Raw genomic sequence first — 72,089 nt, 5'->3', positions numbered from 1 at the left:
TGTGGAGGGGACAGGCGCTTGTGCCCTTCACGATCCTACAACAAAAGTATAAATGAGGTGACTAAAAACGGTTCTGACATTTGCAGGTGGCCACGCTCTGCATGGTCACATCCGGGAAGGGGGACAGTTGCCTGATGCATCCCCACTGGAGGACCAGCTACTAACTAATCCACTGACCGAAAAAGCAATCTCAACCATCTATAGGAAGTTGATCTACAATTCCCTGGATCCCTTGGGGACGCGGAGGGATGTGTGGGAGAGGGATCTAGGCACACTTGGCGATGGCGATTGGGTTGAGGCCATTCAGGGTGCCAGGGAGGTGGCAATTAGAACTAGTTTTGGTCTAATTTAACTACAGATCCTACATAGGACCAACTACTCCAGATCTTTGTTGCACCGAATAGGGTGGGCGGCCACCTCTGTGCGTCTGGGAATGTGAGGGGGGGCTTGTTTTAATGTGGTGTGGAGTTGTCCGGTAATTTAATGCTACTGGGTAGAGATCATGAGAATAAAGTCCCAGGTCATGGGACTAGCGATCCCCATGGGGGCCAAATGGCACCTCCTGAATATCACGAGTGAGGTGACATGGCATAGTTTTTGCAGAATATGACTGGCCCTGGCTTCGGCAGTTGGCAAGCGTAACATTGCAGCGGTTGGGGAGACAGCTCTCCCCCCCCCAGGGTGGAGGATTGGGAAGCAGATCTTGATTGGTGTCAACGGGTGGACACAGGGTGTATCTCAGCAGGGGCTGCCCTTGTAAATGGGAAAGATATGGGAGGGCTGGTAGAGCTACCGGGCCATGTGACGCGCCATGAAGTAGTGAAAGTTAAATATGTTCCATCCTTGCAATCTAGGTTTATGAAGTGGGATTTGGTCAGGGAGTGTCAGGAGAAGCCAAGCTATGTTACTCACTCCATATTTGCAGACTTTGCCTTTTTGGTCTAATCACTCTCACTAATGTGCACCGTATTTTCGTTGTCAACACCATCGATTGAGCACTAGTTCAATAAAGAGAGTTTTTAAAAGTACCTGTGTCTTGGCAAGATAAGCAGCGTGCTGGTCATTTATTAAATCGAGTCTGTTGATCTATTGTTGAGCTCTGAGTTCAAGCTGGTCGACATTACAAAGCTAAGAATATTGTGACTGCTCGCCCTCGCTAACTTGAGAGTCAAGTACAAAAAAGGGTTTACTTGGTCAGTTTGCACAGCCTTACTAGGACAGGTCACATGACATCAAAGGAACGTGACCTCAACCCAGTAGCCCCTGCCTATCCCGTGGCTCCGGAACTGGACTGAACATAGAGGCGGGACTGAAACAGCCTTGCTTTGTCAAGCTGAAGCATTTGGTCCTTGTATGTTTTCTAGACCGCAATCCAGTATGACATAATTTAACATAACCAGTAACTTGTTCAGCTGACATTGCAGAGATAAACAAATGCAACATATATAGCAAGTTTTAAAAGAAAGGCGGCATTAAGGTAAGGAACACCGCAGCGTCTTGTCATTTACTTATTCACATAAAAGAAATCACATATCGGCAGCATTCTAATGAACTCTCTCTTTTCTCCACTCCTCTATTTGTCAATTATCAAGACTATGGGTTTGATTTATAGTCCAAAGGGTCACCCGACTTGTTAGAGATCTCTGCTGGCCCTGTGGCACTCTGTCAAGTCAAGTCAAGAAGATTTATATAGCGCGCTACATACCCATAGGGTCTCAAGGCGCTTGAGGAAGGGTGAGGAGTTACTTGTCAAATAACCACGTTTTGAGTTGCTTTCTGAATGCTAGGTGGTTCTGAGTAAGGCGAAGGTGATTGGGAAGTGAGTTCCAGGTTTTAGCTGCCAGGTAGGAGAAGGATCTACCTCCCATGGTGGTTTTGTTGATGCGAGGTACAGTGGCAAGGGCTTGGTTGGAGGATCGTAGCTGGCGGGAGGGGGTGTAGAAGGAAAGTCGTGTGTTGAGGCATTCGGGTCCGATTTCGTAGAGTGCTTTGTGTGCGTGGGTTAGGAGCCGGAAAGTAATCCTCTTATTGATGGGGAGCCAGTGGAGGTTTTTCAGGTGACCAGAGATGTGTTCTTTACGCGGGATGTCTAATATGAGCCTGGCTGAGGCGTTCTGGATGCGTTGGAGTTTATTCTGGAGTTTTGCGGTGGTACCGGCGTAGAGGGTGTTTCCGCAGTCCAGTCGGCTCGTGACCAAAGCGTGGGTGACTGTTTTTCTAGTTTCAGTGGGGATCCAGCGAAATGTTTTTTTGAGCATGCGAAGGATGTTGAAGCAAGATGAAGAGACGGCGTTGACTTGTCTGTTCATCGAGAGTGAGGAATCCAGGATGACGCCCAGGTTCCGTGCGTGGTCCGTTGGAATGGGTGCTTTTCCGAGGGCCTCTGGCCACCAAGAGTCATCCCAGGCGGAGGGGGAGGTGCCTAGGATGAGGACTTCTGTTTTGTCTGAGTTCAGTTTCAGACGGCTGTGCTTCATCCATTCGGCTACTTCTTTCATTCCTTCATGCAGGTTGGTTTTGGCAGTATAAGGGTCTCTGGTGAGTGATAGGATCAGTTGAGTGTCGTCGGCGTAGGAGATAATGTTGAGGTTGTGTTGGCGTGCAATGGATGCGAGGGGGCTCATGTATACGTTGAAGAGGGTGGGGCTGAGTGAAGATCCTTGTGGTACGCCGCAGATGACTTCAGTGGCTTCTGACTTGAATGGTGGAAGGCGGACTCTCTGGGTTCTTCCGGTGAGGAACGAGGTGATCCATTCCAGTGCTTTTCCTTGGATTCCGACGTTTCTGAGGCGTTGTAAAAGGGTGCTATGACAGACCGTGTCGAAGGCTGCGGAGAGGTCGAGGAGGATGAGGGCGACTGTGTCTCCATTGTCCAGAAGAGTTCGAATGTCGTCTGTTGCTGCGATGAGGGCGGTTTCAGTGCTGTGCTTGGCTCGGAAGCCGGATTGTGAGTAGTCGAGGGATTTGTTGGTTTCGAGGAATGCGGCGAGCTGGTTATTGATCGCTTTCTCGATGACTTTGGCCGGGAATGGAAGGAGTGAGATAGGGCGGTAGTTTTTGAGTTCGGTGGGGTCAGCTGTGGATTTCTTCAGGAGGGCGCTGAGTTCGGCATGTTTCCAGCTTTCCGGGAAGATTGCGGAGTTGAGGGAACAGTTGATGACGTCTCGGAGGTGCGGTGCAATAATGGAGTCTGCTTTGTTAAAGATGTGGTGACGGCATGGGTCTGTGGGGGATCCTGAGTGGATAGAGTTCATCAGACGGATGGTGTCCTCAGTGGAGATTGGCTTCCAGTCATTGAGGATGTTCAAGGGGGGTGGGGGTCCTGCAGGGGGTTGGGAGGGTTGGTCTTCGGGTCGGTTGTCGAAGCTGTTGTGGATGTCTGCAATTTTGTTGTGGAAGAATGAGGCTAGGGAGTCGCAGAGGGCTTGAGAGGGGGTGATGTCGTTGGAGTTGGCTGAAGGGTTGGTAAATTCCTTGACGTTGTTGAATAATTCCTTGCTGTTGTGGGCGTTGTTATCCAGTCTGTCCTTGAAAGCGGCTTTCTTGGCATTCCGAATTTTGATTTTCTTTGTTTTTGGGATCGTGTGATATGGTGCGGTACCTACAGTATGATGTAAGTAAATAAATTACATTGCTATTATACGGTAAGGATGTGGGGGTGAGTGTATTTAGGGCCGAAGCCTTGCCGATTATATGCAGAATAACAGGTCCGGGAAGTCACTTCTGACTAGGGCAGGTTAGCCGCTGCACAGGCCTTGGGCATTGATCCTTTTGAGGATAATATGTGAAGGGCCACTGGTGACTGGAGCTGGCTAGCAACAACACTGGCCTCTGGTATTCATTACAGGCAGGGTAACAATGCATGTCAATATTGACTGGAACTGATTGGCAGTAGAGTTGACCTCTGGTTTTGAATATTTGCAGGATTTAAGGTACAGGGGTCACCACTGACTGGAGTTACTTAGCAGGATAATAGGTCTCAGGGAGCCAATACTGACTGAAGCTGGTTAGTATGATCACTAGTCCCAAGGTGCTACTAATGACTCAAGTTGGCTAGAATGATAACAGGTCCCAGGGGCCAGTACTAACAGGAGCTGGCTAGTAGGCTTACATACAGGCCCAAGGGGCCACTACTGACTGGAGCTGGCTAAAAGAATAACAGGTCCAAGGGTGGTGGGGTGCGAGTGGCACCAGTGACCGGAGTTGGCTAGAAGCATTGACAACCTTTGGTATTGATTAAGTGCAGGATTATAGGTCACAGGTGGCACTGCTGAATACAGCTGGCTAGCAGCAGTGGTGGCCTCTAGGAAGAAGGAATTCAGAAAGCATAACTGTATATACTGGTTTCTTTAATACCGATATGTGTTTACACATGAATGCCACAATGTGTAGTAATATATTACATTACTAAATTACAATATTCTTATTTTAATTTGATGTGTTTGTTAGCCTTACCATGCCTGCAAAGTTACATGATTCTATTAGGGCCCAGAACCATTTTATTTAGTGATGTCCATCTGCACACTTTCCTACATCTTGTAGTAAATTGAATATTGAAACAAGCATTTACAATGCAATAGGTCTCGCAGCATTAAAGTTTGAGTTATTGGCATTGTGTATGACAATGCGTTGCATAACATTTTTAGCAAACTTTGAATTGGTGAGCAGTGAGAGTGTGTGCAAGAGTATGCTGTTGCTCACAGCTGTTATTATTCACACAGCTCTGATGATGCACCTCACGCACGGGGCTGACACAGTAATTATTCACACAGCTCTGATGATGCACCTCAGGCACGGGCTCACAGCTGTTATTATTCACACAGCTCTGATGATGCACCTCAGCACGGGGCTGACGCAGTTATTATTCACACAGCTCTGATGATGCACCTCAGCACGGGGCTGACAGCTGTTATTATTCACACAGCTCTGATGATGCACCTCAGGCACGGGGCTGACAGTTATTATTCACACAGCTCTGATGATGCAACTCAGGCACGGCCTCACAGCAGTTATTATTCACACAGCTCTGATGATGCACCTCAGCACAGGGCTGCCGGCAGTTATTATTCACACAGCTCTGATGATGCACCTCAGGCACGGGACTCACAGCTGTTATTATTCACACAGCTCTTATGATGCACCTCAGGCACGGGGCTGACGCAGTTATTATTCACACAGCTCTGATGATGCACCTCAGCACGGGGCTCACAGCTGTTATTATTCACACAGCTCTGATGATGCACCTCAGGCACGGGGCTGACAGTTATTATTCACACAGCTCTGATGATGCAACTCAGGCACGGCCTCACAGCAGTTATTATTCACACAGCTCTGATGATGCACCTCAAGCACGGGGCTGACGCCTCATGAAAGTGCCTGTATTTCTGAGCTTCCCTTGAAACTTGAAAGAGAGGCAAATAAGTTCCCTAAATATTATAGGAGAGGATAAATTACTAGTCTATCATTATTCTTTGTTTGCTTCAACAAAGTGTTTGTGGGTCTTGAAGTACTTTGGCCAAATAGGGAGACTAAAAATACCAGCATGCAAGTGCTTTTTATTTACTTTCAGATGACGACCGCGTCGTACGTCACGGACGCTCCGACGTTCCTGCGCGTAGTGTGATCGTATTGCACTGTCCTGCCCTTCCACTGCCGCGGCGCTAGGCAGGGCTTGGCCTCAGTGGTCCAGGAAGGGTGCGCTCCCTCAAGGCTCAGCCAGCAGCAGGACGCTCATGGTGCCCGTATCGCCCCTGTGATGCTTCTCCCCTGGGTAGGAAAGGCCAGTGTGACCAGCAGTCTCCACGGAAGAAGCCGGACTAACGCTGGTGGGGCGCCGGGAACTAGGCGATGTGGCTGGTGGGTCGGAATCCGATGCCCCACCTGGACGGGAGAGTGGCGCCGATGCGGTGAGTTGGCCTTAGTTGGAGGGGGGCAGCGGGGGGGTCTCTGTGCGCTTGTGTGTGTGTGCGGCGGCGGGGGGGTGTCTCTGTATGTGTGCGTGCGTGTATGTGCGCTCGTGTATGCGTGTGTATGTGTGTGTCTCTATGTGCGCATGCGTGTTTGAAAGCAGGGGGAGGTGTGGCTGTGTGTGTTTGCGCTTCCTAGGAGACAGGAGATGGCCACAGCGTGTGTGTTCTTGCGCACGCGGCCCGCTCCGATCCGATTTTTCAAGATGCGCGTGGCCATCTCTTGTCTCCTGGGAAGCTGAGCCAGTGACAATAGGTCTCTGGCGAGACCGCGCTTTCGCGCGGTTAACGCCACGAGACCTAAAAAGCAGTTAAGGCTGTAGAAAGCCAGATGGAGGACTTGGCCAACTCAATGTATGCCGAGAAGAAGGAACAGAAGACTGCAAAGAAGTGACTCCAAACCTGGGGGAAACTTCAAATCGATGCGGTGAAGGTCCTGGATGCCAAGATTGAGCATCTCGATAATCTTTTACGAGGAAAGCAGCTGAGAGTACTCCGAATCTCATCATGAATCCAGGCTGACACTTTGAGAAAAATGTAAAGTACAGCAGAATTAGACTTGGTTTGGAAGGAGATCAAGAACTCCTACCGTTAGTGGCGCAAATGTATACACCTCCCCACAATACTTGGAGAAACAATATGGTCACTGTGGGAACAGAGATGGTGAACTTGGAAAATGTGAACCTGCACAAAGAATTATCAGCCACTATCAAAAAATGCACAGTGATGATGGAGGAGGAACAGCTCCTCTTATTTTCCAAGCTAAGCCCAGAGATGATTTCATGCACTTTCATGCAAGAGGGCTATTCTGGGGGTGAAAAGAAACCTGGAGGGGAAGGGTATTGTGGCTTTGACAGGTACCTGGCGAAGTTTGAGGTGGAACATGGGGGGAACAAAATATGTGTTATCCCAGCAGACTGATTCATCAAAGAGTTTCTGAGAAAGTTTGTAATTGAAAGTTTGTCCCCTTAATGGGTGTGTACCCGACTGCTTATGACACTGGTATCTCAACTTTTTACCATGACCCTAGTGTTATGCTATCCTAGCGTGTCCACAGAGGCATAGGCCTATCTCCAGTAATGCAAGGTCCAGAAACTGTTCGGCGACTTGGAGAGATGCACATAGCTCTGGACTACTATTACTGTCCCATGTGCATCACATAAAGCGGTGCTGGCAGGGTACCATGTTTTGTCAATCTTTAGTGAGACCAAACCTTATGGTTATAAAGGGTGCGGACTTCTGACCCCTCTAATGTAAAGTTCTGCTATTGTGTGAAACCCAAAATCTTGCTTTGACATTCCTTATCCATGTCGACCGAGTGTATGTGTAGTAAGTGTGTATCACATGTTTGGTAGTAAGATTCAGTGTGTGGTATAAGCCTGAGTTCTGGGACCAGTGGGATCCATTCTGAATGCCCTTGGGTTAGCATAGCACACGATGCAGGAGGACAGCTTCCCCAGACAGTGAAGCAGATTGCCTGCATTCTTGTGGATGGAAGATGGGAGGGTCAGGTACCAAACTGAGGGAGGATGGAGACAGGGCTCAGTTAGAAATTGAATGAGGACCTTGATTGGAAATGACTGCTGATTTGGTAGGTACCAGATTAGAGAGGCGGGACTATAGTTTCTGTTGTTCAAGTTGAGGACGTTTTTAGGTGTCTGCATGCCAGGCAGTTTTGCAGAGGGTAAGGGACAATACCTGAAATCAGCACAACTGCTAGAGAAGCAGGTGATCTACCTGCCTAGCTTCTAGACACCTGCCTCCCTTGCTTCAGGGGAAGGAAGGAGAGTGCTAAGGCCATTATTGAAGAGAAAATGTTCAGGAGGAGTTTTCCTGGCATGAGCAACACCCAGAGACTGCTAATTGCACTTAGAACCGAAGACATAACCAAAGCATTTCGTGCAGATTCTCCAGTAGCAGCCCCTACAGTCGACGGGGTACATCAATCAAGCCAAGTAGTCATTCTGTGCAGTCAAACACCCATGTGATGCCTGAAGTCTTGGTCCTATTGCAGCCGACCCTCAGGAGGATCCCTAGGAGAAACTGCAATTGCTGCTGAAGCAGATCACAGCTCAGGGACCACAAATGCCTAAAGGAGCAACCCTTCATGTGAGCCAGGCTGAGTCCACACCTACCTATAACATTCCTGTAGGCTGCATAGGCCAGGACAGACACCTGCTGAGTTCCTTCCCTGTCGCCAACTTCAGTGCCAAGTTAAATTGATTGGGTGAGCAGATAACGGAACATTTTACAAAAGGCTGAACTAAACATGCAGATTTCTGCAGCAGAAATAGTGACTGTTGCATAAGCAATCCTGTTAATTTGGGTACGTTCATTGAACCGAACTACCCCGAATGACTAATGGCCTAGTGAATGGCACATGTGCATGTGCTTGTAAGTGCATTAGAATGTAAGATCTAGACACAAAAAACACTCTCAAAACGCCACACAGCTGGTGGGCTGCTTCACTAGACATCGTACTCGGACTTATGACCTTGCAGCTGAGCCCTATTGAATACTGTCCTATTAGACTCTGCTGTGATAATAAAAGGCTTTGTTTCCACCAAAAAAAGTATATGGTTTGACAAAGCATTTATTGTGGTTGTTGTTTGAAAGTTGAGTTCTGAGATCTTGCCCCCGACCCCAACACCATCTTCCAGACAAAACAGTTGACCACTGAAAGCTGCTACCCCAAGAGTCAATTGCAGAAAGGGTGTTTATGGACCAGTTTGGAGCCATAGCAGAACAAACCCCAGGACACAAGTTGCAAATGAACTCAACCACCAGAGTTGGGGCCCAGTAGCCTGTCTGCCCCCCAAATGTACCCTACACACTGAACAACAGCTCCTAGTCCTTTACTCATCATCACCGTTAGGTACAAAGTAAAACCAGTATGAGAAGTCTGGCAGCAAATACAAAAGCTGAAATTACCAAGAACATGGTCTTGGCTTTACACTAATAACGAGTTAGGTTTTCCAACATCTGTTGGAGACGTGCTGCTGGGCATTCTCTTAAGAACTGTTTGGACACAGTTACACAAATCGGAAAAGGGAATTTGAGGGGGAAAAGATAATCCTCAGTTAACATTACAATAAGTAAAAATGCTAGTAAGAAAAGCAGAGCATTAGGCGAATCTTAAATGTAGACCTCCAAGGATGTCATAGCAAAAACAAATTATTCTTACAAGTCCAAAACAAAGTTAAAACAACACAAGCATTCAACTTGTGCGCACATTTATCTGTAGCAAAAAAAAACAAGCAAACTCACCGCCGCAGCCCGGCTTCAACAGGAAGCCAGGCAACCTGTGTTGGGATGGGGGCGGGGCCGGACAAATACATGAAGCAGACAGGAGTCTACCCCGCGCTCCTGTGCCCGCAGGAAGATTTGCATCTCAGCTAGCGGGGCTCCCGTGCTCGTGGAGAGCCCGCGCACCCCGCCTGTTGCCCAGAATGACCCGCTGGCTGCCGAGGGACACGCAAGAAGAACCTGGTGAGTGGGGTGTGAGGGGGATGTGTGCACGCGTGTGTATGTGTGCGACGGCGGGGGTGGGAGGGGTTCTCTGTATGTATGTATGTGTGCGTGCGTGCGTGCATGGGCGCTCGTGTGTGTGTCTCTGTGTATGCACATGCATGTGTGGTGTGTGGTGTTGGAGCTTCCCAGGAGACAGCAGCTGGCCACAGCGAGCGCGTTCGTGTGCGCGTTGCCCGCTCCGATCGCCTTCTCGGAGAGGAAATGCGCGCGGCCAGGTGCTGTCTCCTGGAAAGCAGAGTCGCTCACAATAGGTCTCTGGCGAGACAGTGTTATTTCCAGAAACAGTGAATTCTGCAGCTTGTGAATCTTTTATCTGCACCTCACGGACACCTCACATTCCTCTCGAGAGAAGATTCTGCCTCCTACTCATGAGTGTCGTTTCAATAACTGTTTCTGTCACGTGTTCATATTTCTTGTATTAGGAAAAAAGTGTATAAAAATACTTTGTGTAGCATTAGCATTATATACTTCAACTTGCTTTAAGGTGGATGCTCTCGTCCATTGCAAAGACAATTTTCACTTGTTAGTTTACTTGGCCTTTTGCTATTTTTGCATTAAATGTATGATACATGTGTTGGCCTCCCGGTGTGTTGTGTTTTATTTTACATATCACAAGAGATGACAAGGAAAATGACAGTCCAGTATACACATTCTTCATATAATTCATCTCACAGTATACTGTTGTGGAGGTGCAGTCCCACAGACATTATCTCTGACTGAACGCAGACACCCTAGGAAGCATGTGCTTTTCAAACCAGTTGCCCTCTGATGGGCGTCCTCGCTATTGGATAAGTCAGTATGTCCTGAATTTTAGGAGAGTTACCGTATCTAGTGGACTCTGTTAGGGAGCGCTCACCTGTGGTAGTAAGATGGTAATAAGCACCTTATCACCTATGCACGGTGCAGGGCTTTGAGTTACAGAGCTCCTCACGCTGAGAAGATTAGGTCACATTTACCCGTTTTCCCATATTTGGTCCTGATGAAATGCCAACAGATTGCTCCATGACTACACAAGGCATGAAAAAAGTTGACCTGAAGTATAGACCCCAGCTTACCAGCAGGTCCATAGGTGATCAATAGGGGCCATTAGTTCCTCAATTTCTCTGCCACTGTTTTTAATCTCAACATGGACCAGGAAGATCACATTAATTATATTGCGGCAACTGGTCAATAGTTGATCTTATATTCAGACTTCACCAATCTTCACCAATCTCACATCTTATGACACAACATCCTCTGTCCTACTATGCTCATCGGCGTACTTAATAAAAGATCTTCGACAAAATGCCCTCTTGTGGTGCCCGCCAGGCATTGTAGCGCCGGCCTGGTAAGGAGTATAGCCCAATGATGAAGGATGTCACATTCAGGTGAGTGAACGCAACTTGTCTTAAGAGCACATGCTTCCTAGGGTGTCTGCGTTCAGTTACAGATAATGTCTCTGGGACTGAACCTCCGGAACAGTATACTGTGATTTGACTGTTTTATTTTAAAAAATGTACATAGCAGATATTGGCGTTTGATTGTTTCACAAAAATTATCCGATACCTGCCTCGGAGCGCACTTCTTACAGACGAGTATGCGTTATCATGTTGCTGCTACAAGCTCCTTACCTGTGCGAGATATAGGGAACGATGCAGCGGGCTGACCCAAGCCAGCCACACATGGAGATCAGTGACAAATACTGAAGAATTAACAGAGCTTCCAAGCTGGTGACCATTACGTAATTGACCTTAAAAATAAAAGACACGTTTTTAGTATTCTGATGACTCATGACCATAAAAAACAAAGGTTATAAATTAAATATTGTGTCAAATACTTAAAAAATGGAACTGGATGTGCTGAATCGTATGTTGCCCCAGGTCATGCGTGACACCTTCCGCCACTATTGCTTATGGGACTTGTAGTTTTGTTTTTCTCATTAACGGGATGGGCTCTAAAGTCCCAGTATTCTAAGCAATGTTGGTCAAAATCAGAGGCCTGACGGAGATGAAGCATGACACTGCTCTGCTTAGCAGTGAGATGAATGACTGTTCCCCAGCCCTTCCATTCTTTGACCTCGTCGGCCATTCATACTTTCTTTGCAACGAGAAAGAAACCTTTATTGCAGCTTGTGTCAACTAAAGAGATAAAACCCCTGGGCGTGTTTAAACAACTACTGACAAACATGAACAATCAAGAACATGAGTTTCTGGAAAACTATCAAGCACCCGATCAGAATCAGCCGCCCTTCACACCCAGGAATTCTTGAGGCTTTGGAGAGGGTGAATTGCACTTGGTATAAGAGGAACACCACATCGACTCAAAGCTCACTTCTCAGGGATGTACTGAAATGCCAGCCTCTTGGCACACTTAGCCAGCTCTTCACCTCCTCCTCCTCAAACTGTTGACCAGCTAACAGCGCAAATGAGCCTGCAGCAAAGCCTCGCTGTCTTGGTTCCACACCGGACCAGGCAAGGTGGTCAACTCCATACTCCTCCAAGTCAGCAAGCACTCTGGTCGAGCCAGTCCTAACCCCACATGAATGTTCCCCATCACAACTATTTTAATGGTACTAAGTTATGTTTCTGCCAAATGATTGAGTCAAAAATTGAAAGGTTTTACTATGAAGTGCTGAAAGAGAAATCATGAAGTTTTTCAATATTTCTGAGTCTGCCACAGTATACAGGAGCATTCTTTCTCTACAGTAGCAAATCGTGTATGTGCCCTGTAGAAAGCATGTTTTAATGAAACATGGAATGCATTGCAGTCAAAAAATCCATGCAACAACATAGAGTGCAAGATAACTTGTGTTATTATTCCAGCAGAACGAAATGCCATTTGTGTATGTCATTTTAAAGACAAACCCAGAAAAATGTATGGTCAGTGTTGTTCTTCTGCCAGTTAAAGGACAATCTCCATTAATGTGTCAGGAAATAAAACACTATGAGAAATCCTACTCTATGGCAGGGTGCTGCCTGCCACTATATTGCAGGTTACTTCCAACATAATCTGATTTATAAATACATACTCCAGGGTGCTGCCAGCTATCGGGTCTGCACATAGCAATCTGGAGCCACTCAGGAAGGAGGTAAGCTCTTTATTCCATCTTAAGCCCTTAGGTTACATTCACAGCCCGATGGGTCCGGAGAACTTTATCCTCGCTCTAACTGCGCCAAGCAGATAGACGTAGCCCATCATAGGCTGTGTTGTGTGCTGGCATCTTACTATCGTTGGCGGATGGATGAAGCTCTGATAAGAGCTACTAAAAGAAGAGCAGAGAAACAGGACCACAGATCGCCACAGAGTGACAACTGCCCAGAAGCTGAAGAAAGAACTCTGGAACAGCAAACCTCCTACACCCTGGAGATTCTCCAGGATAAGCAAATGATGGTAATGATTAAGGTCACACACTACAACATCTTTCCCTTTAAACCAAAGGTAACAACCTACAAGAACAAGCATTTGCAATGCAATAGGTCTCGCATTAGGAAAGTTTGAGCTATTGGTATTGGAAATGACATATTTTTTATTTATGTTTTATTTTTTAAAATAGCGAAATTAATAGATTTGTCATTTACAATGCCAATAGTTATAACTTTTGCAAATGTGACACCTATAGCATTTGTAATGCAATATGTGTTGTATTTACGTGACTTACATGTATTGATATTACAAATAACAATGGCTTTTAATTTTCCTTAAATAATTAATACTTAAATAAAAGTTATTGTAATTTATAATGGCAATAGCTTAAACTTTTGTAAATAACTTTCGTGAAGATTATGTTCAGGGTATTTTATTGTGACGAAAATCCAAGAACAGAAGTGAAATATTAACATCTTTTTTGTTACATTTTTAATAAAGCTTGAAACATTGAGAGAACATATTTGAACCAGGTGCTGTTGAATTGTTGCACACATTGATGCTGTGGTGGCGCTGAGTGATGTTGTGATGGCGAACGAGTGATGCTGTGGCGTTCAGTGATGCTGTGGTATCGCATAGTGATGTTGTGGTGCCCCTGAGTAATGCTGTGGTGGTGCGGAGTGATGCTGTATGCTATGCTATATTTTGCTATCCAATGGCATAACATAGCATAGAGGGGGGTAAGGGTGTTAGGGTGAGGGGGTGAGGGTGAGTGAGGGTGTGTGAGGGTGTGTGAGGGTGAGGGTGTGTGAGGGTGAGTGGGTGAGGGTGAGAGGGTGTGAGGGTGATGGGGTTGGGGGGAGGGGTTGTGAGGGTGAGGGGATGTGAGGTTGAGGGGGTGTGGGCAAATGTTTTTAATAAAACCATTGATGCATGTTTATAAGTGACTGTATGCCACTGTACTTGGATATATAAATGGTGTTTCAATTCCCTAATTTAATTGTACTTATTTTATCGACCTCATTGGAACCTGGGAATAAAAGACTAAATTGGCCGTGCCATGTATCAACCATGTGACCTGCAGATTACGTGCAGATGTCAGCAAAGAGGGGGTATAGGCGTGTGTGTTGCGACCGAGAAATGTATTTATAAGTGGAATCGTCGCGCTGCTTTTGGAGTGAGGAGACTTTGCTCCATTAAATCGCTCGAAGACACGTGTTTCGCCCTTCAGTTTTGTTACAACTTTTCGTTGACACTACTTGTAACAGTGAGTCTGCCTGTCCCTGCGCTGGCCAGTACAGTGATGTAGTAGTTAACATTGACCTGTGAGCTGTGACTGAGTTCAGTATCTCCCAGTCCCAAGTCAGGGATCTAATGGCGGTTCCGTTCTGCCAGTGACTTTGGGAACTTGACTTCCGACCTCAAAAGTCCTGCTAATACCCGGCCTGCCCGATCACGCTCTTCACATGCTGCTAGTGTTCTGCAAGTGCAGCTTCCCAAGCCTACTCACCTCTATTCTATGCTCCCCAGTACTGATGCTCCCTGCAGAGGGGTGCAACGTCTTCCTCTGTCCCCACTGCCTGTGCCATCCCCGCCCGCATCTCTGCTATTCGTTTGTTGTTTTTCAATTCAGTAATTTGGCGTCACAAATGCATGCTTCACCTGGATGAGTTTTTTTGTATAATCTTTATTGGCACAGCAACATACAATATCTGTGGAAAACGGGCATGTTAAGAACAGTGTTATAATCCCCCACACCCTCATTCTACCCATCTGTACCCGATATGCTTATTGGAGTAATAATACCATGTCACTAGGAAACAACTGAAAACCTGGATTGATAACTTTATATAGATTATCATGCCTTCTGTATACATCTGGGTTTTTGGGATCCCGACATAACCACTTAAACTGGTTCTCATAATTATATCCAAATGTCTAGCACATTATAACATCACAGTGTCGGACCGCAAATAGCAATAATCTAGGGTGGTCTTGTCTAGAATTGGGTAGGTCAAGTAAGTCAGCCAGCATTGAAGCCCACGCCTGTAGATCATCTTCCAGCTTTGTATCCCTCCTGCATTTGCGCGAATGACCCTCATCAGCCGTCATTCACACTCCGTCACTGATAGCAGCACAGTTGTACTCTATTTCATGAAGAGAGAATGATCTTCAAATACTCAACCCTCACTATTGCCACCATTTAATGATTTAAAGAAAAAAGCCTCAGGAAGTCACATTAACAGTCCCAGCATACACATGGTACAGCTGAGTAATCACGGTCATTTGTGAGCTGTTTCTTTGTAAGATAAATGAAGACAGAAGGATTCTTGTGACCAGCTACAAACGACCGTTCATGTTCAACTAATAATTGTTGTCAATTTTTTGCCAGTTGTTTATGCCTTTCATAGATGACACTGATTCTCATTTCATGAAATCTAACCTTAGTTTGCCCAACAGCAGAAAAGCAAATCCATGCTCTGGCAATGCACAGTGTAACAGCTGGTGTAGAGATGATGTATAGATCTGGAGGTTGGAGAATGTGACATGCATGGAATGTCGGTTTATGTGTGCCTGTTAAGCCTGGGAGTAAAGCATGTGACTCCAACATGCGGGTTTAACATGGAATAAATAACTTACCTCCAGACTTGTGTGTAAATCAGTATTTAAATCTGTATTTGTAAAGCGCAAACTACTCACCCTTATGGGTCTCAAGGCGCTGGGGGCCTTGGTGGAAATTAAGTGAGCTATTGCCCCGATTCACATGGTGCTGAGCTGAGCACCACAACAAGCAGTAGTCTTCAAAATGCTCCACTGCAACATACCACACTCCCACCACTTCCGCCGGAATGGACAAGGCTCATTTGCTATGTTTGTCCTTAGGGTGATGTTTGGCTTTTTGCCAATCTTATAACTTCTTCTGTGATGTAACATTGAGGGCAGCACCAACACTCGGAAAATTGTTCCAGCGCTACAGGTTTGGGTGCTTTTCTTTGACCTTTTGATGCTTTCAGGCGTGGGTACCTTTCTTTTTTACTTTTCTCAAAATCTAATAAATGCACATATAGCTCCAGGGGAGTAAGTTATAGTAACAAGCCCAATTGCTGGTAATCCTTTTTTTTTGTTTGTTTCTCTAAAGCAGTCTCTTTAACGGAATATTCCACTATCATGATTAAACCCATACCCCTTCAGCCACTGGAAGTGACAGTGGCTCACTCATTCAAGTGTATTGCATGATTTTATTCAGTTTATCTGTTTGGACTAGTGTTTTCACGACATTTTGTTTTATTCCGTCACATAACTTAAGCTATGTCTAAGTTGTGCCTTTCAAATCATAGACTCTGTTAAAAATGGCATGCCCTACCCCCAGTATTGTCCGTTACCCAAATCAGCACACAGAACACTAAAATTGTCCCTTTTCAATGCATTACTGGTTTTAGATAATTTATTCCAAACTTGTGCTTTAAATGGACATTTGCTTTAATCTTTTTCAAAATCGTTTACTGGGAACCTTCTATCAAAACCTTACGAAGACTCCCTTTCTGAAATTCAGATCAGGTATTCTATTTGACTTTTAGCAGTGCCACTTGAAGATGTGGGTGGAGCTAATAAAGTAAGTGGGTGGAGCTAGTGGAGGGATTGAGTGGAGCCAAAAAAGTGGGTGTGGCCTCCGACAAAAATTAGTGATCTTGAATGGTATGTTTTTGCTGAGAAGTCTCTTACAAATTTAGAGTAGTACTCTACTAAACCTAGGAATGCTCTTAGTTCCTCCTTGTTCACTGGAACCGGTGCGTCTTTAATTGCCTTTATGAGTTCATTTTTTGGTTTTATTCCTTCTTGAGTTATCTCATGTCCCAAGTAAGTTACGCTGTTTTTTCCAAACTTGCATTTCTTGTATTCCGCTGTCATACCACATTTCTCCAATTTCTTAAGTACCTGTAGGAGCCTGCTATCATGGTCCTCCTGATTTTTACCCATCACCAAAATGTCATCCTGGAAGATGAGTTTGTTCTTAACTCCTTTGAAGATTTCTTGCATAAGTCTTTGAAATAACGCTGCAGCCGACGCTATACCAAAGGGTACCCTTTTGAACCTGAAAGACCCAAAGGGTGAGATGAAAGTTGTAAGGTGTCTACTCTCTGGATGTAATGGTACCTGATGGTACGCTGCGGGTAGATCAATAGTTGAGAACACACTCATTCCTTTGGTGAGTGACAACATTTCCCCGATTCTAGGTAGTGGGTATTGGTCAACCACTATATTTTTATTTAGATCACGCAGGTCCATTCACAATCTCAGCTCGCCGTTAGGTCTTCTAGCGACCACCAAGGGTGCGACCCACTCAGCCAATTCCGTTGGCTCGATTATGTCGGACTCCAATAATTTGTTAATCTCATCCCTAACTTCCTCCTTCAGTGTAATAGCTATGTGGCTTACCTTATGTAGGCAAGGGATGGCGTCTTCTTTCAACTTTATTCTGTGTTGAAAGCCCCTAAGCTTCCCAATCTTCCCGTTAAATACACTTGGAAATCTGCCCAGAAGATCACAGTCAGATAGAGAGTTCTGTTGCACAACTAGGACCGGCTCAGAGCTGTTGGGGTTAAGGGTAATGCTGAGCTTCCCCTGGTATTTCCATCCTAGTCCTGATGGACCAGTGGATGCCACATACAATTTGCTGTTCACTTCTCTTCCCTTAAACATGAAAGTTAATTCCCTGAAACCAACTAGCTCGATAGGTTCTCCAGTGAAAGTTTTCAAAGTAATATCTGGCCTTTCCATTCTCCCTCCTAATGCACTACGAAACTTTTTCTCCCACACCTCGCGGTTAACAATAGTGCATGGTGAACCTGAGTCCGCAGTTATTTCAAGCTCTATTCCCCCTACCTCCACTTTGCACACAGGTTTCTTCTTATTGTTCTTCCCATCTCCATTATCATTTGTTACCTCCGTCACATTTAGCACACACAGATTGTATTCCGAATCATCAGAAGAGTTAGTCTCGTCCTCATCAACCTCTTGAAGCAATTTTACATTAGCTCTTCCACTTCTCCTGCAAGCTTTCTGAAAATGACCAACTAAGCCACACTTGCTACATTTGTTGTTTCTAGCTGGGCAGTTCCAGTCATTTGCCAAGTGCTTGTTGCTGCTGCAACGATATCATCTTAATTCCTCAAATCTTCTTTCTTTACTGCTGGTTCTTGGACCATCCTTTCCTTTGCTCTTATAGTTCACAAATTTTTTCCTTGCTCCACTTACTTTAGCAACCACATTAGACTCTTCACTTTTACTCTTGTTTTCATTTATGACTTCCTTAGCACATCGACCCGTAAGTTCTGCCTTTTTGACCACATCTATGACCTGTTGTAGGGTTTCTCACCTTTGGCCCACAGAGCATCTTGTATATTAAAATTAGCGGCACACATGACTATTTGATCCCTTATGAGGTCATCGTGCATATTGTCAAATTTGCATGATAGCGCCAGATTCTTTAAAGCAGCTACATAGTCGTCAATGCTCTCGTCTTTACCCTGTTTCCTTCTGTAGAATTTGTACTTATGGACAGCAACACACACCATAGGTTTATAGTAGCTATCCAAATCCTCTATAGCATCATCATATACATTTCTATCCACACCATCATGTCTTTTTAGGGCTCGGCCTACGTCCCACGAAGTGGGCGTGGCCTAAGAGTCCTTTTCTGAGGGCTTCGAAAATCATACCTACCGAATTCCAGAAAGCTCGTGATTTTTGCAGGTTTTTTTTGCCAGCTGCATGGCAATTGGCCCTCGCATGCGTGTGTTTTTACAAGAGAGCACGCTTCGTCCTAGGAGTTGCTCCGCCTAGTGCATATTCCGTGCGGACAAGCGCAGCAGAAGGGCATATTTCTTCAATTACCAGCTGTCAGGGCCCGCTGTAATTGAAGACAGATGCTGGGCTATCTGGCTGCAGCCTTCTGCGGCTCGCCCAGGTCTAAAAAGGGAACCTCCCCCCCTCCCCGAACAGGGAAGTTGGCTTGTATGATTGCGTATTTCAAGAAAGATCTTAACGGCTTTCTTGTTTGTAACCTCGCCTGGCACGTTTTGAAACGAGCAGTTTATTTTTTATCTTTATGTAGTCAAGTTGGACTTGGTAAAATGCACCAGCCATGCGGTTGAAGAAGCTTATGCTTCAAGCTTAAAAGCGTTGCTTTTTCTCTTCACTACATAAATTGCCTTTTGGACAAGAATATTTTTATCCGTGATTAACGCTGTTTATACGAGTCAGAGCACTGTCATTCCCGAGTGACGAAACGAAACCGCCAAAGTCCCGGCCACACAACGCTCATGTGTCGCGTCCGAAGTGCCAGCCTGTCACACACGTGCAGATAACCATCACTCGCATTAACCTGAGACTGTACGCCGTACTGTTGCCCATCACCTCCCCAATCTTTCCGTCCTTTCCGAAATAGCAGACGGTAGTCATCTTGCCTACACGTCCCGAATATTTAAGCCTGTCCCCGTCTATTCCGTAACTAAGTCGTTTCTTGTTTTACAATTGGATCGCTTTCGCGATCCGTTGAAGTGCCGCTTGTTTTCTCATTGTATACGTGCCCCCATGCATGCATTCCAGCTGAAGATCGCGACCAAACACCCTTCCTTTTTTTTAGTAATTAAAATGTTGCTTATTCTGAAAAATGCCTATCCAGATATTCGTCATCTTTTTATAATTCCTCACGTGAGCCTTCCTAAGTGTTAGCATATGAGCACATGTCACCCTGTCTGTAAACTGCACTTTTAGCAGCATTTCTTGCATTTGAACAGAGTACTTTTCACGAGGGTCAACTCTGTGTACACAAGGAGCTTTCACTTGTGTTAGATAGCTCAGTTGCTTCGTGTGCTTGCTGCAGATGGCTGCTGCCTGTATGCCACTAGTTTTCTTCCATGAGAACCTGACCCAGTCTCCCCCCCCTCCCCCTGATCAATAAAATAAACTTGTGCCATTCACTTTTTTATACTTCAGGGTGGTACTGCGCCGTGAAGCCCCAGTGCTGCCACTGAGTGCTGTGTTTTTGTTGTTCTCAAATTGCACCTACCACTTCTTCGGAGAACCAGGGAAACTTCGATTAACCTGTTTGCCTGTAGCAGTTGCCCAGCTCTGCGAAAACACACACACACCACTCTCACCACCACACACACCACCACACTCACCACCACACACGCAACCACACACACAACCACACACACACACCACCAGCCGTCACTGCACACTTTCACCGGGCACAAACAATTAGTGCAGAGAGGCAGAAACTACAGGGCTGGATGCTGATCTAGAAAGCCACTTTTGGGTAGTTTGGGTGACGAGGATTTGGATGTTCATGAATGTTTTGGTAGCGGTGTTAGACGCTGACCACCATGCTGCTTGTGCTGACCCAGGAGTGGTGTAAGTTAACAAGGACATCACAGATGGTCTCCCCTGGAACTGGTGCTTAAGTGCTGAGATGTTTGGGTGTGCTCAAGTGGCGGCAGAGCTAACTGTGGCTCTGGGTATGGTTGTGAGACCCGATTCTTTTGTTCTGCTTGGTAAGCCGAGACCGTACTTGTTGAATATTCACCCAGTGTGAGTGGTGAGATCCGCTTTGCTGGTCTGCCTGAAGTTATGATGCTGCCGACATTAGTGTGTCTGCTAAAAGAGATGGCGTGACTGGTGGAACTATAAACCCAAATAAGAGAAAGTTATCTTCCGACACCACAGTCTTCGTGACTGAGACCAGTAATACTGAAGACTCTGAGACTCACAGCAGTAATTTCTCCTTTCAGAGCGTTATTGCTGCAGATGGAGTGAAGCCCAGAAGTAAGCACATTACTAAGGTACCGACAAAGTTTAATATTGTTCATTTGTATTAACTGTTTCTCTTTTGCAGCATTTGGAAATGCATTTTCTAGTTTTGTTGATTTTTGTTTAGTTTTGTAGGTCGAGCTAGAGTACGCATGCAAAGCATGCGTCTAGCTCAACAACTAAAGCCGCCCGTTGCCTGGGAATCTGAGACAGGGGTCGGGCACGAGCGTCGACTTCTCCTCGTGGGCGCGCACGCCCAGCCCGGCGCCGTGCCCATCCCCTGCCTCAGATTCCCTGAACACACACATACACACATGCACAAGCAGGCAGGCACACACACACGCAACAGCCACACGCGCGCACACAGACACACATACACACACACACACACGCACACAGACACACATACACACATACACACACACACACACGCGCACACACATCCCCCCCTCACACCCCACTTTCCATGCCTAAGCGCACTAGCGGGCCCCACTCACCGAGCTTCTGTGCGATGCCGAAACACACCCTGCCTCTCCACTTCACCCGGGCCCCCTCCTGGGACCCGGGACTTCTCTGCATTTCCAACGGTACCGCAGGGCTCTCTCTTCCTCATGGGAGCCCCGCATCAACGCGCAACACCGGCCTCTTCCGGCCGCGTCACAGGCTCCGCCCATGTCACGGCCAAGGATGCCTGACTTCCTTGTTTAAATCGAGTCAGCCGCCTGAATCTTGTCTGTTGTCATGTATGCTCTATATTGAATCGCCCGTGTCTAGACTTCAGCGTCGATGTTGCAGGTATCGCCATGAGCATAGCTGAGGTACCATAGGCACAGCCCCTTACTGGACCTACCAACACTACCACACAGGCGTTATTTGTCATGAAACCTGAGATTTCTTGCCGACGTGTTAATAGTATTATTATGATACTGTCACCTGCTCCCCCTGTAAATGGCTGTAATTGGTTCAGCCCCTGCTGGTTCTTTTAATCTCATCGGACCCCAGGGAGTAACCCCTAATGGTCTAAAATACACACTAAACGAATTACACGCAGATTTTCAGAAATCCACAGGGGAGTGGCGAGATTGGGAGGCCTCACTCTCGGGTGCTTAATTCTTACTGCGTGGGTGCTCTTTCAGAAACAGGAAATAAATACAGAGTTGGTGTAGTGTCAACGAAAAGTTGTAACAAAACTGAAGGGCGAAACACGTGTCTTCGAGCGATTTAATGGAGCAAAGTCTCCTCACTCCAAAAGCAGCGCGACGATTCCACTTATAAATACATTTCTCGGTCGCAACACACACGCCTATACCCCCTCTTTGCTGACATCTGCACGTAATCTGCAGGTCACATGGTTGATACATGGCACGGCCAATTTAGTCTTTTATTCCCAGGTTCCAATGAGGTCGATAAAATAAGTACAATTAAATTAGGGAATTGAAACACCATTTATATATCCAAGTACAGTGGCATACAGTCACTTATAAACATGCATCAATGGTTTTATTAAAAACATTTGCCCACACCCCCTCAACCTCACATCCCCTCACCCTCACAACCCCTCCCCCCAACCCCATCACCCTCACACCCTCTCACCCTCACCCACTCACCCTCACACACCCTCACCCTCACACACCCTCACACACCCTCACTCACCCTCACCCCCTCACCCTAACACCCTTACCCCCCTCTATGCTATGTTATGCCATTGGATAGCAAAATATAGCATAGCATACAGCATCACTCCGCACCACCACAGCATTACTCAGGGGCACCACAACATCACTATGCGATACCACAGCATCACTGAACGCCACAGCATCACTCGTTCGCCATCACAACATCACTCAGCGCCACCACAGCATCAATGTGTGCAACAATTCAACAGCACCTGGTTCAAATATGTTCTCTCAATGTTTCAAGCTTTATTAAAAATGTAACAAAAAAGATGTTAATATTTCACTTCTGTTCTTGGATTTTCGTCACAATAAAATACCCTGAACATAATCTTCACGAAAGTTATTTACAAAAGTTTAAGCTATTGCCATTATAAATTACAATAACTTTTATTTAAGTATTAATTATTTAAGGAAAATTAAAAGCCATTGTTATTTGTAATATCAATACATGTAAGTCACGTAAATACAACACATATTGCATTACAAATGCTATAGGTGTCACATTTGCAAAAGTTATAACTATTGGCATTGTAAATGACAAATCTATTAATTTCGCTATTTTAAAAAATAAAACATAAATAAAAAATATGTCATTTCCAATACCAATAGCTCAAACTTTCCTAATGCGAGACCTATTGCATTGCAAATGCTTGTTCTTGTAGGTTGTTACCTTTGGTTTAAAGGGAAAGATGTTGTAGTGTGTGACCTTAATCATTACCATCATTTGCTTATCCTGGAGAATCTCCAGGGTGTAGGAGGTTTGCTGTTCCAGAGTTCTTTCTTCAGCTTCTGGGCAGTTGTCACTCTGTGGCGATCTGTGGTCCTGTTTCTCTGCTCTTCTTTTAGTAGCTCTTATCAGAGCTTCATCCATCCGCCAACGATAGTAAGATGCCAGCACACAACACAGCCTATGATGGGCTACGTCTATCTGCTTGGCGCAGTTAGAGCGAGGATAAAGTTCTCCGGACCCATCGGGCTGTGAATGTAACCTAAGGGCTTAAGATGGAATAAAGAGCTTACCTCCTTCCTGAGTGGCTCCAGATTGCTATGTGCAGACCCGATAGCTGGCAGCACCCTGGAGTATGTATTTATAAATCAGATTATGTTGGAAGTAACCTGCAATATAGTGGCAGGCAGCACCCTGCCATAGAGTAGGATTTCTCATAGTGTTTTATTTCCTGACACATTAATGGAGATTGTCCTTTAACTGGCAGAAGAACAACACTGACCATACATTTTTCTGGGTTTGTCTTTAAAATGACATACACAAATGGCATTTCGTTCTGCTGGAATAATAACACAAGTTATCTTGCACTCTATGTTGTTGCATGGATTTTTTGACTGCAATGCATTCCATGTTTCATTCAAACGTGCTTTCTACAGGGCACATACATGATTTGCTGCTCTAGAGAAATAATGCTCCTGTGTACTGTGGCAGACTGCGAAATATTGAAAAACCTCATGATTTCTCTTTCAGTACTTCATAGTAAAACCTTTCAATTTTTGACTCAATCGTTTGGCAGAAACATAACTTAGTACCATTAAAATAGTTGTGATGGGGAACATTCATGTGGGGTTAGGACTGGCTCGATCAGAGTGCTTGCTGACTTGGAGGAGTATGGAGGTGGCCACCTTGCCTGGTCCTGTGTGGAATCAAGCCAGCGATGCTTTGCTGCAGGCTCATTTGCCCTGATAGCTGGTCAACAGTTTGAGGAGGAGGAGGTGAAGAGCTGGCTAAGTGTGCCATGAAGCTGGCATTTCAGTGCATCTCTGAGAAGTGAGCTTTAAGTTGATGTAGTGTTCCTCTTATGCCACATGCAATTCACTCTCTCCAAAGCCTCAAGAATTCCTGGGTGTGAAGGGCGGCTGATTCTGATTGGGCGCTTGATAGTTTTCCAGAAACTCATGTTCTTGATTGTTCATGTTTGTCAGTAGTTAATTAAACACGCCCAGGGGTTTTATCTCTTCAGTTGACAGAAGCTGCAATAAAAGTTTCTTTGTCGTTGCAAAAAAATATGAATGGCCGACGAGCCTCTGTCTGTCAAAGAATGGAAGGGCTGGGGAACTGTCATTCATCTCACTGCTAAGCAGAGCAGTGTCATGCTTCAACCTCACTCAGGCCTCTGATTTTAACCAACATCGCTTAGAACACTGGGACTTTAGAGCCCATCCGTTTAATGAGAAAAACAAAACTACAAGTCCCATAAGCAATAGTGGTGGAAGGTGTCACGCATGACCTGGGGCAACATCGATTCAGCACATCCAGTTCCATTTTTTAAGTATTTGACATAATATTGAATTTATAACCTTTGTTTTAATGATCTTGAGTCACCAGAATACTAAAAACTTCTTTTATTTTCAGGGTCAATTAAGTAATGGTCACCAGCTTGGAAGCTCTGTTCATTCTTCAGTATTTGTCATTGATCTCCACGTGTGGCTGGTTTGGTTCTGCCCCCTGCATCGTTCCCGATAACTCGCTCAGGTAAGGAGATTGTAACAGCAACATGATAACCCCATACTCGTCTGTAAGAAGTGCGCTCTGAGGCAGGTATCCGATCATTTTTGTGAAACAAGCAAGCGCCGATATCTGCTATGTACATTTGTTAAAATAAAACACAATGAAATCACAGTATACTGTTCCGGAGGTTCTGTCCCAGCGACATTATCTGTAACTGAACGCAGACACCCTAGGAAGCATGTGCTTTTAAGACCAGTTGCATTCACTCACCTGAAGGTGACATGCTTCATTATTGGGCTATACTCCTCACCAGGCCGGCGCTACAATGCCTGGCGGGCACCACCAGAGGGCACTTTGTTGGAGATCTTTTATTAAGTATGCCGGATGAGCATAGTAGGACAGAGGATGTTGTGTCATAAGATGTGAGATTGGTGAAGTCTGAATAAAAGATCAACTATTGACCAGTTGCCGCAATATAGTTAATGTGATCATCCTGGTCCATGTTGAGATTAAAAACAGTGGCAGAGAAATTGAGGAACTAATGGCCCCTATCACTGTGTGAAAGTGTCGATCACCTATGAACCTGCTGGTAAGCTGGGGTCTATACTTCAGGTCAATGTTTTTCATGCCTTCTGTAGTCATGGAGCCATCTGTTACCATTTAATCAGGACCAAATATGAGAAAATGGGTAAATGTGACATAATCTTCTCCACAGTGTGAGGAGCTCTGTAACTCAAAGCCCTGCACCGTGCATAGGTGATAAGGTGCATATTAACATCTTATTACCACAGGTGAGCGCTGTCTAACAGAGTGCACTAGATACGGTAACCCTCCTAAAATTCAGGACATATTGACTTATCCAATAGCGAGGACGCCGCATCAGAGGGCAACTGGTTTGAAAAGCACATGCTTCCGAGGGTGTTCAGTTAGAGATAATGTCTGTGGGACTGAACCTCTAGAACATTATACTGTGAGTTGATTTATATGAAGAATGCGTATCCTGGACTGTCATTTTCCTCAACATTCCTCATCAGGCACTAGTCACCTCACACCTTGACTATGCCAATGGCCTGTACACTAGCTTGTCTGTAGGGCTCTGTCATCGCCTCCAGACGGTTCAGAATGCTGCGGTGCGACTGGTCAGCGGTATCCCCCTACGTGAGCATATAGCGCCTCACCGTCATGAACTCCATTGGCTACCGGTCCAAAAAAGGGCAGAATTCAAAGCTCTGGTCCTAGCTCATCGTGCCTTGCGAGGCAAGGGCTCTGCCTATCTTGCCACGTGCCTGATTCCCTATAACAACTCCAGGACCCTACGCTCCTCTTCAAAAAACTTCCTCACTGTTACTAGATTTAGGAAATCTCGTTCCGGTGGAAAATCTTTCCCCGTACTGACGGCAGCTCTCTGGAATAAATTACCCAATGCCATCCGGTTGATCGAGGAGGAACAACCCTTCCGGAGAGCCATAAAAACCCACCTGTTCTGTTGATTGTTATTTTTTAACATCCTTCTATGCAGTATGAAGTTACACAGAAGCGCTGGGACACCCCGTTGGGGTAGCTGTGCGCGATACCAAAATACACTAAATAAATAAATAAATCTCTTGTGCTATGTAAAATAAAACACAACACATCTATCATACATTTAATGCACAAATAGCAAAAGGCCAAGAAAACTACCAAATGACAATTGTCTTTGCAATGGACGAGAGCATCCACCCTAAAGCAAGTTGAAGTATATAATGCTAATGCTACACAATGTATTTTTATACACGTTTCTGAAGTACTGGGTTTTTAAGAACCCAGCGGTGCCAGGGGACACACCCAAAGACTTCGAGTTCTCCTGTCTCAGACTACAGAAACGCAGAGACTTCTTGGTGACTTCAAAGATTAAATTTATTGGCTGCAGCCAGTAATAACAGGTATCCTAGAAGACCAACACGGTGTATATTCTCATGAGACTGCTCAACCTTACAAAACCAGCCTTCCCCTTTTATACAAAATATTATGCTTCAGGCAAACATTCCTTATTTTACAGTTGACCATTCACATATTTCTTCGACAAAGAAAAGCAGATCATGATGACAAGCCCATTTTCAGTTTGTTCAACCCACAATCAATTACCCGGCAAGGCCCAACACTTTTCATCAGATAATCGGCTGGACCCCTAATAAAAACGGGCACCTCCTCCTCGTAAAACAGGTCATAAAGAAAAGAACAGAGACAGGTGTGAGTAAGATTAGACATAGTTGTGTGCAATGAAGGGTTTATGGCATGCTGCGCCTTGGTTCCTAATCTCGATCGGCCACTAGGAAAGGAACTGGCCAAACAGGTTTGGCTTCGGGCAATGGAGTCAGCTTGCCCAGGTCACACAGAAGTACGCAAAAGTGTACGTGTCCCTAAGACTCGTTTTGGCCTTAGTCATCGGCCTATGTGAGGGCAACCACAAAATGGCTGCCGTATCCAAAATGGAACCTGAGGGTTCAGAACGGAATCTCTGATTTTATGGTGATCTTGTCACTCGAATACGCCGAAAATACTGGTATATAGCATACTCGTCATTTTCGGTCTGCTGATACCAAAATCGTCATGCTACGATGATGTTTATAACATGGGTCCAGAATTCACGGAAGCACATTTCTCCTAATACAAGTCAATGAAACATGAACACGTGATAGAAACAGTTACTGAAACAACACTAATGAGTAGGAGGCAGGATCTTCTCTCGAGAAATGTGAGGAGTCCGTGAGGTGCAGATAAAAGATACACAGACAAGCTGCAGAATTCACTGTTTCTGGAAATAACACTTCTGTTTGTCAATATTCGATTTACTACAAGATTTTATTTATTTATTTATTTAAGAAGCTTATAAAGCGCGCAGCTACCCCTATGACGGGGGTGTCCCGGCGCTGGTAGATTAACAGCTAAAAGTGTGAGTAGTGAGTTAAAGAGAGGTAAACAACCAGGTTTTAAGTTTACGTCGGAACAGAGGTTCGGTCTCAGTAAACCGCAGGTCAAGAGGAAGACCACAGTTTGGCCGTAATTACACCACAGGCTCTGCCTCCGCACCTGGAACGGCGAAATCGAGGAACTACCAAGAGGCGGAGGCTATTGGATCTCAACGTTCTTATAGATTGAGAGAGTTTGAGTCTTTTTTGCAAGTAGACCGGACCAGAGCTGTTGAGCGCGCGGAAGGCAAAAACAAGAACCTTGAACTGGATGCGGTGGGAAATAGGAAGCCAGTGGAGTTTATTCCGGTATGAAGATATTGAGTGACGAAACTGAATATTTCCAATCAGCCTTGCAGCAGCGTTTTGTACCATTTGTAGACGATCTGTAAGGTACCGGGGAGCGCTGGCATAGAGACTATTCGCATAGTCTAAATGCGAAGTGATCAGAGCGTGAACAACGGTTTTACGACAGTCTATTGGCAAGTAAGGAAACATTTTCCTAATCATGCGGAGTTTGACAAAACAAGCCGAAGAGACTTTATTGATCTGGGCTTTGCAGGATAGATCAGTGTCAAACTGAAAACCAAGGTTGCGTACTGTCAGGGCAGGGGTAGGGGGGGATTCAAGACAGGTGGCCACCACAAGGAGCTGGAGAGTGTTGTTTTTTGATTAAAAAACAAGACCTCAGTTTTGTCAGTATTCAGAACAAGGTGATTAGTGGCCATCCAGGAGCAGATGTTACTGAGACAGTTCCGAAAATTGGAGAAATTAGCATCAGAGTGATCTTGGAATGAAAATACTAGCTGAGTATCGTCAGCGTAGGAGATCACTCTGACCCCCCAGGATTCGACCTCCCGTGCCAGAGGGCCTAAATAAACATTAAAGAATAAGGGGCTTAGGGCAGAGCCCTGAGGTACTCCACACAGGAGAGGTTTGTCCTCAGATTCAAAGGGACGGAGAAAGACCTTCTGAGTCCGGTCAGTGATGAATGATCTAATCCAAGTTAAAACCTTACCACCTATTCCCAACTGCCTTAGGCGGTTAAGAAGAATTTCATGGGAGACAGTGTCGAAAGCGGCGGACAGGTCGAGGAGAACCAACATGGCCTCCTCACCCCTGTCCGCACACTCCCGGATGGTCTCTGACACCTCAAGAAGAGCGGTCTCAGTACTGTAGCCCTAAAGCCCGACTGAGAGTCGTGGAGCAACTGCTCGGTTTCCAAGTATTTAGCCAGTTGGTACTGAGCCGTCTTTTCCAAGATCTTAGCTGGCTTAGGCAAGAGGGAAATCGGACGATAATTACAAAGTTGTGATGGATCAGCATCTGGTTTTTTCAGGATGGGAACCAGAGGGAAAAGACCCGAATTTAATGAAGAATTCCAAATGGAAAGAAGAGGGTTAATCAGGATAGGGGTAAGATTGCCCATTACCTTAGCAGGGACTGGATCTAGGGGAGACCCGGATTTGCCTTGGATAAATAATTTGGTGGCCAGCTCAAGAGTTAGCTCTTCAAAGGAAAATAAGGCTGTCTGAGGCACAATATCCCTCAGGGGAGGGGAGGGTAGAACAGGTTCGAAAGGTGTGATTAATTTGTGATTTTTTCCTGAAAAAAATCAGAGAGGTCATCACAAAGCGCCTGACTAGGGGTGCACAAAGTAGTCAAGGCAGGAGGGCTGACAAAATCCTTCACAATTTTAAAGAGTGTTTTGGAAGAGTTCTCAGCGTTTTTAATTGACTGTGAGAAGTAACCTCTCATCGTGGCGCGTTTTAGTTTTTGGAATTTATTCAGCGCCAGCTTGTAAATAGCTTTGGAGTCGGTATCGTAAGTCTGACGCCATTTACGCTCCAATTGTTTACACCGGGTGTTTTCCTCACGTAACGCAGGGGAAAACCAAGGGGCCGAGGGTCTAGTTCGTGAAGAAGTAATGACGTTAGCAGGGGAGAGAGTATCGATAGCGGCCAACACGGCAGCGTTATATTTAACAACTTCTTCGTTAAGGTCCCTAGTTGAATCGAATTGATAGGTAAAGCAGGGATCGATGGCATCGCAGGTGATTTTGTGCCATTTTCTCCCCGTCTCTCCATTCAAAGTAGAATGAGGGGGCGGGATGGGGACAGACAGGCCAAACGGAAGAAGGAAATGGTCCGACCAGGTAAGGGGCAGGGAGGGAAGGGATGAGATGCCTGGGTGATTAGAGAATATAAGATCGAGAGTGTGACCGGCAGTATGGGTAGGGCCTTTAACTAATTGGGGCAGAGTTAGTCCAAGTAGAGTCTCCGTAAGGTGAGATGCTTGAGCGCAAGCGGGATTATCAACATGTAAATTGAAATCTCCTAGTATCGTAAAATACGCATGTCTGAGGGAAAGATCAGCGATTGTGTGCAAGAGGAAAGTAAGTGAGGTAGCAGAGGCATTAGGGGGATTGTAGACCAAGATACCCGCCATAGTAATAATGGAAGAGTCCAGGATCGTGAAGTACATGGCTTCTATAAGCCCAAGATTCGGAAGTTTTTTAACAGTAACCTGGAAATGAGATTTCAAGATTATGGCAAGGCCGCCACCTGTTTTGTCGTTCTCACGGTTGATACCCACCAGACGGTAGCCCGGGGGGGTAGCCAGGTGAATATCAGGTTGAGACGAGTCGTTGATCCACGTTTCGGTAAGGAATAGAATATCCCAAGTCAAGGTGACAATGGATAACCAAATATCAGTGGCGTGCCGAGGGAGGGAGTGACAATTGACTAACGCTGCTTTTATCGATCTGGGGGAGCGGCGAGGAAAAGAGGACTCTATAGGGGAGGCACGACATTTGGAAGGGGAAGTAATCATGAAATCACAGTGACTACATTTAAAAGGCAGGTCAACCGGGTTGAAAAGACAGCATAGGTCGGGAGGGGAACAGGTACCTTGTCTTAAATTGAGGAGCTGATTGCGCGACCAGTGGATATTTGAAGTCAGAGTGGCAGGGGGTCTGGCGCTGGGCGCGGGTCCGGCGCGGACGGGCGCAGACGGGCTTGCCTTAGGCGCTGCGCCCGCCCGCTGCGCGGACGGGATGTCCGTCTTCTAATATCCAGTCTGGAGGAGGGTGGGAGGCGTCCAAGAGCTGTAACGCTACCCTGCCTCCCCCCAAGATGGCGACCTCGCCCTCAGCGACCGGTGTCAGCCCTGCACTGAAATGGCTGCACCGAAAATGAGACCCCCCGCTGCCCAAGCCCTAGAACGATGTAACTCTCGTCCAAGGAGTCAGCCGGGTGGGTGAGTAACAGGAAATTAAAACAGCGTCAATTAAAATATTTACATTTCTTAAAATAAACAATCGCGCTATTTCCTGCAATGTCAGCGAGTGAGGAGGGATAGGAAGAATGCCCCCGGCTTCCGCCTCAGGGGAAAGTAAATAGCAATAGATACGGTAGGTACCGCACTATTTCACACGCTCCCAATAGCAATAGATGCAGGAAAGTGTGCAGATGGACTTCACAAAATGAAATGGTTCTGGGCCCTAATAGAATCATGTAACTTTGCAGGCATATTAAGGCGAACAGACATGCCAAATTAATATAAGAATATTGTAATTTGGTAATGTAATATATCAATGCACGTTGTGACAGTGATGTGTATGATGTGTAACAATTATCGGTATTAAAGAAACCAGTCTATCCAGTTATGCTTTCTCAATTCCTTCTTCCTAGAGGCCACCACTGCTGCTATCCAGCTGTATTCAGCAGTGCCTCCTGTGACCTGTGTGGTAAATAAATAAATAATACCTCTCATTTTTGAATGAATGAATGAACAGATAGCTCAATAAAATAAGAGTCAAGATTCGAGGTAGTAGGAGTTTCTGCAGATTTTATTACAGCATAAGGACAGGATCAGGACAACCTGCATAGGATGACCCAGCAGCTGCTGGGGCTTGGTCTGGGATGAGCGCGCTAGCTTTTAATAACAATACATCAACTTATATACATAGCGCAAACACATAGCATTACATTGCAGTAGGCGTAGCAGTGGGTGGAGCAGAAGGCGTGACGCGTAGCAGTCGCGAAAGATAACAGTAAAAAGAGGTGTAACTGGGAGTATACTTAGGCATGTGATGCAAACGTAACAGAATATGTCATGAATGGGCGGAAACATAGGAGGGGGCTACCTAAGGAGCCGGGACCTCTAACCTAATGGTGCGCGAAAACTGGCAATGACGTATTACTAGGAGAAGCTGGGGGCTACGAACTCTGTGCTAGGAGCAGAGACTAGAGTCTGGAGGGTCGGAGCGACATGTACCTAAACCCTATCTGGTATCTGATGTTTAGGGAACATGTTGATATAAACTAGAAGTCATGAGGGGAAAAGCTAACTTGATTCTAAGACTGGACCATGCATTATTCTACACGTAGTGCGTGATGAAGAATATTAAATGACCATTAATACAGTATTTCTCTAACGTGGAGCCGAATAGGCTAGACAATGACGGAAACTATTGATGCAGTTCAGTAGCTTAGGAATGCAGAGAAGAAGGACTGAACTGATAGCTGGAATCATAACATACTCTTGGCAGACTCAGAGGCAGAGCCAAGCTGCACCGGGCACTGCGAGGCAGGAAGTAAGTGAAGGGTCGAGGATACAGGTGGGGGCTGTATCGCTCCTCAGCGAGACTTTTCAGGAGACAGGAGCTGAATCTGATGTCCGGGCCCTTTTGAGGCCTAGAAACGGGGACTTTATAATGGAATAATGTGCACACTGAGAAACGTGGCAACATAACTTTACATAGGCCTGATATTCGTAGTATTCACGAGGACTGGAAAATGACATACCAGAGGTGGACACAACTATAATTGCGTCATTAATCGGACATGGGGAATAACATATGCATATTGGTCATGCACACATAACATATGATGGATGAGGCGTAGGGACACAGAACATGGCAAAATTTACTTTTCCACATTCCCTCCTTGTCACTACGTTTCCATCAGGAAACATCAATTTTCATGATACCATCTATCATTTCATACAGTACCATTTGCTCGTCTCGAATTGTCTTGGAACGGGATTTAGAACGGGGCTTGGGACTAGGAATACAAGAGGTAGCACAAATGCCGCAAATCGCAGGGCCACATTGTATACAGAGGCAGCAGCTAAATATGATCGCTACTGCAATACCTAGAAAGGACAGGACTTTCCATCCCCATGCGGAAATTATATTCCAGAACCAACCGGACCATGTCCAGGTGCCTGGATCTTGGTGTAACAGATGGGCAATTTTATGGAGTCTGGTTATAGCTGAATAAACAGACGGTGCGTTATTTGGAATAAAAATACAGCAACTAGATCCGATGACTCTACAGGCCCCGCCCCTATCGGCCAGTATGACGTCAAGGACGAGACGATTTTGCAAAACGACAAATCTCATAGCAGATTGTTCTTCGGTTAGGTTACCTAGAGCAGAGGCAGTCTCATTTACTACAGCTTCAAGGGTTCTGGTTAACCTACGGATCAGTTTACTATTCTGGACAGGTCCTACAAAGAAGAAGAAACCTTTATTGAAATCTGTATACTGTTCTAGAGTAGTTTCAGTATAGTCGACAATTGGGGACTCCCTTCTATGTCTAATGTGTACTAGATGTGTGTTTCTGTGATAATCAGATGGGGCTAGGAAAACAGGTGGCAGTAGGAAGGCAATGTAACAGGTTCCCTCCCAATCGAGGGGCAGACGGACATATGCAGTTTGACCACAAATAAAATAGGAATGACGTAAAGCTTTGAAAACAGATTTCCTACTGTCACTATACTTGACAACAGTAGTACATTCACTATGTCCTACATGTACAGAACCATAATTACGGACACATAATTCGCCTTTAACAGGTAGTACTGAAATAGCAGGTAAGTCTGGAGTAGTATCAGACTGAACATTCAGGACCATGAAATTCGACGAATAATTACCTAAATTATAAACTTCATTTTCTAGATCTAAACCTGTTCTGTGGGGGAGACCTTGCTTGTCTGGAAAACATGTACTGTTAAGAAAAGACATATCTGTTGAGGATGACGTTAACGTGGACCATGCTCCACACGAACCATTGTGTGAAAATGGATAAGGAAAGAGTGGCAGAACTCCCTTCGGTGTCTGGAAAGGGGGGAGTCGACCACACACCCAACAATTAGTGGCATTGCTGGTCTGGTGTGAATAATGTAACATACGGATGAAAGAATTGTTGCGCATAGCGAGGCGGTATGAATATTCGTGAGGAGGCAGATCACTAAACGTGTGCTCTACTGTAGCATTAGCAGACATATTTACATGAGGAACTGGAAAATACAGATAGAACGCATAGCTGGTGCAGGAAATCATTATGCTGATGAATAATATGAAACTCAGAAAAACGATACATCTGATTGAATTTTGACTGACTCTCTCACTATGGGGGTCTATTTTATACATGTCAGAAACAGTCTAACCGTTTCACCTAGGGGAGGACTTATACAATCAAACTGACTGACTTATTTTACTAGACCTGAGCTTTAACTTATACTCCTGTTGCGGAGTTTTCTCTAACAAGGGAGGGGTTGTAATAATGTCTTGTGCGGGACAGTCCTTTAAAACAATGTTCTGGCAATCTTTCAAATCCTGGGAAATGTTTTTAGAAACGGATTTCGATCCTTTAAAAAGTTTAACATGAGACAGGTGGATCCATCCTTTTCTGCCTTCCAACTTGACGGCAGTACGGGTGGTCAAGAGGACCTGACGTGGCTCCTTCCAACGTGGTTCCAGCGGACTTGATCTGTCGAAATTCCGGACCATCACTAGGGAGCCTGGAACGATTTCATGTGGTGCCACCTCGGTATTGTCTGGAAAGGCGGCAGCAACCTGTGAACGACATGAGTTGAGGGCAGACATCAAGGAAGCTAGGTAATCTGTCAGCATATTACATGAAACATCGGTAATACTTCGGGGTCTAGGAGTACCCCACATGTTAGGGGGGCGGCCGAATACGACCTCATACGGGGACAGACCTGATCTGGAATGTGCGACCATGCGCATATAAAACAAAGCGACTGGCAGAGCTACTAGCCAGTCCACACCTTTTTCTTTACAGACTTTGGCAATGCGGATTTTCAGGGTCTGATTATGTCTTTCGACTAGACCGGCTGCTTCAGGATGGCGTACACAATGGAACTTCCACTGGTACCCTAACAAAAGGGAAACGTGCTTCATGAGTTCAGATGAGAATGGCTGACCGTTATCAGAATATACGACTCTAGGGAGTCCGTATCTAGGGAAGAATTCACGAACCAACTGCTTGGCAGTGGTCGCGGCTGTGTAATCTGGGACTGGATATGCTTCTGTCCATCTGGACAAAGCGCATACAACTACAAGGACATACTTGAAACCTCGACATCGCTCCATCTGAATATAATCCATCTGGAGGACCTCAAAAGGGTGGTCAGGGGGCTGGAAACCACCTTGTTCCACCGGGACACTTTTACCTGGATTAAACTGACAACATATCATACAGGTACGGACTTTCTGCTTGGCTGCAGCTCGTAAATGCTTGTTGAACCAAATGTTCTGGATACTGTCTAACATAGCTTTTTCTCCTAAATGTGCTGGACTATGTGCGGTATTGATAATGACTTGAACCATAGAATCGGGGAGAAACCATGTGGCTCTACCCTTCGTTAACCATCCTTGATCTGTCTGGACCCCTCCTTGTTCAGACCATTTCTTGATTTCATCGGGGGTAGCATGTAACTGGATATCTATGACATCCTGAGTAGGGTCCTTAACTGCCATGCATGTAGTCAGATCTGGAGTATGTGTCTGATTAACTGGAATGTCTGGAGTCTGTGCTGTAAGCTTGGCTGTGCGGTCTGCTAGATCATTACCTTGGGAAATAATGTCTGTAACTTTCGTATGTGCTTTGCATTTCATGATAGCAATGGATGTCGGTAAATGTATGGCATCTAACAGGGCTTGAATAAGGAGACCATGCTGAATCTTGGTTCCATGAGAAGTCATGAAACCTCTCTCCTGCCAGAGCACTCCGAAGTCGTGTACAACTCCGAATGCGTAACGTGAATCTGTGTAAACATTAAACGTTAAAAGAACTTCTACGGAGTGTGGAACTTGTACTGTCAGGGAATGCCCTAAAACTATGGAATCACTTTGTCTGATAGCTAGTGCTGTGGCTGCAACTGACTTGAGGCACGCAGGCAACGCCTGGGCGACTGGATCTAATGTGCTCGAAAAATAAGCACAGGGCTTGTATTGTCCTGCTTGATCTTGTGTGAGAACAGATAATGCTGTACCTTCGCGTTCAGTAACGAAAAGTGTAAAAGGCTTACTGTAGTTCGGTGTAGCTAGAACAGGAGCTTGACATAGGGCTTTCTTTAACTCGTTGAAACTAAGTGTATGTTCAGATGTCCAAGGGAGGACAGTCGATACGGCTGCCTCCTGTGTCGTTAACTGTATCAGTGGCTTGGCTAGAAATGCATACTGGGGAATCCATTGTCTACAATAAGAAGTAAGGCCGATAAAGGCACGTACCTCCTTCTGGGTTCTGGGCTGGGGAAGACTCGCTATTAACTGGATACGGTCTGGTGTCAACTGCCTACCCCTCTTGGACAGCAAGTGTCCTAAGTATACCACTTGCTGAACACAGAATTGAAGCTTCGAAGGTGACACCTTGTGCCCCATCTCGGCTAGAAAATACAGGACTGTAAGGGATGCTCGCTCGCAGGCGCGTTCAGAACGGGCTGTGATCAGTAGATCATCGACATACTGGAGCAGGGCAGTGTCAGTTGGCATGTGAATGTTGTCTAGTTGTCTCTTGAGTGCTTGACTGTAAATACTAGGGCTTTCTGTGAAACCTTGAGGAGCGCGTGTAAACATATAGCTCCTTCCATTTAAACAGAATCCGAAAAGAAACTGGCTGTCTGGATGAATTGGAACACTAAAAAATGCATTCTTGAGGTCTATGACAGTGAAGAACATGGCTTCGGAATCAATGGCTGTTAACAGGGAAGAGATGTCTGGGACAACTGGGTACTGAGGAATAATACATTTATTAAGCTCTCGTAAATCAATCACTAATCGATATACTGGGGGTGCATTTGGATCAGTACGTTTCATGACTGGAATGATCGGAGAATTGCATACATTGGAGTCAGTTTCTACAACTACTCCTTGAGCCATGAGCTCGTCAATAATTTTGGATAAGGCTGCTACAGCCTCGGGTGGCAATCTGTACTGTCTGATTCGGGGTAACACTACACCTGGTTTGAGAGTCACACGATGGGGTGTGATTTGCATGTAACCTACATCAGTTGGACCTTGCGCCCATAAATGCTGCGGAACATTAGACAATCTGGAATCAAAATCTCGTAATACATAGTGACCCTTAAAGTCACGTAGGAACAGACGTATTCCCTCTGGGGAACAGCAAATAACTGCACCTAATTCTTTCAGTGTCTTAATGCCTAATAGATTTTCTGGACATGACTTAGTAAGTAACAGATCAGTAGTGCGGGACAATGGACCTACTTCTAGAGTGACTGGCTTTGATATCTCATTAACTATTGGTTTTCCTGAAAATCCAAGGGAAACATTTCTTGAGCCTGAGAGCGGAGCCCCTGGAACTTCGGCATGACTAATTGTGGTCCTACTTGCCCCTGTATCGATCAAAAACTTTCTGTCTTTCCCTAATACTTGACTGTGAACATAGGGACCTTCTTGATCTACAGGTATCTCGATGAGAGGCAAGCCTACCTCCCTCTCTAGGCTGTTTCATGAATATGGCTGGTACTCTGGATACTCTGTCTGAGCATACTGGTACATCTGCGATGTAACGTGCTGTGTTGCAGCAATAGGCTGCGGTGCGGGAACTGTCTGTTGTGCATTCTGTGACTGAGGAATCTGTGAAACTTGTTCTTGTCTAGGCGGACGTGGTCTTTCTTTAGTCTTACCAGTAGCTATATTATGTTTCAGAACTGCACACTCGTTTATAAAATGACCTGGCTGTTTACAATAATTGCAGTTCCCTTTAACGGGAGCTGCAGGATGACTGGCTTGATTCGGACCCCTCTTCTGACTGTCTTGAGGAACAGATTGTGCAACTAGTACTTTCATTTTCGTGTCTTTCATACGTTTTCTCTCGTGTTCTTGCTCTTCCCTGATTCTATTCTGGTGGTACTGGAGCATCTGGAGCATCTGGGACGGAGTATTTGCTTGCCAGGTGCTCTCGACTTTCAAAACTCGATTTTTAATTTGTGGACTTGAATTCTCGACTAATTTGGTAACGAAAAGATGAGGGTATGACTCACTACTTGTCTTGAGACCACTGTTAATACTAAAACATTTTTCAAATCTAGAATAAAAATCACTAATATCTTCATCTTGTTTCTGTTTACAGGCTGAGATTGCATCCCAGTCTTCTTTTCTAGTTGTCAATAATCTGGGTAAAACCTGAATCAGTAATTCTGGTAATTCTTTACATTTATCTCCAAGACCGGTACCTGGTACTCGTGCCTTGTCTTCAGCTTCTAGAGCTGCCCAATCGATCTTTTTCTCTCCCACCTCCCATTCCTTTTCCTTTAACTTTTCATACACCCCTGCGGGTAACAGGACCTTTAACATTTTAATGATATCTGGGTAAGTGTATTCTCCCATACAGAGCATGTCTTTTAATTCTCTATGGAACCCTGCTGGATCTTTGTCATGACAGGGAATTAATTTCTTAATTTCAAGAAGTTCCATCTTTGAAATCGGAGTGTATACAAACACTCGTTGCATTACGCCACCCGCCCCTTGGACTGGGTGGACTTCTCGTAACGGATTCTGTCTGTCTATGTAAAATGATTTACTTTCTGGGGGTGAGACATGAACAAAATGCGGATTCAGGAACGTTCTATACTTGTGACGCTGTTCTAGAATGACACTAATTAAATCGGTACCTAGACCTCTCCATCTATACTGGAGTAACTCGTTCAGGATATCGTGTAACGGACCTGGATCAGAATGTTGACCCTCATACAGAGTAATGAGGTACTGGATCATATACATACCCACCAGTCGTTGCTCGGCTGGGGGCAGTTTCAGAAACATTTGTGCCACTATTTCGTCTGGAAAAGTGGTAGAATCAGTAATCCATCGGACTGCTGATCGGACTAGTTCTTGTTCATGCATAGTACTTAACTCACTATAACCGATTCGTGATTTCAGAATGTGATCGGTAGCTTGAAATACTTGTTCTAGAGAACCTTGTTCTGGTGCTGGATGATGAAAAATAGACTTGTGTTCTAGACGTAAATGGCGATCCGGAAATCTAGATTTTCCTACATACGCTATTCTGTCGGAATTCTCGTCTTCCTCTTCAGGATCAGAGATACTTTCTTTCTCGCTTACTTGTGCTGCTTTACGCTGGTCGTGTAACCTTATTATTTCTTTACGAATTTTCTTGTACATACTCTCCATGGCACCGACGGTCTTGTGCTTACCCTCGGCTATATTATCACTCCACCTTGTCAGGATTCTCATTTCGGCCGGATCTTTAGACGGGTAATCTTGTTCTCTTATTAGACAATTGATCAAGAACTTTAATATCATGAGCTGAATCTCGGCTTTCCTTTGAGACATAATCTCGCCAATACTTTCTGGATCATCCCCTGTACGGATGAAACGATATATTCTGTCTAGATCTTCTTTCATATTCGGTAAGGTGACCAGATACTCGGTCACTCTCCTTACACGTAAGGAATATAAAACCATATTATATTCGCCTGGAACTGGATCATAGACACATTCGTTAAGGGTTTGCCTGATTTCTGTAACAGACTGATGTTTAGGCGTGCGCTGTAACGCTTGAGCATGTAATTCGAGTAATGTTAAACGCTTGTGTGGCGGCGGGGTTTGAGGAAGACCTCCTCCTGCGGCCCCTAAACTGGAATCGTCGATTGACATTCTTCGTCCTGGCAGGGTCGGTAATTGTAACGTGGGCTGGACTTGTATGGCGGACTGGGCCGGGGGAGCTGTTAAGGGCACCCCGGTGTCTGAAGGAGCAGGAAGTGCCTGATTTACAGGGACTGGCGGAGCGCGAACAGGATTTGCATATTCGGGGACTGTGTCGTCCAAATAGGACGAAATAAAAATATCAGCTGCGGTCGGTTTGTGACGTAGCTTGGTCGGAACTAATGGCGGCGGGAAATTACTAGATGCCTCTGGGGTCGCTTTTGGCAAGCCCTCGGCAAGAAGAGGATACATACCCTTAATAAGGGCATGCCTCTGTCTGTCTGACTGTTCGGCTTTGACTTGTTCACCTATTTCGATTAATTCTCTTTCTTGGGCTCGTTCTTGGGATTCTCTACTTAACTCCGACTTTCTGACTTCCTTTTCGGTTCTTCTATGCGCTTCTTTGCGCCATAACTCGATGGCATCTTTCTGTGACTGTCTGGCTTTCTTTTTCCATAATGCTTCTTCCACTCGCATGATACATTCGGCATCCCATGTACCCGATACGGGCCATCTATACTTTTCTTCTAACTGTTTGGTATACTCTACCCATAAATCTAGATACATTATGGCGCTTATGCCATGTTTCTGATACATAAAGTGACCTGGACTGTCCCTAGGCGGGACAGGAACCGCTTCCTCTAACAGACCCTTTCTAGTTTTTAACTGACGTAACTTGGAAAATATAGGCATGACTGAACTGTAATCTGGACACAATACAATACACAATGAAAACACAAAATCACATCACACTCATACCACAACATTAAAATACATAAAGAACATTATAAATAACAGTTCGAACAGAATATTACCTGAAATACTGAGAGCAGAAACAGAACAGAATTTCTCGAGAACGGAACAGACTAGAATTACTGGATGCACTGCTATAACAGTACGGAACATACCGGTCCCATAAAGGGACGCATCAAGACCCGTATCCACCTAGGTGAACACTTCGTTTGTGAGTCTGGGCACCACCAACCCACGGACCAGGAGTCAATTTAGATTGGTCCTGTCTAGATACTACCCCAGCAATGGTACTCACCGGGCAGCACGGAACGGAAGGCCTCGGACTGGACTGGACGACGGACGACGAACTTCGGACTTCAGTTACAGGTGGGCCTCCGGATACCTCGGACCTTGGACTCTCGGCTTGGGCTCTGGTCGGCACTCGCCGCGTTCCTCCACCGTCTCGTTTGGATGCTGGACCGCCTCCTCCGTCTCCTCCGTGGGCCTGAGGGATACTTGGAGCAGAAATATCTGCCAGTGCACGGTATGGTTCCGTCACGACTGCAGAGGGTCAGGGGGTCGGCGTGGCTTCACCGACGCGTGGGGAAAGGGCAAGTCCCTGTTCGGGCGCCATTATGTGGTAAATAAATAAATAATACCTCTCATTTTTGAATGAATGAATGAACAGATAGCTCAATAAAATAAGAGTCAAGATTCGAGGTAGTAGGAGTTTCTGCAGGTTTTATTACAGCATAAGGACAGGATCAGGACAACCTGCATAGGATGACCCAGCAGCTGCTGGGGCTTGGTCTGGGATGAGCGCGCTAGCTTTTAATAACAATACATCAACTTATATACATAGCGCAAACACATAGCATTACATTGCAGTAGGCGTAGCAGTGGGTGGAGCAGAAGGCGTGACGCGTAGCAGTCGCGAAAGATAACAGTAAAAAGAGGTGTAACTGGGAGTATACTTAGGCATGTGATGCAAACGTAACAGAATATGTCATGAATGGGCGGAAACATAGGAGGGGGCTACCTAAGGAGCCGGGACCTCTAACCTAATGGTGCGCGAAAACTGGCAATGACGTATTACTAGGAGAAGCTGGGGGCTACGAACTCTGTGCTAGGAGCAGAGACTAGAGTCTGGAGGGTCGGAGCGACATGTACCTAAACCCTATCTGGTATCTGATGTTTAGGGAACATGTTGATATAAACTAGAAGTCATGAGGGGAAAAGCTAACTTGATTCTAAGACTGGACCATGCATTATTCTACACGTAGTGCGTGATGAAGAATATTAAATGACCATTAATACAGTATTTCTCTAACGTGGAGCCGAATAGGCTAGACAATGACGGAAACTATTGATGCAGTTCAGTAGCTTAGGAATGCAGAGAAGAAGGACTGAACTGATAGCTGGAATCATAACATACTCTTGGCAGACTCAGAGGCAGAGCCAAGCTGCACCGGGCACTGCGAGGCAGGAAGTAAGTGAAGGGTCGAGGATACAGGTGGGGGCTGTATCGCTCCTCAGCGAGACTTTTCAGGAGACAGGAGCTGAATCTGATGTCCGGGCCCTTTTGAGGCCTAGAAACGGGGACTTTATAATGGAATAACGTGCACACTGAGAAACGTGGCAACATAACTTTACATAGGCCTGATATTCGTAGTATTCACGAGGACTGGAAAATGACATACCAGAGGTGGACACAACTATAATTGCGTCATTAATCGGACATGGGGAATAACATATGCATATTGGTCATGCACACATAACATATGATGGATGAGGCGTAGGGACACAGAACATGGCAAAATTTACTTTTCCACACCTGGAATCCTGCACTTAATCAATACCAAAGGTCATCAATGCTTCTAGCCAACTCCAGTCACTGGTGCCACTCGCACCCCCACCACCCTTGGGCCTGTTATTCTTTTAGCCGGCTCCAGTCAGTAGTGGCCCCTTGGACCTGTATGAAAGCCTCCTAGCCAGCTCCTGTTAGTACTGCCCCCTGGGACCTGTTATCATTCTAGCCAACTTGAGTCATTAGTATCACCTTGGGACTAGTGATCATACTAACCAGCTTCAGTCAGTATTGGCTCCCTGAGACCTATTATCCTGCTAAGTACCTCCAGTCAGTAGTGACCCCTGTACCTTAAATCCTGCAAATATTCACAACCAGAGGTTAACTCTACTGCCAACCAGTTCCAGTCAATATTGACATGCATTGTTACCCTGCTTGTAATGAATACCAGAGGCCAGCGTTGTGCTAGCCAGCTCCAGTCACCAGTGGCCCGTCACATATTATCCTCAATAGGATCAATGCCCAAGGCCTGTGTAGCTGCTAACCTGCCCTAGTCGGTAGTGACCTCCCAGATCTGTTATTCTGCATATAATCAGCAAGGCTTCGCCCCTAATAACACTCACCCCACATCCGTATAGTATATTAGCGATGTAATTTATTTACATCATACAGTAGGTACCGCACTACACGATCCCAAAAACAAAGAAATTCAAAATTTGCCTAACCGTTCAGCACGCCACCTTGTCAAAAATGACCAAATCACACCAAGCACTATAGCCTGCCACATCACATGGCACATTCAGCCACAACATGACAAGATACCACGGCAGGGATTTGGGGCCATTAATCCTCTGTTCGATGCATGTATGCTGTAGATGCACATGCTTTGCATACTCCTGCCATCTTGTGTTGGGTCCGGATGTTTGCAAGTTGTTTCATTATTACCCCTAGATTTATATTCCGGCGTTAAAATTACCTGCACCACTTAACAAATCTCTATTCGTTTCATCCCACCGCCAGAACCAACCTACACGAAGGGATGAAAGACGTAGCCGAGTGGATGATGAACAGCCGCCTGAAACTGAACTCAGACAAGACGGAAGTCCTCATCCTTGGATCATCACCCTCTGCCTGGGACGACTCCTGGTGGCCCCCTGCCCTGGGCAGCGCACCCAAACCAACGGACCACGCACGCAACCTGGGCTTCATCCTGGACTCCTCCCTCTCGATGACCAGACAAGTCAGCGCCGACTCATCTTCATGTTTCAACATCCTACGCATGCTCCGAAAGATCTTCCGATGGATCCCCACCGAAACCAGGAAGACGGTAACCCAGGCACTCGTCACCAGCCGACTGGACTACGGAAACACCCTCTACGCCGGAACCACAGCCAAACTACAGAAAAGACTCCAACGCATCGAGAACGCCTCCGCATGACTCATCCTGGACATCCCCAGACACAGCCACATCTCCGGACACCTGAGAGACCTGCACTGGCTCCCCGTCAGCAAGAGAATCATGTTCCGACTCATCACCCACGCACACAAGGCCCTCCACGACCTGGGCCCCAGGTACCTCAACAACCGCCTGACCTTCTACACTCCCACCCGTCAACTACGATCGACAAGCCACGCCCTCACCGCCGTTCCACGCATCCGAAGAGCCAACATGGGAGGAAGATCCTTCTCCTACCTGGCTGCCAAGACGTGGAACTCCCTCCCCATCCACCTCCGCCTGACCTAAGATCACCTCTCCTTCAGGAAGCAACTCAAGACCTGGCTGTTCGAGCAGTAGCCGACCCCCCTCCCCCAGCCCCTTGAGACCCTCCGGGTGAGTAGCGCGCTATACAAATGCCTGATTGATTGATTGATTGATTGATTGATCCCCTCTGATACTCTCCCTCTTTGCTCTATTTGTTTCCAATTGTGATGTCTTATTTTGCACCTGTTTATTACTTTCCTCCACTTGCAGCATTTCTAAGGACTGAATTTTCCCATTCTCTATCATTTTTATACTATCAGCTTGATTGTTTAGGCATTTATTTTTCATAACTGCTTGTACCTCCGATAGATCCTTATTAAATAGAGGGTAGAAGGGTTTTGTTGGAGACATTTGTTTACCCTCACCTTCACAATATGATATTTGGTCATCGTTGTTTCCAGTGTTCAATCTCACTATATCTGATGCATTTGTATTTTTTATACTTTTAGAAGCTTATTTCTTGCTTTCCGTTGTTTTTTCCTCTGTCTTTTTGATAGATGAACGTCCGGAGCTGCATCTGTCATTGTTGATTGTGTCGAGCATAGTTTTATCACTTCTTGATCTTTTGTTTTATCATCTATTTTTTCTTTAACAACAACAGTATTGTCTTTACATTTTATTGTACCTTTAGAGGGGCAGTCAGTCTTGATGGTTTGAATTCCATCATTAGGAAAATTCACTTTTACATCGTCAATTATTGTTTTTTAAATATCCGGAATGGTAACTAGTTTGTTAATTAGTGGGCACAACTACACTCTGCATACGTAGATATTGGCTGGGATTGTGCCCTTACTATTAGATTATTTTGCGTTGTTATCTTCTGCTCAATTCCGGTAACAGAGGATGCCATAGCGCTCGATCTATTTGGACCTCCATTTGTTGGACTGATATGTTAAAGCTTCCAGAGTTAATTGCGAGGTTTTGAAGAATAAATCCCAAATTGCTCCTGCGTTCCCACTTCCTGGTACCTGAGTACCTGGGCTATGATGTTGCCCATTTATGAATAATAGGTCCTTATACTCCTCTTTTTGTTGTCCTTGAAAATCATGTCCTCGTCACAAGAATTAATGAATTGTGGACTACTATTCAAAACGTCTTTTTGATACGGAGTACTCCAACGCTGTAGAGTTTCTGGGTTGCTGTTGTATTCGTCCCTATTAATTTGAGATCCGTTATTTTGATTACATTTCGGCTGGTCCTGTTTTTACCTGAATTTATTTTAGACGAGTAAGATCTGATTTCAGTGGGGTATTGGCTTCCCTTATGATTTTCACCCCACCATTTAGTTCATTTGGAGCTTCTTGCTCTCGTTGATTTATTTGGCCCAAATTAGATGGTTTCCCTATACCGTTCGCTTTTCTGATTTTTACTTGCACTTCTATTGGCATTGGCTGCCTAGTTGGTAGTAAGTGCTGAGTATCTCCCATTGTTAGATTTGTGCATTTTGTGTCCTTTTGTTGTGAATGACCAGTAAGTGGAATAGTTAACATTTTAGTTAAATTTGACATTCGTTCGACTTCAGCTTCAGACTCAGGGTGGCCTCGTTCACTTACTCCTTGCTTAGGGGATATAATATTTGAACACATGGGTTAGTTAGCAATGTTAGCTTAGCACCAGTTGGATCTTTCATAAAATCAAACTTTGACAGCGACTTTCCCAGTTCCCCAAATGTATAGACCTTAGATGATTTAAAGGACTATATGTCACCTGTCTGTTTTATTTTAAACATATCTAATATTAGTGTTTGTTGTATTTTTCTTTTCCTTTTGATAGGAGGGAAAGGTGGCCGCTCCTTTCCTGACCTCATAATACACCCTCTAAGGTGAAGAAGTCTTGCTTCTTTCAGAGAATCAAACGGGCCAGTGACAAGACCAAACGGTGCTTTGATTGGACAAAAACACCTCCAAACACCTCCAAGGGAAAACACCCCCAAAGCACATCTCAGTAAAGAATCCGTCGGTGCTGCTGGTTACTTATTTAATGAACTAATTAATCAATCAATTGATTAATATCCGGGCTCCGGGTAGGGCTGTAGTCTAGGCATGCATAGTAATTCAGGGGTCGAGGGGTGCTTTAACAGGGTCAAAGTCTATTGTCACTTTCCCCTTTTCATAATTTCTCAGATTTTGTATTACAGACTTGTTACAGACTCCAATGGCTCAGCGACTTACGGACGGATCAACCTTAACTACTCGCCACATGCCACACACCTCTTGCCACTTGTCACTCACCGCTCACTGTTCATTGCTTGTTGGTTGCTATTCATCCCTGTCAAGAGTACAAGGGAGAATGCTGGCAATCGTTCAGGAGCAGGAGCGGGGTCCAGAGCCAGTCCCTCTACAGACGGCAGATGTAGGCACTTCCCTCCACTCCTCTGCTCAGCTCTGCTCTGCTCAATGCTTTGTGTATACATAAAATCAGGCGGCAGTTCCCTGAGTTCTGAGGAATGATTGAAGCGTGTGATGTCAGACCATAGATGCGTCCATTCCTCATCGGAAATAGGACGGTGAATTAAGTCTTCCCACATAGACATATACCGGGGGCATGGGGAAAGCACTGTTTTAAGGAGGAAGCTATAGATAAATGAGATCACCCCTTTCATGTTAGCAGTCTTGGTGAGAAAGGCCTCAAATTTTGTGAGAGGTGGAGTAGCAGCCTCCCATATCTGAGGTGTGAGGGCCCAGTGCATCAATTGGATATACTGATATCTTTCCGTGCCTTTGACATTGATCAAAAGTAAGGGGATCGAAATTGTGGAACAAATGTATTAGAGCTAAGCAGCCTCCCCTTCTCCGGGCATCAAAGGGTCCCTTATGTTGGGCCGGGGGGAAAGTTGGATTGAAATGGATTGGAGTGAATGCGGATGGAAAAGGAGTCCATACTTTAAGAGTGGTGCGTGTGGGGCAGCTAAGGTCACCCTGGCAGCCGCCTGGAAGAGAAGGGAGGCTCCAACTATTTCCCTATGGCACTCGCGTCTTTGGAGACTGCTTAGTCTAAACCGTATGGCTGATATTTTCAGGGATAATTATAGGAATTTCGAATTTAAATGGGGCCCCCTTGTCTCCTTCCTCTCCCAGGGCCGTCCGTCTGCGGTGTGTCCCTCCACCATCAGAGCCCGCCACCTCTTCCAGTTTTGATCACAATCCCAGTGTCGACCAACCTCTCGTTAGTATGAACACACCGCCACCACGGGTGGGGTGGGGGGTGGATTTTTTTCTTTTTTTTTTCTTTGTTCCTTGTTAGATTAATAATTACTTATCCCATGTTAAGATGCGTTTGTCCACGCTTTTTGGCTATTCCGCATACAACACCTCGGTGGAGCAACCTGGAGAAATTACCGTTACAGAAGGCCGTTAAGTTTTCTTTAGACCTATCTGCAGGCTTAGAAAAAGTTGCATGATCTTCTTTTTTTTCTTTTTTTATCTTTCTGTCTCATCTCCGGGGCACTTAGAAGCTGTATCTTTCATTTGGCTTATCTAATAAGAGGAGGAGCTGGTTTATATATTTTTTTTGTTCGAGTTTTTATATAGCGCGAACTTGAACCGATTAGGTTATCAGAGCGCTTTACATAGCACCAGTTACGTTACATAAGGACACACATTCATTTTTGTAAGGCACGGGGAGATTAAGTGATTTGCCCAGAATCACAGGATGTTTTAGCGACATTACCGAGACTCGAACCCAGTTCCCCAGACTTTCTCATCCCCTGCGTGGGACCAAGTGATGATGTAATTTTTGCCTGTGGACTGTGGAAAAAAAAATTAATGAACACATTTTTGACATAAATAAGGTGGCAGGCCAAAGGCTCCTCTGTGCCTTGCAGCAGCCGCCGCACGAGCAGCACCACAAGCGCCTTAGCACCGCGGTGCCGGTAGCGTCCGTTCCTGCCCCCAAAGCAGATCAGTAGAACTTAATGAGCCTGTATAACAGGACGCGGGTGAAGCAGGAACCGGTCACAAAACAAACCCTGGCAGTCGTCCCAGGCTCCGCTCCGCTTGCTCGTCAACTCCTCTTCGGCTCGGCCCCTCGGCTCTAATCGATACGCTCTGCACTCAACGCCGAATCACAGGCCGACAACAACTGTGAACACCAACAGAGGGAAGAATTGTGTGTTTCCCCCAGTTAGTGAAAAAAACCCAGCATAAGCATTGGCTGCTTCTGCTGCACCCAGAGTCTTGTGCGTCTTTTCAGTCTAATTTTTCTGTCTGGAAAAAGATTGTGTCCTGGTTTTCTGCACCCAGTAAATCCAGGTGCAGAAAAACCTAACAACTGATAATCAAGTGGAATAAAATGAACACATGAAAGTACGCCTTAATTTCATTGCCCTTGATTCACACTCTGGACCATAGTTGAGGGATAGGTCTAGGCATAGTCCTCGCAGCACACAATAGATTTGCTTGAGGCAGAGGCCAAAACTCAAAAGTCAGGAAACCAGATACAAGTAGGTGGTAACTCAGGGCAGGGGAAAACGCCTGTTGTCTGTGGAGGAGTCATTCCCTTCCCAGAAATCTGCATTACAAATTAATTAATAGTGTATATTTTTTAATATCTGTTTGGTGCCAGTCCATATGACTTTCATATCTGCCTTTGGGATTCTATGTTGCAACTTTATAGGGTAAATGTATCCTTTGTGAGCTTAATAAAATGTTAAAAATTCTACAAATCCTCACTCCTACATCCAAGTACTCTCATGCTACCATTCTGCACTCTGCACTGTCTGAAAAACAGCTCAGCATTTTCAAAATTCTGCATTGATTTGGCTTGTAAATTATATTTTTGGAAATGCACATGTATTAACTATTTAATTTTAATACTATAGGTGATTGAAATTACGGACGAAGAAAGCAAGATTTAGCACTAAGCAACTGAATGTCAGTGCCATAAGAAGGATTATTTAAAAAAACTGAAGGACATCCGGCATTCTACGTTTAAACAATTTCCAAAAATCTAAGTGTGGCGAGGAAAGTACTATACCTGTAAGTGAAGTCTCTAATTTTGCATTTCATTAACCCAGAGCAAAGCCATATCTGTGCACACAGCATCAGAAATAATGTAGAAAGACCGCTTCAGCATCCTCATCTGAAATATTATCAGAAAGACACATTGCCTCAGCATGACAGAATAACGTTCATCTAAAGCATCATGTCATTCCAGAGAGGAAACACACACTGCATAAAAGAAAGTTACAACTAAAGGTTTCTTCTGGATACCATCAAAGAAAAGACACTGAAAGAAGACTCCGAAGCTGACACGTTAACAACTAAAAGATTGGAAAATCACCTTTGTTCAACAACCGTTTTTACAGTTACGCAAGTTTGAGACTATCTGCTTCGGGATAGAACACCTCGACCCACTCTGCTCACTCTTGCGAATACCTTAAAAATTCACCACTTTATTGTGTTAATGACCATCTCAGATTGTTTCCTTTTTATTGTGTACTGTTCTGTAATTCTATGTAAATCGCCTCAACATTATCTGTTGTGCAAGAGTGATATGTACAACTGTTAAATTTAAAAATGGATTAAAGGATCACCGTTGTACTATAGGTAATGTAAATAAATCCTCATCTTCAAAACTACAATCCTTAACCTTACACCAAACATAGAAAGGGTAAAAGGAACTGATGTTCTGCGACTGGTGATCCACAATAGTACTGTGCACGTTCAAACGCCCTCAGTTACTGCCAATACATCAGTGCAAAAAGGTTTCAGGCGTAAATCTTATCTCACTGAGCATATGAGAATCCACACTGGGGAAAAACCTTATCAGTGCTCTGAATGCCAGAAAAGCTTTAGAGTCAAAGCGAGTCTATATCAACATGCATTAACCCACTCTATGGAAAAACCTTACCAGTGCGCTGAATGTCAGAAAAGGTTCAACCAAAAATGTTATCTCACTGAACATATGAGAATCCACTCTGGGGAAAAGCCTTACCAGTGCTCTGAATGCCCAAAAGATTTCAAACTTAAATCACTTCTAACTGCACATGTGAGATTCCACACTGGGGAAAAACCTTATCAGTGCTCTGAATGCCAGAGATGTTTCAGTGACAAAATGAGACTCACTAAACATACAAGGACCCACACTTGGGTAAAACGTTATCGGTGCACTGAATGTGACAAATGTTTTAGTGAAAAAAGCAGTCTCACTCAGCATATAAGAACCCACACTGGGGAAAAACCTTATCAGTGCTCTGAATGCCACAAATGTTTCAGCCAAAAAAGCAATCTCACTCAGCATATAAGAAGCCACACTGGGGAAAAACCTTATCAGTGCTCTGAATGCCAGATATGTTTCCTTCGAAAAAGCAGTCTCATTCAGCATATAAGAATCCACACTGGGGAAAAACCTTATCAGTGCTCCGAATGCCAAAAATGTTTCAGCCACAAATCTAATCTCACTGAACATATGAGAATCCACTCTGGGGAAAACCCTTATCAGTGCTCTGAATGCCAGAAAAGTTTTTGTAACAAACCAAATCTATCTCGACATGCAATAACCCACTCTGTGGACAAACCTTATCAGTGCCCGGATTGTCAGAAATGTTTCAAAGACAAAAGCACTCTCACTCAGCATACAAGAACCCACACTGGGGAAAAACCTCATCAGTGCACAGAATGCCAGAAATGTTTCATTAACAAAAACAATCTCACTCAGCATACAATAACCCACACTGGAGAGAAACCATATCAGTGCACGGTATGCCAGAAATGTTTCAGTTGCAAAAGCAGACTCACTGAACATGCAAGAATACACACTGGGGAAAAACCATATCAGTGCTCTGAATGCAAGAAAAGGTTTTGTAACAAACAAAGTCTTTCTCATCATGCAATGACCCATTCTGTGGAGCAACCTTATCAGTGCTCTGAATGCCAGAAATGTTTCAATGAAAAACGCTATCTCACAGTGCATATAAGAACCCACACTAGGGAAAAACCTTATCAGTGCTCTGAATGCCAGCAATGTTTCAATGAAAAAAGACATCTCATGCTGCATATAAAAACCCACACTGGGGAAAAACCGTATCAGTGCTCTGAATGCCCAAAATATTTCAAACTTAAATCACTTCTAACTGCACATGTGAGATTCCACACTGGGGAAAAACCTTATCAGTGCTCTGAATGCCAGAGATGTTTCAGTGACAAAATGAGACTCACTAAACATACAAGGACCCACACTTGGGTAAAACGTTATCGGTGCACTGAATGTGACAAATGTTTCAGTGAAAAAAGCAGTCTCACTCAGCACATAAGAACCCACACTGGGGAAAAACCTTATCAGTGCTCTGAATGCCAGAAATGTTTCATTCAAAAAAGCAGTCTCACACGGCACATAAGAACCCACACTGGGGAAAAACCTTATCAGTGCCCTGAATGCCCAAAAGATTTCAAACTTAAATCACATATAACTGAACATGTGAGATTACACACTGGGGAAAAACCTTATCAGTGCTCTGAATGCCAGACATGCTTCAGTTTAAAAAGTAGTCTCACACGGCACATAAGAATCCACACTGGGGAAAAACCTTATCAGTGCTCTGAATGCCAGAAAAGCTTTAGAGTCAAAGCGAGTCTATATCAACATGCATTAACCCACTCTATGGAAAAACCTTACCAGCGCGCTGAATGCCAGAAAAGGTTTTGTAACAAACCGAGTCTATCTCGACATGCATTAACCCACTCTGTGGAACAAACTTACCAGTGCGCTGAATGCCCAAAAAGTTTCAACCAAAAATGTCATCTCACTGAACATATGAGAATCCACACTGGGGAAAAACCTTATCAGTGCTCTGAATGCCAGAGATGTTTCAGTGTCAAAATGAGACTCACTAAACATACAAGGACCCACACTTGGGTAAAACGTTATCGGTGCACTGAATGTGACAAATGTTTCAGTGAAAAAAGCAGTCTCACTCAGCATATAAGAACCCACACTGGGGAAAAACCTCATCAGTGCTCTGAATGCCAGAAATGTTTCAGAGTCAAAATCCGTCTCACTCAGCATATAAGAACCCACACTGGGGAAAAACCTTATCAGTGCTCTGAATGCCAGAAATGTTTCATTCAAAAAAGCTGTCTCACACGGCACATAAGAACCCACACTGGGGAAAACCCTTATCAGTGCCCTGAATGCCCAAAAGATTTCAAACTTAAATCACATATAACTGAACATGTGAGATTCCACACTGGGGAAAAACCTTATCAGTGCTCTGAATGCCAGACATGCTTCAGTTTAAAAAGTAGTCTCACACGGCACATAAGAATCCACACTGGGGAAAAACCTTATCAGTGCTCAGAATGCCAGAAATGTTTCAGTATAAAAAGTAGTCTCACTCTGCATACAAGAACCCACACTGGGTAAAAACCTTATCAGTGCATTGAATGCCAGAAATGTTTCAGTGAAAAAAGACATCTCACGCTGCATATAAAAACCCACACTGGGGAAAAAACTTATCAGTGCTCTGAACGCCCAAAAGATTTCAAACTTAAATCACTTCTAACTGCACATGTGAGATTCCACACTGGGGAAAAACCTTATCAGTGCTCTGAATGCTAGAGATGTTTCAGTGACAAAACGAGACTCACTAAACATACAAGGACCCACACTTGGGTAAAACGTTATCGGTGCACTGAATGTGACAAATGTTTCAGTGAAAAAAGTAGTCTCACTCCGCATATAAGAACCCACACTGGGGAAAAACCTTATCAGTGCTCCGAATGCCAAAAATGTTTCAGCCAAAAATCTCATCTCACTGAACATGTGAGAATCCACACTGGTGAATTAAATTATCAGTGCTCTAAATGTCAGAAAAGATTCAGAGGTAGAGATGGTTACAAGCGCCATAAGAAAACACACTGTAGGAAGGTGGATATCTGACTATGGTTACCCCCAACTTTTTGCCTAGTGTTTAGCTGGTTTTCGACTTAGCCTGGGCCCTGAATAGCAGGATCCCAGGCCAACTATCAGCTCTCTCCTTAAAATGGACTCCATGTACCTTAGGTACATACACAATTGGATATTGGTTCACCTTATGAGTCCCTGTATAGTGTACCCTAGGTACTCAGGGCATAGGTGCAACCAAGGCCTACCAGGGGCTGCAGCATGTATTATGCCACACCTGGCTGGCCACCCAAATAGACACAACTGGCTGTTCACTCAGCTGGGGCAAGGTTGTGTAATCACCCCTTGCTTAGGTGTAGTATTCCTATACCTACATACATATAGACACATAGTAACCTATAAGTCACTCCTATGGCAGGCCTTAACAATCCTGAAGGCAGAGTGCTTGGTTATATGTGAGATGGTGCTCTAGCATGAGCTGAGCCTCTCTGCAGCGTTCGGAACTACTTCCTTATAGCTGTTCTATGATATTGCCAAACCATATACTCTTAAGTGCATTATAATCCTCGCGGTTAATGCTAACTTTGGTTTGGCTTTATCGAAACATGTCGTGTAAGGTGTCATACACTTTGGAATACTACCCCCTCGCCAATTCTGGCGACGGGGGTAGCATTCCGCCCTTCTAGAGGGAGAAGACATGTTAGTTCTGACGATCACGGTTAAAGTTAACCAGAGCCCCAGCGTTACAAAATGGACGCTGCTGCCCCAGACACAAGTCTGACCTTCTGCTGCTGGGAGTCCTTCCAGCAATGGAGGCCTGGACAATAGGTTTCCTGCCTGGAGAGGTGCGAGCACCGCCCCAGACAGGAGTTTGTGTATTAGGACAGGGAGGGTTGAAAAGAAACACACTGCCTGGAGCACTCTAGGTGCTCCATGCATACCCCAGTTCAAACCGGTTGCTGGGGCACCCCTGCCCCAGCTCTGGCGCGAAACTAGACAAAGGAAAGGGGGTGTAACCACCCCCTTCCTGGTCCCACCCATAGGAGGGACCTAGTAGGTAAACCAGCCCACTTTAGTTGTATAAAGATAGGAGCTGACACAGGAGACTTTAGATTAATCCTGGAATCGAACTGAAGACGAAACTCTGGACCCTTCGACATTCGCCTAAGCTGAAGACTGAAGAATCTCCCTTGTGGCCAAGGAGTGACCACCCTGGGCAACCAGGCACCATCCAGCAACTCGACGGCTTGCTTTGCCCCCGTTCCCGCCGGAACCCGAGCTCATAGCCTGACAAGATCCTGACTCCCTGAGCCCTCTGACCCCACTGCACGACTCCAGCACAGATGAGCACCTGGACGGCGTTGGACCTCGTGGACCGGACATCTTGAAAAGTCCTTCTTTTTGCTACCAGCGCAGCTCCTGAGGCATCCTCGAAGCTGTGCACTGGGGACCAAGACACCCCGACAATGAGCACCACCTGCACCGAAGATCAGCCCTCCACACTCCACGTGTTCTGCGTGGGGCCCTTCTGCTTGTGTTCTACTCAACGCGTTGTCCCGGTTGCTGGCCAGTTGGCTAGTAGCCCTGTGACGACGATCCTTTAAGAAATCCATCGCTGGTCTGGTTGTTCCAGACTGGCACTTGCTTCCCTGAAAAGGTGAAGTACCTCAGACCCTCCTGGTCTGCACCAGAAGCCTTTTGTGTATCCTGCGTGGGTTGCCTTTGCTTAGGCTTGTTGGCTCCGATCTTGAAGTCGACCCCTCCTTCTGCGAAAACCTTCGTGGGACAGCTCCTCTCCAGCGCCTGGTCGTCCTCGACACCTCCTGGTCCGCGTGGCTGCAGAGACCAGCTTCACGACAGCACCTGATTGCTCCTCGACGACGTCTGGTTGCTTCCTGATTCCACCCGGTCACTGGCTAGTGACCTAGACTCTGTCCCCTCTGCTTTCAGGTCCTTCTTCAACTTCGATCCACCCTTGGATCCACCCGGACATCTTCCTCCTGGTCGCCTGCAGCATCTTTCTTCACGGCTCCATTGGAATTAACGGCGAAACCAGACACACTTTGACACCTATGCACCCGCAGCCCGTCGGTGAGGTAACGCGAGTACTTCGGTGCTCCTGTAGGGATTGACTATCCTAGTGTCCAGATTTGCTTGTAGTTTCCTCCTATCTAAACCGGAAGTGTCCTAAAACTATAATTACTTACCTTTTAAGTTCCCATAGACTTTTTATTGACTCCCGCGTGAGTGTTCCAACTCTGCACGCGCCGCCTGTGGGCCTCCTACTCCTAACCTAAGGGTCAGATAGTGTAGCCCCAGCGATTCCCTAGGCCTTTCACCAGTCGTGGTTCTTATACCACTTACTTAGTATATGGTTTTACGCGCCCCTAGGGCCTAACTGTAAATTGTGCTATTTAAAGTATTTCTAAGTGTAACTTGTTATGTGCTTTTGCCTCTGTCCTCATAAAGAGTTCAGAGGAGTGGGTTAGTGAATAAATACATATATATTTTATATATATCCTGTGTGGTGCCCCTTTCATTTGGTATTCAAGGTGTTACATATGGTAAAACAGCTGGCTTTACACGCCCTCTAGAGTTATAGCCTAAGACTGCTCTGTCCATGCTACCCCTAGGATAGCTGGTCTATAAGGTGTCACGTGTTTGTAATTATACCTTCACACTGTGTTAAGTTAGCATGAGCGTTTTACAAGTTTAAAAGCCATTTTCCTTTTCTGCTGCCTCTGCACACGGCACATTATGTTATTACAGCTTTTCGCCTAGTTGCATATTTTGTTTGACGCGAGAATAACAAGGTTTGCTTGATAATCTATGTCTGTACAGTGAGTGCCGAGGCCTTCAAGGTTTTCCAACACAGTGCTTGTTGTTCGAGTTGATCAGGGCACGGTCTAGACATAACACATATGCAGCTGTGACCAACTTTGGGTTTGAGCGGGTTTAATAATGCACTGCACAGAGAAGTAAAACACACTTGATGGAGATTCGTATGCTGAGTGTTGGTGCAGGAGATGATGTGATCCGTTTCTGCTAAGACCAAGAGGTATGGGTCTGCCCTTCTAAACCCAAAAGAGACCTTCTTTAGATATAATATACTGGCTAGGGAGGGTAAACTTACGTTTAATGTAACCTTTTACTATTAGCATTTTGACATGCTTTCTCCTTTTGTATTTTATGGAATAGTAACAATGCTGATAACCTTGTTCTTGATAATATGTTTCCTTGTATTATCTAAGACACTGCGCTTGAGAACACAGCATTAGAAATAAACATTTCAAAATTGCACGTGTCTTCATTTACTCCTCGTTCTGGACTGATGTGTGTATGACGAAAGAGTGTTCATTTATTCCACTTTACCTGAGGTGTTCTGAGTTCATGTTCTGGGTTGTCTAATCATTGGGGGTGAGAAAGAACCAATGAGACATTGATTGCTAGTCTGGTAGGGGATTTTGGATACTGAGGTGAGTTTTTGGCACACCCTCATTCACTGAGGTTCTGGGTTTCTATGCACAGTTCTGTATAGGTACAGAATCCCTGCTACAAAGGTTGACTTTACAACCATCACCATAAGGGTTGTTTGGACTGGTGCAAGGTGCTCACTAGAAGAGTGAACATCATTTATGTGTGTTCTGAATGTCAGATAAGGTTTAGTCTTGAATACAATGTCATTTCACATGAGAGAATTCACACTGGACTAAAACATTATACAGGAGGAAAAAGCCAGAAATGTTTTACTCAGAAAGGAGATCTCACTAAACATGAGAAATGCATGCACATGAGGTGAAAAGTAAGGCGTATCTTGAGTTGCAGAAAAGCTTCTAACAACCTGACTTTACATGAGAGAGCACATATTGTAGTTGCAATAGAGTTCATCAAGAAACTCTTGCAGGATAACTTAGGCTGCCCGCATGCAACCTCCAAAGAAATTTCAGACCTGGAAATATTTTTAATTGCAACAGAATCCACAATTGAGTATCTGAAAGTTACAAAACTCTCAAGGTCTTTACTTTACACAGAGACGTTTTAGTGCTTGCAAAAATCAACTAATTGCCCTAAAAATCATAATAATAATGTCTTAAATTTTACTCCACCCAAAAGGTTTCTACTCACCTTTGTTTCTTAACATATGACTGATATCTATTTTTTCATGATAAGATTAAGCCTATGTGACAAAAAAACTCTGGCTGTCTACGCGGAGTTCCGCAAGCAGCGGAATGCGAAAGGGTCATGCCGTTTGTGGTGATTTCATCCCATGTCGGAGGATCATTTGGCCCTTCTCTTCCAAGAAGTTATGGATCTCTTTGCCAAGGGAGCTATCAAACGCGTCCCTGTGCCAGAAGTAGGTCAGGGTTGCTACTCCCACTACTTCTTGGTACCCAAGAAGGACAAAGGCCTGCATCCTATCTTAGTCCTCAGGGACATCAACCGCTTCCTCCTAAAAGAGAAATTCAAGATGTTAACCTTGGCTCAGGTCTTGTCTGCCTTCGAGCCTGGAGATTTGATGGTAGCATTGGACTTGCAGGACACTTACTTTCACATCCCCGTCTTGCCTGCCCACCGTCATTACCTCGGTTCACGGTAGGCCACACGCATTTTCAGTTTACCATGCTCCCCTTTGGCCTTACCAGCCCTCCCCCGGGTGTTCACGAAAGTGATGGCGGTTGTCGCAGCTCATTTGCGCAGATCAGGGGTGCCAGTCTTCCCCTATCTCGACGACTGGCTGTTGAAGGCGAGGTCGCCCAGGCTGTCGTCTCCCTCCTCCAGACTAAGACTGACTTCCTGCATTTGCTGGGGTTCACAGTTAACGTGCTGTAGTCGCAACTGATTCCCTCCCATAAGCTCCTTTTCATCTGAGCGGTTCTGGACACAGCACAGTTTTGGGTCTATCCTCCCTAGCAGCAAGTCCAGGATATTGGGGCTATGATACCGATGTTTCAGCCTCCATCCCGGTGTTCGGTGAGAATGACCCTGAGGCTGCTGGGCCTCAGGGCCTCCTGCATCCTGCTGGTGCATCATGCCAGATGGTTTATACATGCTCTGCAGTGGAACTTGAAGTCCCAGTGGGCGCAGCACCAGGGGAATCTTTCCGATGACGTTCAGATTTCGGAGGGGACTCCAAGTCAGTTGCAGTAGTGGGTCACGAACCAGGATTGCGTCAACTGCAGATCCCTCTCCCTTCCCCAACCTGAGTTCACAGTAGTGACGGATGCGTCACTCCTGGTTTGGGGCAGCCATATGGGAATGGCGGAGATCAGAGACCTCTGGTCTCTGGCGGAGTCCAGGCACCACATCAACCTTCTGGAGCTCCGGGCGATTCGTCTTGCATTGAAGGCATTCCTTCTTTCTGTCAAAGGAAGAGTGGTGCAGGTGTTCACGGACAACACCACTGCCATGTGATGCTGCAACAAACAGGGTAGGGTCGGGTCATGAACCCTATGTCAAGAGGCTCTTCTCCGTGGACATGGCTGGAACATCAGGGCATACCTCTGGTGGTTCAACACCTAACAGGTTCCCTGAAAGCCAGGGCGGAAAAACTCCGCTGCCGGTGCATGATGGATCACGAATGGCGTCTTCACTCGAAGGTGGTGCAAGGTCTCTTTTAGCAGTGGGGAGAGCCTTGGTTAAATCTATTCGCCACCAAAGAGAACGCGCAATGTCAGCAGTTCTGCGTGTTGGAGTTTTCAAGGCGGCTCTCCCTCGGCAACGCTTTTCGTCACGAGTGGAGTTTCAGCCTCCTGTACGCCTTTCTGCCTGTACCACTTCTGCCAAAATTGCTGAAGAAGATCAAACACGACCGGTCCCAAGTCATTCTTGTGGCTCCGGACTGGGCACGAAGAGTCTGGTACCAGGAGCTCTTGAGCATGTCCATCGATCCTATTGTTAACAGATTTCTGAAGTGCATTACTCATCTCTTTCCTGCTGCTCCTTTTGTAATGCCCCAGTGGGACTTGAATCTTGTCCTCACTTATCTTATGTGTGCTTCCTTTGAGCCCTACATAATTGTCCTCTTCGCCTCCTTTGAAGACTGCTTTTTTGCTTGCCATCCCCTCTGCTCGCAGGGTGAGTGAGCATCAGGCTTATCTTCGTGACCTCCCTTTCTTGCTGTCCATCCAGAGAAAGTAGTCCTCCGTACTAAGCCCTCTTTCTGCCCAAAGTGATTACCTCTTTCCACATAGGTCAGACCCTCACATTGCCCACCTTCTTCCCGCCTCTAAACCCTTCCAAAGAGGAGGGTAGATTCCATTGTCTGGACCCAAAATGTGTGCTGTCTTTCTACCTTGACCACACTAAAGACTTCCGGGTGGACGATCAACTCATTGCAGATTATGTGGGCACCAAGAAAGGTCGGGCAATGCACAAAGGTAGCATCTCTTGATGGGTTGTCCTATGCATTAAGATCTGTTATTCTTTGACTAAAAGGAACTTCCAGTAGGACTGTGCACCCACTCTACCAGGGCGACGGCAGCCACTACTGCTTTGGGCCGTGGAGTTCCACTGATTGACATCTGTCACACAGCCACGTGGGCATCCCTGCACACGTTAACTAAGCATTACTGCCTGGACAGCCAAATCCGGAGAACTAGCTTTTTTGGCTGTTCTGTTCTCCAGGACTTCCGGCTGTGAACTTAATTCGCAGACACACCACCTGGTTTGGTATTGCTGGGGTATCTATTCTAAGGTAAGGAATCTATAACTAATAGTCTATTTCAGATGAACAATTTACTTACCTTCGGTAAGGATGTATCTGTAAGAGACATATATTAGTTATAGATTCCCTACCTCCCCACCCATCCTCCCCATTCTGCACATGGACTTCTAGGGACAGGGACTCCCTTACAGGGCCCTAGTTTTGTGCACCAGGGGTCAGTGTCTTGCATGGCTCTGCGCTTCTGGCATGGACGTCGTATCAGAACTGACATTAGTGCGCAGGAGCAGAGTCTAAATAGACACCACTGCGTCATCCCGGCGACCATGATGCCCATGACAGACGCTGAGTTGACCGATGCCACCTACCGACACGTAGGGGTACTGCTAAGTAAACATTTCTTCGCATCCAGTCTGACGCCTGGGGGTAATTCTAAGCTAAGGAATCTATAACTAATATATGTCTTACAGATACATCGTTACCAAAGGTAAGTAACTTGTTCGTTTTGTGCCTACCAGGGATGGTGCATCAATTGAGAAAGAGGGCAGATAATGAACAACATTATTATAGAAAGAAAACTGGGTGGGCGCCTGTGCACAGCCCTGGTGAACACCTTAATTGATAGTTAATCGTTCAGTCACCAGGCCCTGGGTTCTACAGCGAACCTGGGCATAATTACCCTCATGTAGACTGATCACTAGGCTCAAGAGCCTCCTGGGATGGCCCATATCACCCCAGACCTTCCATAGCCTGCTTCGTGGAACCAGGACAAAAGCAGATTTAAGGTCGATGAACGCAACATGCAAGTTTCCCTGCCGACCACAACGATCTTCCAATAGAGTAAAAGGAAGCGGAAACCTGATGAATCGTGGATATCTTCTTCCTAAATGTATGAAATAACAATCCCAGGCATATAATAAAGCAACAACCAATAGATAGAACAAACAAACTAGTGCAGTTTCAAAAACATATACATTTTTAATTTGATAAAAAAAAGATTAAATGTAAAACAGTACATTGATCATTTTTGATAAAAAGATCTAGAATGATACATTTGTATTCATAAAATGTTTTTTTAGTTAAAAGAGAGGAGGTTAGGTGGCATCCGGTCGACGCGTTTCGGCATACACTATGCCTTCATCGGGACTTTAACCATCCAATTTTCGAAAGTTGTACCGTAGTACAAGGCCAGTGCTGTTCTCTAAAGATTTAGACTGCAGGACGGCTGTATTTTAAACTGTATCCACAAATGAGGGGCAGGAAACTTCAGTTAAATATTCTTTTATTTATGATAGTTGTCACTCAAGATTTCCTTCGCCTAAGTTTCTTTTTGGGATGTAGGCCTATCACACTATCCCTTTGAGGTTTAATTTGTATCCTTCTACTTAGGTCTTTTTAACTCCTTTTAAGTGAAATTGCAGGGCCTCCGGTACGTAGAAACAGGTCCAAAATATATTTAGGTAATGCTGAGACGTGGCGCAAATTCAATAGCGTGTGTCGGGTGCGCAGCTTGTTAAGGTACGAACATCCTGTGTTTTTGTGTGTTCTGTTTAAAAGCGGTATGGGCTCCTGTCTTTCTACAGGTTGTTCCTGTAGAAAGACCAGACGCTCTGACGGTGTATCCAAAATTGTTGGCGTCCTGTGCAATCCCTAAGGAACCACGTGCACTTTTAAACCCGTTGCAGCGGAACACCATGATGCTTCGGCTGTAGTCTCGGTTTTGAATCAAATCGGCAACAACGCACAACGCACGACGTGGCATCTAGCGGCTTTCTTTAAATTAGGAGCCCATACCGCTTTTAAACAGAACACACAAAAACACAGGATGTTCGTACCTTAACAAGCTGCGCACCCGACACACGCTATTGAATTTGCGCCACGTCTCAGCATTACCTAAATATATTTTGGACCTGTTTCTACGTACCGGAGGCCCTGCAATTTCACTTAAAAGGAGTTAAAAAGACCTAAGTAGAAGGATACAAATTAAACCTCAAAGGGATAGTGTGATAGGCCTACATCCCAAAAAGAAACTTAGGCGAAGGAAATCTTGAGTGACAACTATCATAAATAAAAGAATATTTAACTGAAGTTTCCTGCCCCTCATTTGTGGATACAGTTTAAAATACAGCCGTCCTGCAGTCTAAATCTTTAGAGAACAGCACTGGCCTTGTACTACGGTACAACTTTCGAAAATTGGATGGTTAAAGTCCCGATGAAGGCATAGTGTATGCCGAAACGCGTCGACCGGATGCCACCTAACCTCCTCTCTTTTAACTAAAAAAACATTTTATGAATACAAATGTATCATTCTAGATCTTTTTATCAAAAATGATCAATGTACTGTTTTACATTTAATCTTTTTTTTATCAAATTAAAAATGTATATGTTTTTGAAACTGCACTAGTTTGTTTGTTCTATCTATTGGTTGTTGCTTTATTATATGCCTGGGATTGTTATTTCATACATATTGCTTACCCTGTCCCAGGATAATTATCCGTATCAGGGGGTCCTTGTTTGTTTACATAGTATCTTCTTCCTAAAGCCTGTCTGAAAGGGGGATACAATGGCTTTAGCTGCTGTCCATTCCTCAATCTTGCTCAAGACCAATTGGGGAGAAATGCTCTTCACACAATTGATCAAGCTGATCAGCCTGTAATTGGCTGGATGGAATCTATCCCCCTTCTTATATATTGGGATGACGTCCGCTCCCTTCCAAGATTCAGGTACTGGGGCACCACTGATAATGGCATTAGTTAAGAAAAGGTTATACCAAGACAATTTATCTCTTTCTAGCAGAAGGATATAAGCTGGAATGCTGTCTAATCCTGAAGCTCTACCTCTGGTTATTGCATCCAGAGCTGAGGATGTCAGCCAGGTCAAGGAAAGGGCCAGGTACAGCTATAGAGTAGTCTGTTTACACAGTACCCAGCACAGTGTCTGGCTCATTAAAAGGAGTGACTGAATAAAGATTGGAGAAATTATCAAACTAGGTCTGGGGAGAAATGTTATTTTGCAGAGGTGAAGCAGAGACCTCTCTCCCCTCCACTTTACAAGTGCCCATTACCTGGTGAAGTTCTTAAAAGAGCAAGCCAATTTGAGTTCCTGCCATTCTTTCTTAGCCCGAGCCTGGGCCCTTTTATACCTCTCTCCATCCAGACTGATTTCTGAGATGTCCTTTGTGAAGGATATCTACGTGAAAGTCTGAATTCCTTATTAAACCAATGGTTTACTTCATGAAAATTCAGTTTGTGGACTTTAATAGGGACTATAAGGTAGTACAATATTTTCTTGAAGTTGTTGTGGAAGCAGTCATTGGCATGCCACACTCTTAGTTCTTGCAAATCGATTTCCCGAAGGTAGTGATAGATTGATCTTCACCTCGCCAGATGATCAAAATATCGTTGATACACACATATAACTGAAATCCCAATTGGCACCGACAAACCATGGGAACCAAAGCAGTGATTTGGATCGGACGGGGCCTAAACACCATTCTCCCTTGTCCATGTAGGATAGTCCCAAATCTCCATTGGTTGCAATAGGAACAGGGGAGTTGTCCCTTCTATGACGGAAGGGGCCCCATTAGACTTGACCATTTCCACATGAGCGATTTTTCAGAGTGTGTGGTGAAGTGCCACCGGCCACCTAACATACAAGAGAATACGTATGGCTAACCTTATAGAACTATGGCTCCTGATAACCAGGTGCCTTAGAATATGTGCGAGGGACACTGCCTGTTCTTTTCTATATTTTCATATATATGTTTTTTTATTGTACTCTCATAAGCTCAGAAGATTACCTCCACCAGATACCTGTGACAGACTGTCCATTGGACATGGCCCAAAGATCCTACACTTATACATACAAGATTGGGCACTCTGATTCAGGTGCACTGACCTCTCTATACCCTTAGACATATGGGGCTGACCGCTTGCAACAGGATACATGTGTAGTACAAGGGACATGGTTTACACACCCATCACTCATTTCTACTTTCGGGTGTGCTGATTTTTCTAATGATTGTTTCGCCCTTGGGTATACAGCGCTGACCCTTTAAAAACACATGCCAGTACATCGTGGTATTTGCATTTACCTTCGATGGAGGCCTGTCTTTAGTGATTCTATTCCACGTGAAAAAGCGGCTGTGTGTGACAGAGGCAAGAAAGCCTGCAGCATTTAGTGCGCGTTCATTCAGATTCATGCTGCCGGCATGGGAATACATTTCCCAAGTACTCGTGGTCACGTGACTGCATCAGAGTAATGCGATTATACAACCTGAGTGAGTAACCTTAGTGGAGTGGTGTGGCTCACTGGTTAGAGGCGGCAGACCCGTAAGCAGAGAACGGCCCGGGACCAGGGTTCAATTCCCGACGCAGCAGGGTCGTGGACCAGGGTCAACGGACTCGATAAGTCTCGCCTCGGTGCCTACTCTAACCAGGGAACACACTCGGCAACTCTGGGCATTAAGCTTGCCTCACCTCTACAACAGCCCCCCACAGACGCCGGGGATGCCTGGTTTCACCTTGGAGATACCCAGAACGGGACCATCTCACAGGGAAAACCAGGACGGGTTCCCCAGCGGTCTTCAGCGCCAGGATACTCCATGGAGTCACAGTGTGTTTTACAAGTACACCCACATTTACATTTACATTTAGCCACACACCAAATTCAGCTTTAGCTGGCTCCGGATCCTCTATTCGAGCAACTGCGATTACTCTGGATACCGTCCTCCATCTGCTGTGGTATAACGGATTGCTGGCTCCCTGTATACAGTTATGGGTCTCTGACCCGCCGTTTGTTATATCTGTAAATTTTTCTGCACCGAGGCAGCGTGTTCCCTGTATACAGGAATGGGTCCCTGAACCTACATTTTTGTTTAACTTGAATCTTTTGTGCCTTGAGCGCGTCTTTTTTTTTTTCTTGTTATGAAAACGTAAAGCATGCTGCATTCATGTTAAAGATATGGAAGTGTCAAAGCACACTCTCTCATGCCATAGGAAAGTTCTCAGTGCACATGTGGCAGGTGTTGTGTCTTGAAAACAAAGCACGCTGCCCCCATGCAGAGGTCAACTATTTTAAGCCCATTTACTCCATTGCATCGCAGCCTTGTTATTGCAGTGCACATCAAACACGTCCCGCTTCCCGCCACCACCGCCGACCCCGCCCCTTTTTTCCTTCTGTTCCCTCCCCGCTCCCGCCTCCCAGCTGCTCCGCCCACCCGCGCACTTCGCCTTAAATGGCGACCGTGCGAACGGGCAGCGTTGACGCGCAGCGGGCGCGCCGATTGTGCGCCGAAGGCGCACCAAAGGTAAGCCCGTCTGCGCCCGTCCGCGACCGGATCGCGACCAGCGCCAGGACCCCTGGCCCCCACCAACGGAAGCCGACCCGACGAACCTACAACGCCGCCAATCTCATCGCACTCAACACCGGCCGCATCCCAGGATGTCATCGAGCCGCCCCGAAGCACACCCACAGACCCTTCAGCTGCCACGCCTGCAAGTTCACCTGCATCCGGACCTTCCCTGCACCCGCCAAGCCGAACACCAGCAGCAACCACCTCAAGTGCATCCTGCTCAACACCCGCTCCGTCCACAGACACGCCGTAGAACTCTGGAACCTCCTCGACACCACCGCCCCTGACGTTGCCTTCCTCACCGAGACCTGGATGAACGCCTCCTCAGCCCCAGACATCGCCATCGCCATCCCAGAGGGCTACAAGATCACCCGGAGGGACCGCACCGCCAACCAGACGGGAGGAGGCATCGCCATCATCCACAGAGACACCATCCGCGTCACGACCAACACCGACGACACCCTAACCACCGCTGAACACCTGCACTTCCAGATCCACACCAACCCGAACACCACCCTCAGAGGCACCCTGATCTACCGACCCCCAGGGCCACGCACACGATTCAGCGAGGACATCGCCGACTTCGTCAGCCCGCATGCCCTCCCCTCCGCCGACTACATCCTCCTGGGGGACCTCAACTTCCACCTGGAGAACAACAGCGACCGCAACACCATCAGCCTGCTCGACAACCTCGCCAACCTCGGACTCAAGCAGCTGGTGTCCACCCCCACCCACCTCGCCGGACACACACTCGACGCCGTCTTCTCATCCAGCAAAGACGTCACCTTCAGCCACGCAACAGGACTCCACTGGACGGACCACAGCTGCGTCCACTTCACCTTCAGAAGAACGACGATCCACCATCACCAGCAACAGGTTGCCCGAAGAAGCTGGAACAGGATCACAGCCGACCAGCTCACCGCTTCCCTGAGCCAGCACCCTCCCGCCAGCTCAGCGAACCCCAGCCAGGCCGCCAACAACCTCACGAAGTGGATCAACAACTGCGCAGACGAACTCGCCCCTCTGAGAACCCCACCCAGCAGACCCTGCAGCAGAAAAACACCATGGTTCACCGACGAACTCAAGAGCTCCAAGAAGAACTGTCGAGCCCTCGAGAAAGTCTGGAGAAGGGAACCAACTACGGACAACATGACCACCCTCAAGCTCGCCACCCGGAAACACCACCAACTGATCCGCGCCACCAAGAAAAATACATACAAGGATCGACTGGACAACAACGCACACAACTGCAAGGAACTCTTCAACATCGTGAAAGAGCTCTCCAACCCCAACGCCGGAAACAATGACATCACCCCGTCGCAAGACCTCTGCAACTCCCTCGCGTCCTACTTCCACAACAAGATCACGGACATACACAACAGCTTCAACAACCAACCAACGCAAGCCACAACCGCAACAACGCCACCCACCACCACCCTCCGCACCTGGACCCCGATCAGCACCGAAGACACCATCCGCACAATGAACTCCATCCATTCCGGATCTCCGACTGACCCCTGCCCTCACCACGTCTTCAACAAGGCCGACGCTGTCATCGCACCCCACCTGCGGGACATTATCAACACCTCCTTCGACACCGCCACCTTCCCTGAGAGATGGAAGCACGCCGAACTCAGCGCGCTTCTCAAGAAACCCACAGCAGACCCCACCGACCTCAAGAACTACCGTCCCATCTCGCTCCTCCCGTTCCCGGCCAAAGTCATCGAGAAGACCGTCAACAAACAGCTGGCCGCCTTCCTCGAGACGAATGGATCCCTCGACCCCTCACAGTCGGGCTTCCGAGCGAACCACAGCACCGAGACCGCCCTCATCGCTGCCACCGATGACCTTCGAACTCTGATGGACAACGGAGAAACAGCGGCCCTCATCCTCCTGGACCTCTCCGCGGCTTTCGACACTGTCTGCCACCGCACCCTAGTACAGCGCCTCGGCAACATCGGAATCCAGGACAAGGCACTGGAATGGATCACCTCCTTCCTCGACGGAAGAACACAGAGAGTCCGCCTACCACCGTACAAGTCAGAGGCCACCAAAGTCATCTGCGGCGTCCCTCAAGGATCCTCACTGAGCCCCACCCTCTTCAACGTCTACATGAGCCCCCTCGCGGCCATCGCACGCCAACACAACCTCAACATAATCTCCTACGCCGACGACACCCAGCTGATCCTCTCCCTGACCAACGACCCCGCCACCGCCAGAGCCAACCTGCACGAAGGGATGAGAGATGTAGCCGAATGGATGACGACCAGCCGCCTGAAACTGAACTCGGACAAGACGGAGGTCCTCATCCTGGGCTCCTTGCCCTCCGCCTGGGACGACTCCTGGTGGCCCCCCGCCCTGGGCACCGCACCCAAACCGACGGACCACGCACGCAACCTGGGCTTCATCCTGGACTCCTCCCTCTCCATGACCAGACAAGTAAACGCCGTCTCCTCGTCTTGCTTCAACATCCTGCGCATGCTACGTAAGATCTTCCGGTGGATCCCCACCGAGACGAGGCAGACGGTCACCCAGGCCCTCGTCACCAGCCGACTGGACTACGGCAACGCCCTCTACGCCGGAACCACCGCCAAGCTCCAGAAGAGACTCCAGCGGATCCAGAACGCCTCGGCCAGACTCATCCTCGACATCCCCCGACGCAGCCACATCTCCGTACACCTGAGAGATCTGCACTGGCTCCCGGTCAACAAGAGAATCACCTTCCGTCTCCTCACCCACGCGCACAAAGCCCTACACGACCAAGGCCCGAGCTACCTCAACAACCGGATCAACTTCTACACTCCCAAGCGCCTCCTCAGATCAACCAACCACGCCCTCGCCGCCATCCCCCGCATCCGAAGAGCGACAACAGGAGGAAGGTCCTTCTCCTACCTGGCCGCCAAGACCTGGAACTCACTCCCGACCGACCTGCGCCTGACCCAAGACCACCTCTCCTTCAGGAAGAAGCTCAAGACTTGGCTGTTCGAGCAGTAATGGCCCCCCCCCCCCACCCAGCGCCTTGAGACCCTACGGGTGAGTAGTGCGCTCTATAAATGACCTGATTGATTGATTGACTGTTTTCAACTTGAAGAATGCTGCATCTATGTTTAAACTAGGCAGTGTTATCATGTGCTTTACCGCTGCATATTTTAATGGGGCAGATGCTTCTGGAATCTAAGCACGCTGTACTTGTGTGTTAGGCCAACTAGCTCTAAGAGTCTCTTTTTGCCCCACAACACCACATGTTTCCTTTGGAAGTTACTGCACTAGGTTCTGCCTTTGTTCACCCTGTGCTGCTGCAACCCAAGCCTGTTATGAGGCACGAGCCATCAAAAACATTGATACACAAACTTCAAGGCAGACACACGACTGCATCCACGGTCTTGGCGTGTCTCCCCCCTAGTGTTAAACACCATTACGCTGCCCGCTTGTCTCGATAAACCTTAGTGACATTTGAATACATGCTCGGAGAACGTATTAGGGACTTCACAGCCATACGAAAATACCTCAGTCACTATTGCAGACACCGCCTATGAGTATATGGACAGTTTTTAATCTACATGGGCACACTTTTTCTTTACACTTGTTCTGAAATGCCTAGAACTGTTACAGCCTTCCAGAAGACTTATTTTCTTACCATGCTCACCTTCCTATAATTCTTTATTAGGGCGGAGAGTCACCCTGAGCCGCATGCCATGGTGAGTTGAGGCACATTTCCCGACGTCGGCGGATTAACCTTTTTTACAGTATATTATTATTGTAGTGAATCTTGTCTATAAATTATTTTATTTTTCACCTATACTAAGAATAACAAACATTGACTATACAGTATATGGTTGTGTCCCGTTTGGACAGGTTTGTATGTCCTGGACTGAATAGCTTTGAAATGTAACGCTAGCACAGTTGTTCAAATGTCTGACCTCGATTTTTTCAAACCATTCTTATATTTCCTATGTATGTATTCTTTTTGGTACCACCAGTGAATTAACCACTCTATGAAGATTAATATGATCACTGGATGGTTTTGTATATTAAAACCCTTCTTTATACTTATATTGGTTCATACACCATTTTTAGGTCTCGCCTGAGCCAGGCCGCATGCGTTGCTCTGCGAGGCTTTTAGTAAGGGCTTTAAACTCTGAACACACTCTTGCGCGTGTGCTTATTTATCCTTGCTGTCTCTCTTTATCACCTTCCCCTTTTCTGCCTTTCCCTCTCTTGCTTTGGGACCTTTTCAATGTTTAACAAAAAGCTGTAAAACCTGCTGACCGATCTTTGTACTTTTAATAAAGCGTTTTTTTTAATCACCCTGTGCCTGGAAGCTGAGGCACATTGGAGTACGAATAACCCCTGAAATATGGACCTGGTCTGCCAGTTTCTAAGCATTAACCAAGGAGAAATGTATTCTGTGATAGCTTGGAGGGATGAACTGACAAGTCAGAGATTTCATGGCAGCTCTGTGGAGACACAAATTCACGAGCTCCTTCTTGCAAGGAATTATGGGAACCAAATCATGCATGCCATGCCATCTGACCTTTTGCAGGCAACATAGTTCATTTTAAATCCCTCCTTGCACAAAAAAATTCAGAATGCCTAAGAATCCATTCTTTTGAGGTCCAGAGACAGGGAAATGTGACCTCTGCCCTTTATTTGGACTGTGGAAAACAGCACTAATCATTGTTCTCTGGGCCCCTCAGAACTCTGTTTGAACTGTGACAAACAGCAGTTATCAGGGTTCAGTGGGCCTTTAAGGCATCTGGGACCTGGTGCCACTGCACCTGCTGCACCAATGGGAAGCTGAGCCCCTGCCCTTAACAGCTTCTATTCTAGCCCTACTGGAGAACTGAAACAGCCAAGTAGTGATCTGGCCATATATGCAGGCATGCAGCCGCCTCTTCGACTGAAGGGATTTAAGTCGCATGAAACCAGCATGCGGGAAACAACCATTTTCTGAGGTAAAGTCTGTTCCAACCTGAATCCATTTAAAACCAGGGACGAAAACACGGTTCAGATTAATCTAACATTACAGTGTACCACATAACAAATTGTGATTCTGTTTACAAATTAAAACTCGCATGCATATAGAAAGGGCAGCCTTTAGCCAAAATAGCCATTTTCCCTACCCATTCTGTTAACACATCTTATACAAAAAATGCTAATTACATTGTCATCCGGAAATAGTCATTAGTGCCTACTCATAACCAAATGCCACTTAGAATTGTCTTTCACTTCAAGCTTTCAAAGGTAAATTGATATAAAAGCAGTATTGAATTTTTTGACGTTGTGTACTCTTACCAAAATTTAGAGCATCAATTTTATATGACACACCATAGAAAAAAGGAGTTGTTTATATATACTAAACCTCCAGAAACGTTTGATTAAACAGTTATAAAGTCACGTCTAGCTTAGTTAGTTTATAGTCTTCTTTTTTTATAGTAATTATTTCATATTGTTACTGAATATGCATCGCTAAACACTTATAAGGTCCCAAAGGCGAGACCAATTGGCTATGACAATGCTTGGTATTGATTGAGTACATTGAGCGGCAGAACTTTTGATTAAGTCCTGAAGAATGCCGCAAACACCTATTTGGAGGGTTAATAGGCTGAAACATGTTGACCTCTTATTGACTCTAACAGTGCATATATATTTCTCCCACAGTGTCCTATTTTTAATCCTGGCCCAGGGGCGTACAAATAATGAAAACCGCATACCCTTTAGCAAGTTTTAACTTTCACTCTGCTGCCCCCACTGCCCTGAGCTCATTATTGTGGTATTTAGTATACCTTTTTCAATAACAAAATATGCCTGAACTCCTCCCTCTCAGTGAGGGGGTTGTTTCATGGTGCAAGGAGATTCCCAATAAGGAAGCATGCCAACTATGGTGGGTGAGGGAAATCATCCTTTTGAAGGGATATTTCATCTTAGCTAGGTCTTCATTTGCAACAGTAATCCTCAGAGACCCAAGGGTTTCTTGATTGTGGTAGAAATGCATTTTTACCCCTTCATTGTACGTTCAAGCACAGACCATTGCATGAAATGTGATCTATGTAGGGAAAATACTCTGTGCACTGACAAAATGTGTTAAAATAACAGAAAGTTGATAATCGCAAATATAACTTGAATGTTAATTCTAGCATATTTTTGATACCACAAGGTATAAGAAATGTGGGGATCTTTATCTGATATCTTTATCAGTAAGTTATCTGAAATGATTGAAAATAAACTTTTCCAAGTATTATTTCGAAAGATTAAGTAATTGGTCTTTTCTAAACTAACCCCAGTGCGTATGACTACAATAACCACCTCTCTCAAATCAATATTGTGCTTGTTTTAGTGAGAAAGCTAAATGATGTAGGAGAAACCAGGAACTGGCGTCAGTATTTTTCTTAGGATGCTTCAAGTTCGAGAGTGAAAACACTTTTTAGAATGCCCCAAAAATTGTGATAAAGATATTTCAATATGTTTGACAAAAAGAATAGGTACATATAATGACAATATTGAAATTCTGAACTAACAGGAACAAATATTTACACGACATTACAAAAATATTAGAGACTAAATTTCAGCAATATAGGAAATACTGAGGTTCATGTACTAATAATCCATTTGGTAAAAAGTGGTTGCTTGTAGAGTCAGCACACTACTGGGAATGTGATGGCTTTAAAATAAAGGAATTTTTAATGCACCCCTTTTTACTTTCAGATTCACAAATGTCCCCTTGGGTTACTACCTCCTGTTACTGTTTTTCAGCCCACATTTGGTTTCAAAGCTTAATACATACCTTAAGGATGTATTAAATATTCAGAAGGAAACTATTAACATTCCCCTTCAAAATTCTGAATTGTTAAATGGGCTTAGTACATTTCAAAAAAGGGTTTAGCATTTGCAAACTCTGTGAATTACCGAACCAGTGAATTTTTTAACAATAAGACCCTTGGTACATGAGGCCATTTTTCTCAATTCCCTCCATATTAAGTTTGCTAATAATGTTAGTTGAATGATAACCTGTGCGCGAACCTAGTTTGTGTTAGTGTTTCTTCAGATCAAATAAAAATCATCACACATAACTCTTACACAATACTTAACCCCTTCGGGGCTAATGACGAGCTGGGCTCGTCATCGCGCTTACCTGTCCTGCGCGGATGACAAGGCCAGCTCGTCATCAGCCCCACCCTCGGGGGAAGCGCTGG

The 72,089-nt window shown here is 45.7% G+C and overlaps 1 long non-coding RNA gene across 1 annotated transcript; it reads left to right on the top strand.

Moving 5' to 3' along the window:
• The first annotated feature begins 20,632 nt into the window (after positions 1-20,632).
• Positions 20,633-49,155, top strand: LOC144806305 (uncharacterized). Its single transcript, XR_013605757.1, has 3 exons — positions 20,633-20,686; positions 24,693-24,812; positions 48,861-49,155. It is a non-coding gene; the product is annotated as an uncharacterized LOC144806305 (long non-coding RNA).
• Positions 49,156-72,089: the final 22,934 nt, after the last annotated feature.

The sequence above is a fragment of the Lissotriton helveticus genome (assembly GCF_964261635.1).
Source record: "Lissotriton helveticus chromosome 1_1 unlocalized genomic scaffold, aLisHel1.1 SUPER_1_unloc_6, whole genome shotgun sequence".
Lineage (NCBI taxonomy): Eukaryota > Metazoa > Chordata > Amphibia > Caudata > Salamandridae > Lissotriton > Lissotriton helveticus.
The sequence above is the reverse complement of the archived record's forward strand: the minus strand, read 5'-3'. Positions and strand labels throughout refer to the sequence as shown.